General features: G+C 45.5%; 1 protein-coding gene across 3 annotated transcripts; it reads left to right on the top strand.

Moving 5' to 3' along the window:
- Positions 1-13,103: 13,103 nt before the first annotated feature.
- Positions 13,104-50,064, top strand: SLC25A39 (solute carrier family 25 member 39). Of its 3 annotated transcripts, none has more exons than XM_040434689.1 (13): positions 13,104-13,225; positions 13,800-13,873; positions 14,084-14,210; positions 14,309-14,368; positions 19,425-19,475; positions 20,068-20,177; positions 23,902-23,969; positions 33,926-34,050; positions 34,133-34,306; positions 45,868-45,977; positions 46,189-46,264; positions 46,981-47,064; positions 47,154-50,064. In XM_040434689.1, exons 3-13 carry the CDS (start codon positions 14,105-14,107, stop codon positions 47,267-47,269), a joined length of 1,080 nt encoding a protein of 359 aa, XP_040290623.1. In that variant the 5' UTR covers positions 13,104-13,225; positions 13,800-13,873; positions 14,084-14,104; the 3' UTR covers positions 47,270-50,064. The 3 variants fall into 3 exon arrangements, with proteins under 3 accessions (XP_040290623.1, XP_040290622.1, XP_040290624.1); XM_040434688.1 differs by having other exon boundaries at positions 13,797-13,873; XM_040434690.1 differs by lacking the exon at positions 19,425-19,475 and having other exon boundaries at positions 13,797-13,873.
- The last annotated feature ends 22,025 nt before the right edge of the window (positions 50,065-72,089 follow it).

The raw sequence follows: 72,089 nt of genomic DNA, 5'->3' as shown, positions 1-72,089 counted from the left end.
AAAAAACGGTGCCAAAAACGCAATTTTTGGCACTTTTCCATTTCAATCCGTTTTTTCCGGTAACAAAACAAGGGTTAACAACCAAACAAAAGTTAATATTTATTACCCTGATACTGCAGTTTACAGAAATGCCACATTTGTGGTCGTAAACTGCTGTATCAGTAAAATGGAGGCCGCAAAAGGAAAGGACCGACATGGTTTCTGGAAGGCCGATTTTGATGGCCTTTTTTATTGATACCATGTCCCTTTTGAAGCCCCCCTGATGCCCCCCTAGAGTAAAAACTCCCTAAAAGTGACCCCATCTAAGAAACTACACCCCTCAAGGTATTCAAAACTGATTATACAAACTTTATTAACCCTTTAGGTGTTCCTCAACAGTTAATGGCAAATGGAGATGAAATTTCAGAATTTCAATTTTTGGTAACCTTGCCTCACAAAAATGTAATATAGAGCAACCAAAAATCATATGTACCCTAAAAATAGTCCCCCAAAAAATGCCACCTTATCCCGTAGTTTCCAAAATGGGGTCACTTTTAGGGAGTTTCTACTCCAGGGGTGCATCAGGGGGGTTGAAACAGGACACGGTGTAAATAAACCGGTCCATAAAAATCAGCCCTCCAAAAACCAAACGGCGCACCTTTCACTCTACGCCCCGCTGTGTGGCAGTACAGTAGTTTACGGCCACATATTGGGTGTTTCTGTAAATGGCAGAGTCAGGGCAATAAAGATACAGTCTTGTTTGGCTGTTAACCCTTGCTTTGTTAGTGGAAAAAATGGGTTAAAATGGAAAATTTGGCAAAAAAATGAAATTTTCAAATTTCATCCCCATTTGCCAATAACTCTTGTGCAACACCTAAAGGGTTAACGACGTATATAAAATCAGTTTTGAATACCTTGAGGGGTGTAGTTTCCAAAATGGGGTCACTTTTAGGGCGTTTCGACTCCAGGGGTGCATCAGGGGGGTTGAAACAGGACACGGTGTAAATAAACCGGTCCATAAAAATCAGCCCTCCAAAAACCAAACGGCGCACCTTTCACTCTACGCCCCGCTGTGTGGCAGTACAGTAGTTTACGGCCACATATTGGGTGTTTCTGTAAATGGCAGAGTCAGGGCAATAAAGATACAGTCTTGTTTGGCTGTTAACCCTTGCTTTGTTAGTGGAAAAAATGGGTTAAAATGGAAAATTTGACAAAAAAATTAAATTCTCAAATTTCATCCCCATTTGCCAATAACTCTTGTGCAACACCTAAAGGGTTAACAACGTATGTAAAATCAGTTTTGAATACCTTGAGGGGTGTAGTTTCTTAGATGGGGTCATTTTTGGGTGGTTTCTATTATGTAAGCCTCGCAAAGTGACTTCGGACCTGAACTGGTCCCTAAAAATTGAGTTTTTGTAAATTTCTGAAAAATTTCAAGATTTGCTTCTAAACTTCTAAGCTTTATAACATCCCCAAAAAATAAAATATCATTCCCAAAACAATTCAAACATGAAGTAGACATATGGGGAATGTAAAGTCACCACAATTTTTGGGGGTATTACTATGTATTACAGAAGTAGAGAAACTGAAACTTTGAAATTTGCAAATTTTTCAAATTTTTGGGTAAATTAGGTATTATTTTGTGCAAAAAAAAAATTATTTTTGACTTCATTTTACCAGTGTCATGAAGTACAATATGTGACGAAAAAACAATCTCAGAACGGCCTGGATAAGTCAAAGCGTTTTAAAGTTATGAGCACTTAAAGTGACACTGGTCAGATTTGCAAAAAATGGCCTGGTCTTAAGGTGTAAAAAGGCTGTGTCCTTAAGGGGTTAATGACCAGACCACTTTTTACACTTCTGACCTACACTATTTTAACCGTTTATTGCTCGGTCATGCAACTTACCACCCAAATGAATTTTACCTCCTTTTCTTCTCACTAATAGAGCTTTCATTTGGTGGTATTTCATTGCTGCTGACATTTTTACTTTTTTTGTTATTAATCGAAATTTAACGATTTTTTTGCAAAAAAATGACATTTTTCACTTTCAGTTGTAAAATTTAGCAAAAAAAAACGACATCCATATATAAATTTCTCTCTTATTGTTCTACATGTCTTTGATTAAAAAAAAATGTTTGGGTAAAAAAAAAAAATGGTTTGGGTAAAAGTTATAGCGTTTACAAACTATGGTACAAAAATGTGAATTTCCGCTTTTTGAAGCAGCTCTGACTTTCTGAGCACCTGTCATGTTTCCTGAGGTTCTACAATGCCCAGACAGTAGAAAAACCCCACAAATGACCCCATTTCGGAAAGTAGACACCCTAAGGTATTCGCTGATGGGCATAGTGAGTTCATAGAACTTTTTATTTTTTGTCACAAGTTAGCGGAAAATGATGATTTTTTTTTTTTTACAAAGTCTCATATTCCACTAACTTGTGACAAAAAATAAAAACTTCCATGAACTCACTATGCCCATCACGAAATACCTTGGGGTGTCTTCTTTCCAAAATGGGGTCACTTGTGGGGTAGTTATACTGCCCTGGCATTCTAGGGGCCCTAATGTGTGGTAAGTAGGTAAATGACCTGTGAAATCCGAAAGGTGCTCTTTGGAATGTGGGCCCCTTTGCCCACCTAGGCTGCAAAAAAGTGTCACACATGTGGTATCGCCGTATTCAGGAGAAGTTGGGCAATGTGTTTTGGGGTGTCGTTTTACATATACTCATGCTGGGTGAGAGAAATATCTCGGCAAAAGACAACTTTTCCCATTTTTTATACAAAGTTGGCATTTGACCAAGATATTTATCTCACCCAGCATGGGTATATGTAAAATGACACCCCAAAACACATTGCCCAACTTCTCCTGAGTACGGCGATACCAGATGTGTGACACTTTTTTGCAGCCTAGATGCGCAAAGGGGCCCACATTCCTTTTATGAGGGCATTTTTAGACATTTGGATCCCATACTTCTTCTCACGCTTTAGGGCCCCTAAAAAGCCAGGGCAGTATAAATACCCCACATGTGACCCCATTTTGGAAAGAAGACACCCCAAGGTATTCAATGAGGGGCATGACGAGTTCATAGAATTTTTTTTTTTGGCACAAGTTAGCGGAAATTGATTATTATTATTCTTTTTCTCACAAAGTCTCCCTTTCCGTTAACTTGGGACAAAAATTTCAATCTTTCATGGACTCAATATGCCCCTCAGTGAATACCTTGGGGTGTCTTCTTTCCGAAATGGGGTCACATGTGGGGTATTTATACTGCCCTGGCATTCTAGGGGCCCTAAAGCGTGAGAAGAAGTCTGGAATATAAATGTCTAAAAAATTTTACGCATTTGGATTCCGTGAGGGGTATGGTGAGTTCATGTGAGATTTTATTTAGTGGAATATGAGACTTTGTAAGAAAAAAAAAAATAATTTCCGCTAACTTGGGCCAAAAAAATGTCTGAAGGGAGCCTTACAGGGGGGTGATCAATGACAGGGGGGTGATCAATGACAGGGGGGTGATAAGGGAGTCTATATGGGGTGATCACCCCCCTGTCATTTATCACCCCCCTATAAGGCTCCATTCAGATGTCCGTATGTGTTTTGCGGATCCGATCCATGTATCCGTGGATCCGTAAAAAAAACATACGGACATCTGAATGCAGCCTTACAGGGGGGTGAACAATGACAGGGGGGTGATCAATGACAGGGGGTGATCATGGAGTGTATATGAGGTGATCACCCCCCTGTCATTGATCACCCCCCTGTAAGGCTCCATTCAGACGTCCGTATGTGTTTTGCGGATCCGATCCATGTATCAGTGGATCCGTAAAAATCATACGGACGTCTGAATGGAGCCTTACAGGGGGGTGATCAATGACAGGGGGGTGATCAATGACAGGGGGGTGATCAGGGAGTCTATATGGGGTGATCACCCCCCTGTCATTGATCACCCCCCTGTAAGGCTCCATTCAGATGTCCGTATGTGTTTTGCGGATCAGATCCATGTATCAGTGGATCCGTAAAAATCATACGGACTTCTGAATGGAGCCTTACAGGGGGGTGATCAATGACAGGGGGGTGATCAATGACAGGGGGGTGATCAGGAAGTCTATATGGGGTGATCAGGGGTGATCAGTGGTTCATAAGGGGTTAATAAGTGACAGGGGGGGGGGTGTAGTGTAGTGTAGTGGTGTTTGGTGCTACTTTACTGAGCTACCTGTGTCCTCTGGTGGTCGATCCAAGCAAAAGGGACCACCAGAGGACCAGGTAGCAGGTATATTAGACGCTGTTATCAAAACAGCGTCTAATATACCTGTTAGGGGTTGCCAGAAGCAATGAGCGCTTCCACCAATACAGATGGAAGCGCTCATTGCTGCAGCGCTGGGAGCTGCGGTCCTGCCACTCACCGCCCTCTGTGCCCCCTCCATAGTAATAAAGTCCTCTGTGCCCCCTTCACATTAATAATGCCCTCTGTGTATCCTCCATAGTAGTAATGCCCTCTGTGCCCCCTCCATAGTAATAAAGTCCTCTGTGCCCCCTCCATAGTAATAAAGCCCTCTGTCCCCATCCATAGTAATAAAGTCCTCTGTGCCCCCTCCATAGTAATAAAGCCCTCTGTGCTCCCTCCACAGTAATAATGCCCTCTGTGCCCCCTCCATAGTAATAAAGTCCTCTGTGCTCCCTCCACAGTAATAAAGTCCTCTGTGCCCCCTCCATAGTAATAAAGTCCTCTGTGCTCCCTCCACAGTAATAAAGCCCTCTGTCCCCATCCATAGTAATAAAGTCCTCTGTGCTCCCTCCACAGTAATAAAGCTCTCTCTCCCCATCCATAGTAATAAAGTCCTCTGTGCCCCCTCCATAGTAATAAAGCCCTCTGTGCTCCCTCCACAGTAATAATGCCCTCTGTGCCCCCTCCATAGTAATAAAGTCCTCTGTGCTCCCTCCACAGTAATAAAGTCCTCTGTGCCCCCTCCATAGTAATAAAGTCCTCTGTGCTCCCTCCACAGTAATAAAGCCCTCTGTCCCTATCCATAGTAATAAAGTCCTCTGTGCTCCCTCCACAGTAATAAAGCCCTCTGTCCCCATCCATAGTAATAAAGTCCTCTGTGCCCCCTCCATAGTAATAAAGCCCTCTGTGCTCCCTCCACAGTAATAATGCCCTCTGTGCCCCCTCCATAGTATTAAAGTCCTCTGTGCTCCCTCCACAGTAATAAAGTCCTCTGTGCCCCCTCCATAGTAATAAAGTCCTCTGTGCCCCCTCCATAGTAATAAAGCCCTCTGTGCCGCCTCTGTATTAAACCACCCCCCCACCCCCCCCCCCAAAAAAAAAAACCTGTAACTACCTTGTCCTGTTCCTGAAGCTTACATACCTCACTTCCCTGCAGGCACAGATCGCGCTGCTGACCTGTGTGGGCAGAGCCTGCAGTCTGGAAATCTGCATAAGCTCCACCCACCCAGTGCTGCAGAGCGATCTGTGTCTGCAGGGAAGTGAGGTATGTGAGCTTCAGGAACAGGACACGGTAGTTACAGTTTTTTTTTTTGGGGGGGGGGGGGGTTTAATACAGAGGGGGCACAGAGGACTTTATTACTATTGATGGGCACAGAGGGCTTTATTACTGTGAAGGGGGCACAGAGGACTTTATTACTATGGAGGGGGCACAGAGGGCATTACTACTATGGAGGATACACAGAGGGCATTATTAATGTGAAGGGGGCACAATGTGCATTTCTACTATGGAGGGGGCACAGAGCCAGAGGGCATTACTACAACGAAGAGGGCACAGAGGGCATTATTACTGTAAAGGGGGCACATTGGGCATTATTACTGTGAAGGGGGCACAGTGGGGATTTATACTATGGAGGGGGCACAGAGGGCATTACTAGCACAGTGGGCATTACTACTATTAAGGGGGCACAATGGGCATTATTACTGTGAAGGGGCACAATGGGCATTATTACTGTGAAGGGGCACACTGGGCATTATTACTATGAAGGAGGCACAGTGGGTATTATTACTATGAAGGAGGCACAATGGGGATTATTACTATGAAGGAGGCACAATGGGGATTATTACTATGAAGGGGACACAATGGGGATTATTACTGTGAGGGGGGCACAATGGGGATTATTACTGTGAGGGGGGCACAATGGGGATTATTACTGTGAAGGGGGCACAAAGAGGGCTTTACAACTGTGAAAGGGGCACAGAGAGGGCATAACTACTGTGAGGGGGCACAATATGGGCATAACTACTGTGAGAGGGCACAATGTGGGCATAACTACTGTGAGGGGGCACACATTTGTACAAAACTACTGTGAAGGTTGTACAATGAGGGCAATACTACTGTGAGGGGGTACAATTTTTTTAAAGTATTGGGGGGGGGGGAAGGGGGGCAAAGAAAGGACCCGCCCCGGGTGCCAAACAACCTAGGCACGCCACTGACATTTCTATTTTAGTTTGACACATATTTTAGGTCAGATTTTTAGTTTTTATTTAATTTAATTTTTTTTACACCCAAAGAAAACCTTTAAGGATAGGGAATGTGAAAAGGTCCAACAGCTAGCGGAGATGCAGCCGAAACCCAGCAAATATGCCAAGAATCAGTCGGACGAAAACCGCTGCACGCAGTATTTTTTGTCCGGTCGATTCTCGGTATGTTTACCAGGTTCCAGCCGGATCTCTGCCGGTCCCCATTATAGCTAATAGGGTCAGCGGCAGACAGCAGCAAGATGCCCAGGATAACTTGATTATGGGGTCCCTGCACCGTCTTCAAGAAGGTAGAAGCCTGGGGAAAGAAGATACTTGCTGGTGTGCCTCTGTACCTAGAAGTCATCTCAGCTACCTGAAGCATCTATAATAATAAACTGGGTAGTTTGTTATATAATCTACACTGTATTTATATGAACATAGGCAGCTTTACACGCAGTATGCTGCCTACCTGTATATAGCGCAGTCAGTCTACTGTATTATCTGCTACTTGTACAGAGGGTGGGGGACTAGGAGCCTACCGGGGGATTCACCTGTTCCCCTGTGGACCAATCCGAGCCTGGTAATACTTAATGGGAGTTAGGACTCATGCACGCAGCCGTTGCACGGCCGTTCCATGCATTTGGGGCCGCAATTTGCGGTCCCCAGTGCACGGGCAACATCTGTGCAGATTCTGCAGACGCATCCAGACCCATTCAACTTGAATCTGTCCGTGGTCTGTCCGCACTGCAAAAAAGTAGTGTATGCACTGCTTTTTTTGCAGTGCAGAGGCACGGATAGAAACCCCACGGAAGCACTCCATAGTGCTTCCGTGCCTCCGTACCACAAGTGAATGGATCTGCATCCGTGATGCAGGGTGCACACGGCCGGTGCCCGCATATTGCGGACCCGCTGTTTGTGGGCACGGCCGGGCAATGGCCGTGTGCATGAGCCCTTAGGCTAGTTTCACACTAGTGCTTTTAGATCCGACAGATCTCTCTGCATTCTAGCATTGCTGGAAGCTACCGCATCGCGATCCTGCCCCATTCACTAAAGTGGGGACCAGCGGAAATCGGGCCGCACAGCAATCTGTCAGTGAAAAACAGACAAGAATGGGTCCGCGATCCTTCCGCACCTAAAAAAAAAGAGTATGTTCTATTTTTTTTTTGTGCTGCGGAGGCCCACGGTGAGTGCCATGTTTCATATTGTTTTGGAAGGGAAATGCCATAAATGTGGATGTAAACTGCTGTTTGGTGCACTGCAGGGTCCAGAAGGGAAAGACCGGCTTTTACAGCGCAGATTTTAATGGATTGGTGTACAGGCACCATGTTGCTTTTGACCAGCCTCTGAGGTACCAGTACAGCTATTTTAGGACAACCATAAGTTTTATTATTTTTCTCTTGATGGAGCTATATACACTGAACAAAAATATAAACGCAACACTTTCGGTTTTGCTCCCATTTTGCATGAGCTGAACTCAAAGATCTGAAACATTTTCTACATACACAAAAGACCCATTACTCTCAAATATTGTTCACAAATCTGTCTAAATCAGTGTTAGTGAGCACTTCTCCTTTGCCGAGATAATCCATCCCACCTCACAGGTGTGGCATATCAAGGTGCTGATTAGACAGCATGAATATTGCACAGGTGTGCCTTAGACTGCCCACAATAAAAGGTCACTCTGAAATGTGCACAGTTTTGCCTTACTGGGGGGGGGGGGAACCAGTCAGTATCTGGTGTGGCCACCATTTGCCTCACGCAGTGCAACACATCTACGTCACATAGAGTTGATCAGGTTGTTGATTGTGGCCTGTGGAATGTTGGTCCACTCCTCTTCAATAGCTGTGCGAAGTTGCAGAATATTGGCAGGAACTGGAACACGCTGTCGTATACGCCGATCCAGAGCATCCCAAACGTCCTCAATGGGTGACATGTCCGGTGAGTATGCTGGCCATGCAAGAACTGGGATGTTTTCAGCTTCCAGGAATTGTGTACAGATCCTTGCAATATTGGGCCGTGCATTATCATACTGCAACATGAGGTAATGGTCATGGATGAATGGCACAACAATGGGCCTCAGGATCTCGTCACGGTATCTCTGTGCATTCAAAATACTATCAATAAAATGCATCTGTGTTCGTTGTCAATAACATATACGCCTGCCCATACCATAACCCCACCGCCACCATGGGCCACTCGATCCACAACGTTGACATCAGCAAACCGCTTACCCACACAGCGCCACACACGCTGTCTGCCATCTGCCCTGAACAGTAAAAAACGGGATTCATCCGTGAACAGAACGCCTCTCCAACGTGCCAGACGCCATTGAATGTGAGCATTTGCCCATTCAAGACCCCGATGAGGACGACGAGCTGCAGTCAGGTCCGGACTCCGATGAGGACGACGAGCTGCAGTCAGGTCCGGACTCCGATGAGGACGACGAGCTGCAGTCAGGTCCGGACTCCGATGAGGACGACGAGCTGCAGTCAGGTCCAGACCCGATGAGGACGACGAGCATGCAGATGAGCTTCCCTGAGACGGTTTCTGACAGTTTGTGCGGAAATTCTTTGGTTATGAATACCGATTGTTGCTGCAGCTGTCCAGGTGGCTGGTCTCAGACAATCATGGAGGTGACCATGCTGGATGTGGAGGTGTGGATACACGTGGTCTGCGGTTGTGAGGCCGGTTGGATGTACTGCCAAATTCTCTGAAACGCCTTTGGAGACGGCTTATGGTAGAGAAATGAACATTCATTGCACGGGCAACAGCTCTGGTAGACATTCCTGCAGTCAGCATGCCAATTGCACGCTCCCTCAAACGTTGCAACATCTGTGGCATTGTGCTGTGTGATCAAACTGCACATTTCAGAGTGGTCTTTTATTGTGGGCAGTCTAAGGCACACCTGTGCAATATTCATGCTGTCTAATCAGCACCCTGATATGCCACACCTGTGAGGTGGGATGGATTATCTCGGCAAAGGAGAAGTGCTCACTAACACTGATTTAGACAGATTTGTGAACAATATTTGAGAGTAATGGGTCTTTTTGTGTATGTAGAAAATGTTTCAGATCTTTGAGTTCAGCTCATGCAAAATGGGAGCAAAACCAAAAGTGCTGCGTTTCTATTTTTGTTCAGTGTATATACTTTCTTTTTAAATCACACATTTTTGTGTTACCATTTTCTAAGTGTCCTTTTTAAATTTTTCTGGAGATCTGGAGGTCTTGTTTCAGGGCTTGTCTTTTTTTGCAGAATAAGGTGATGTTTTCATTGGTACTGTATGGGGTACATATGACTTTTTGATCACTTGATATAATTTTTCAGGGGCAGGGTGACCAAAAATGGCTTTTTTTAATTTTATTTTTTACGGTGTCCACCTGATGGGGAAGGTCATGTAATATTTTTATAGAACAGGTGATTACAAACAAGGTGATAACTAATATGTCTATTTTTTTTTTTTAGTTTAAAGGAAACCTTTCACACTGAATATGGTGTCTGATCGGTACACAGGATGTTGTAGAGCAGGAGGAGCTGAGCAGACTGATATATAGTTTTGTGGAAAAAGATTCAGTAAAACTTGTTTTTCATTCATCTAAATTCCTGCTCATTCTGAACTTTGAAGTCCAGGAGGCAGTCCTATCAGTGATTGACAGCCTTCCCCCTATGACTGTGTATACAGAGAGAGCTGTCAATCACTGATAGGACCGCCTCTTCGACTTCAAAGCCCAGAAGGAGCAGGAAATTAAATGAATAAATTACAAGTTTTACCAAATCCTTTCCCATAAAGCTATATATCAGTCTGCTCAGCTCCTCCCGCTCTATAACATCCTGTGTACCGATCAGACACCATATAAATGCATTTCTGACGCCATTTTCCCACAGCCATATATTTTTTTTTTTTTCTGGTGGTCTTGTGTGGGGTCCTCTTTTTTGTTTGATGAGGTGATGTCTCCAGTGGTGTCATTTTGGGGAACAATTTTTGTGAGACGAGGTGACCAAAAAATAGCTGTTCTAGAACCACTTTTATTTATATATTTTTTTTACAGTGTTCCCTTGATGGGATAGATCATGTGATATTTTTATAGAGTCGGCCATTACAGACACAGAGATACCTAATATGTCTAATAAAAGCATTTTTGGTAAAAAAAAAAAAAAAAAATCATGTTTTTGCGTTGCCATTTTCTGAGGTCCTTTTTTTTTTTTCCTGGTGATGGTCTTGTGTGAGGGGTCATTTTTTTCATTATGAGTTGATGTTTTCATTGATACCATTTTGGCATACATATAACTTTTCAATGTATTTTGTGGAGCGAGGTGCCGAAAAATGACTCTTCTGACACTTTTTTTTTCTGCCATTCCCCTGACATGGTAGATCATGTGATGTTTTTATAGAGCCGGTGTAACGTTACATTACCCTACTTTGTGAGATTTCCGTACCTCGTCACTTCCGATCGCACCGGAAATGACGTGAGGAGGTGTGCTGGAGTTGTGCCGATCTGCGCAGGTGCAAAACGACGGTTTAGGGAAATCTCACAGCGGAGTTCAGCTGGACACCGGGACACTGCGCATGCGCCGGAAAGCCTCACCAGCCTTAGGGTAGGGAAAAATTACGGGCCAGTGCGCAAGCGCGGCTAACTACAGAACATAGTAAATAGGTTTTCCAACTTGCAGTAAGCACTATAAGAGAACAATCAAGAACCAGCTCATATGAGAATAGCTTCAGCAAAGGGTTAGCAGCGCTTGCGCAATGGCCAGTTATACTACCCTCGGCGCTTGCGCACTGGACCGTAATTTTTCCCTACCCTAAGGCTGGTGAGGCTCTCCGGCGCATGCGCAGTGTCCCGGTGTCCAGCTGAACTCCGCTGTGAGATTTCCCTAAACCGTTGTTTTGCGCCTGCGCAGATCGGCACAACTGCGGCACACCTCCTCACGTCATTTCCGGTGCGACCGGAAATGACGAGGTAGGGAAATCTCATGAAGTAGGGTAATGTAACGTTACACCGGTCGTTATAGATGCGACAGTACCTAATATGTCTATTTAAAAAAAAAATTCAATAGTAAATCGCTTGAAGAGGGAAGAGGGGCTCTGTTTTATTTTTTTTACTTGAAACTTTTTTTTTTTCCCACTAGGGGACTTCAACTGCAGTACAATCCTCTTTATAAATTAGGGACATCCTCCGGCAGTCTGTGCGCCTAGACTGAAATTTACTACAGGTCCTGGCTGAAGTAGACTTCAGTCGTCATTTAAGCCAAAGAAACTGGCATAAATTATAGTGAATTTTGCCAGGGCTGATGGCCCCGCATCCACCATGCCCTTGCCACTCCTCAGTGGTGAGGGGGGCATAAAAACTGTGTGCACCTAAATTTAAAGCCGCAAACGAGGGCCATGCAACTTTTTTTGCCAGCTTCTTTGTGTAGAAGGTTCTAATAAATGACCCCTATTTTTTAGATACCACTTTTGGCAAAAGATCTCCTCACATGGAGACTGTAGTAAGGGGTCACACACAATGTAGTGTCATGTACAGCAACAATCAGAGCCCCCATGGGTCTGTATTAAGGCCTCTTGCGCACGACCATATTCTCGGTCCGCGTCCAATCCACATTATTTGCGGATCACAGGCAGACCCATTCATTCCTATGAGGCCGCAAAAACGCAGATGGATTTTATTTGTCTGCTGTTCGCATCCGTTCTGCAAATTATAGAATATGTCCTATTCTTTTCCATGTGGCAGACAAGCATATCCATTTCTATAATAGGAACTGAGAAAAGTGCAGGATGCACACGGCAGGCATCCGTATTTTGTGGATTTGTGGTTTGCAGACTGCAAAATACATATGGCCTTTCTATGTAGCCTTAGGATGGAATCACACATGTGGTTTTAGGGCCAAAGCTAGGAGTGGACCCACAGAAAGTCTTCCCTCCCTTTCAATCCATTCCTCTCTGTGGTTCACAGGCTGCATGTGTCCAGGCTAGTCATTTATTTACACTCTGAGGTGCATTTTCTAGAGAAAAATCATCAAAATGTGGTGTTTTGCCAAATTTTGCAATATGAGCTGTAGGTCCTCAATACTTCGCCATATGGTGCACTGCAAAGCACAGTATACTTCTCTAGAAGCAATACTGGGAAAGAATTGCTTCTCTAAAGCAAAAAATACATGTTTGCTGCCACTGGGCAAAGTGAGGCTGTTACTGGTGCCACTGTGGTTGGCATTAGGGCACTGCAGCTATTACTTTTATCTACAGTGGCTGGCACTGCAGCTGTTACTGGTACCAGTGTGGCTGGCACTGGGTGCATTACAGATATTTCTGGTGCCAACATGGCTGGCACTCTTTTGAGCGAGGACACGTAGCTGTGAGTATGCCTATAGGTTCGCCCTTACTTCAGCAGGTAATGCCACCTGCTAGTGACCTACTTCCCCCTCATTATCTTTATTCCTGGCATACCGAGCTCAGCCTCTGAGTAATAGGTTTTATAACTCCATGTGCAGCAGCCACCGAGAACTGGGTGAAAGGTAACCCCGAAACGCCTTCTCTCTCCCGGTGCATGCTGGGAGCCAAGGCTGACGCGTCCTCCAAGTGGGCGTGGTTTGAGTTTGATTGCCTTGCCCTCCCGCCTACTGCACGCTAGCGTTTATGTGGCTCCGCCCAGCAGGCGTGGTTTAACTTGATTGACATGTTGTTGTGATCAGAAACCGGTTTGGCCCAGCAAAGAGCTGCTGGAGACAGTGCGGGATGTGGCCCCGAAGATGCCGGGTCCTACTAAGACCCCAATGGGGAAGGGGCCGCAGGTGAGACGTCAATATGTGTGGCTGGGTGTGCTGTCACGACAGACGTGTGTGAAGAAGTTTCCGCATAGCTCATGTATGAGCCCTACCTGTCCAGCATCCTGTCCGTATAACGGTGCTTTTCAGCCTGCTGCTGCAGAACTACAAGACCCAGCATGCTCCAATAGCAGCAAGCTGCTGGGGGTTGTAGTTCCACATTAGTCAGGTTGCAGCCTGGCTTTGGATTTTGTATTCTGTTATAATTTTGTGCATATAAAGGGGCAGATCTAAAATACTGTGTGTGTGTGTGTATAGCATCTCTGTAGTCAGGTGTGCATTATATACTGTATGTAATGTGTGTGTGTGTGTGTGTATGTATATATATATATATATATATATATATATATATATATATATAGTATTTAGTATTTGACCTACTTATTTGCTTTTAGTTTTGTCGTGGCAGTGTCTAGTTACTACACTTGTCCCATGTGACACGTGGGCCGAGCACTTAAAATGGCGTGCTAATAGCGGTGCATGGCATGGCTTTATGTAACATGTAACTATTACACTCCTGAATGATCTGTGTCTCCAGCAGTCACTGTGAATATGCTGCTTATCACCCATCACCCAGCAGGGGGAGACTGTGAGCCTTCTTCCATCAGGCACCAGGTAAGTGGCAGTTCAGCTTTATCAGTGCGCTGTAATGGCGCCACGCCTGCCCCAGGGTGTGAACAGATAAGGGGGGAGCAGGCAGTGAGGGCTCTCTGCCTCTTGGAAATGTATTTTTCTTCTGCTGTCTCTCCTATCTTCTTTTTTTTTCTTTTTTTTTTTTTTTTTTCTTTTTTTTCCCTCCCCCCCTCCTTTTTATTTTTCCCCTAGATTCCCCCTGAAGCATAACCCATGGCAGGGATGGCAGTGGAGGACCTCGGCGCCTCCCGGTGTGGGATCACCCCACTGCAACAAATAATAGCCTCAGGAACCGGTGCTCTTCTCACCTCACTCTTTGGTATGGTCCAGTGGTGATGTAGTAGTGGTGGTGGGGAGTGGAAGTGACTTGTGTTTGCCCGTATGTCACCTGCTTTTCCCCCTCCTGGTTATCCGCAGTGACTCCTCTAGACGTTGTGAAGATCCGACTGCAGTCACAAAAGAAACCATTCTCCAAAGGTAGTGCTCCCCTTTATGCTGATCTTCCTACTAACCCACCATGGATGATGGTTCTCCACCCGTACTACATGTGCTTCAAACCCTCAATACGCTTTTTTGGCAGCGCCCCTTACTTTTGCATTTATCCACGGGAGCAACTTTCAGTGCAGGGACTGGAGAGTGATAAGTAGCAGTACTTACCCTAGTTTAGTACCTACCCTCTTGTTTTATATTAGGCATGCTCTGTGTGATCTAGTTTCAGGTTTTATGTATATAAGAATAATGGTAGAAGGCAAGGTTTTTCAGTGTTCTAACTTTTTTTTTTTTTTTATGTATCAATTCCTCACTTTTGTCAAAATCTTAGCTTGCTGTCAGTGAATGAAAACATGTTTTGAACCAGGGTTGAAAACCCATCCTGATCCTGTCCAACTGCTACACATGCGTGACTCGATACGGGGAAGATTCAGGTACCCCGTACTGAGCTGTGCATGTGGGACATGGTCAGGACAACATTTCTACCTCCAGATGTGAACAAAAATCATTCTGTTCTGTGACAACAATCAGAGATCTGTAACTTTTCTTTTTGCAAGGAATAAGCTTTATGTAGCTAAGGGCTCTTTCACACCTGCGTTATTGTCTTCCGGCATAGAGTTCCGTCGTCGGGGCTCTATGCCGGAAGAATCCTGATCAGGATTATCCTAATGCATTCTGAATGGAGAGTAATCCGTTCAGGATGCATCAGGATGTCTTCAGTTCCGGTACGGAACGTTTGTTGGCCGGAGAAAATACCGCAGCATGCTGCGCTTTTTGCTCCGGCCAAAAATCCGGAACACTTGCCGCAAGGCCGGATCCGGAATTAATGCCCATTGGAAGGCATTGATCCGGATCCGGCCTTAAGCTAAACGTCGTTTCGGCGCATTGCCGGAGCCGACATTTAGCTTTTTCAGAGTGGTTACCATGGCTGCCGGGACGCTAAAGTCCTGACAGCCATGGTAAGTGTAGTGGGGAGCGGGGGAGCAGTGTACTTACCGTCCGTGCGGCTCCCCGGGCGCTCCAGAGTGACGTCAGGGCGCCCCAAGCGCATGGATCACGTGATCGCATGGATCACGTCATCCATGCGCATGGGGCGCTCTGACGTCATTCTGGAGCGCCCCGGGAGCCGCACGGACTGTAAGTATACCGCTCCCCCGCTCCCCGCTCCTACTATGGCAGCCAGGACTTTAATAGCGTCCTGGGTGCCATAGTAACACTGAACGCATTTGGAAGACGGTTCCGTCTTCAAATGCTTTCAGTACACTTGCGTTTTTCCGGATCCGGAGTGTAATTCCGGCAAGTGGAGTACACGCCGGATCCGGACAACGCAAGTGTGAAAGAGGCCTAAAATAGAATTGAATGATTAGACAATCTGCGTACAAGTGGGTCTTTGAGGTCTCAGCTTGGGGTCCTCATTGTTAAAGGGTTTCTATCACTTGGTATGACATAATTAGCTGTCAGACACTAGCGATCTGCTAGTGTCTGCTCTGGCCAGCCATCCTACTATAATCACTTGTGGGGCAGCGGTTTTGCTAAAAAACTAACTTTTATAAATATGCTAATGAGCCTCTAGGTGCTATGTGGGCGTCATTAGCACCTAGAGGCTCCGTCTACCTTCATACACAGCCGCCGCCCAGCGCGTCCCTCCAGCCCGCCCATGTCCTCCTCCGTGTGACGCAGCGGCCGAATTCTCGCGCATGCGCCGTGCGCGGCTGTATTCGGCGCATTTGAGATGTCTGAGCTCGGAGCGGTCAGACATTCAATGCGCATGCGCGGATGTATTCGGCGCATGCGCATTGAATGTCTGATCGCTCCGAGCTCACATTTCAAATGCGCCGAATACAGCCGCGCACGGCGCATGCGCGAGAATTCGGCCGCTGCGTCACACGGAGGAGGACATGGGCGGGCTGGAGGGACGCGCTGGGCGGCGGCTGTGTATGAAGGTAGACGGAGCCTCTAGGTGCTAATGACGCCCACATAGCACCTAGAGGCTCATTAGCATATTTATAAAAGTTAGTTTTTTAGCAAAACCGCTGCCCCACAAGTGATTATAGTAGGATGGTTGGCCAGAGCAGACACTAGCAGATCGCTAGTGTCTGACAGCTAATTATGTCATATGAAGTGATAGAAACCCTTTAATGTGTGCATTCTCTGTACTATAGCTACTTAACCACCTCAGCTCCCCTAGCTTAAACCCCCTTAATGACCAGGCCACTTTTTACACTTCTGACCTACACTACTTTCACGGTTTATTGCTCGGTCATACAACTTACCACCCAAATGAATTTTACCTCCTTTTCTTCTCACTAATAGAGCTTTCATTTGGTGGTATTTCATTGCTGCTGACATTTTAACTTTTTTTTGTTATTAATCAAAATTTAACGAAATTTTTGCAAAAAAAATGACATTTTTCACTTTCAGTTGTAAATATTTTTTTTTAAAACGACATCTATATATAAATTTTTCTCTAAATTTATTGTTCTACATGTCTTTGATAAAAAAAAAAAAATGCAATAAGTGTATATTTATTGGTTTGGGTAAAAGTTATAGCGTTTACAAACTATGGTGCAAAAAAATTAATTTACGCACTTAGATTTTCTGAGCACCTGTCATGATTCCTGAGGTTCTACAATGCCCAGACAGTAGAAACACCCCACAAATGACCCCATTTTGGAAAGTAGACACCCTAAGGTATTTGCTGATGGGCATAGTGAGTTCATGGAAGTTTTTTTATTTTTTGTCACAAGTTAGCGGAAATGGAATTTAATTTTTTATTTTTTTCTTACAAAGTCTCATATTCCACTAACTTGTGACAAAAAATAAAATTTTACATGAACTCACCATACCCCTCACGGAATACCTTGGGGTGTCTTCTTTCTAAAATGGGGTCACTTGTGGGGTATTTATACTGCCCTTGCATTTTAGGGGCCCTAAAGCGTGAGAAGTAGTTTGGAATCCAAATGCGTAAAAATGCCCTGTGAAATCCTAAAAGTACTCATTGGAATTTGGGCCCCTTTGCGCATCTTGGCTGCAAAAAAGTGTCACACATGTGGTATCGCCGTACTCAGAAGAAGTTGGGCAATGCGTTTTGGGGTGTAATTTTACATATACCCATACTGTGTGTGAGAAATATCTCTGTAAATGACAACTTTTTACTTTTTTCTTTTTTTTTTTTTTTTTTTTTTAAATTTTTATACAAGGTTGTCAATTTACAGAGATATTCCTCTCACCCAGTATGGGTATATATAAAAATACACCCCAATACACATTTTCCTACTTCTCCTGAGTACGGCGATACCACATGTGTGACACCTTTTTGCAGACAAGATGCGCAAAGGAGCCGAAAGTCCAACGAGTACCTTTAGGATTTCACAGGGCATTTTTACGCATTTGGATTCCGTGAGGGGTATAGTGAGTTCATGTAAGATTTTATTTTTTGTCACAAGTTAGTGGAATATGAGACTTTGTTCGTTTTTTTTCTCACAATTTCTGCTAACTTGTGACAAAAAAAAAATCTTCTATGAACTCGCCATGCCCCTCAAAAGTGATCTTTATAGCGCCGCAGCGATTTTACAGTGTTTTTGCAGTGATCAGAAAAAAAAAAAAATTCGGTCACTGCGGTGGGGCGGACTGAACGCAAGTGTGCGCACAAGATCAGGCCTGATCGGGCAAACACTGCGTTTTTTGTAGAGCCTATAGAACATGTCCTATTCTTGTCCGCAATTGCGGACAAGAAAAGGCATTTTCTATATAGTTCTGGCAATGTGCGAATCTGCAAAATGCGGAAAGCACATTGCCGGAGTCTGTGTTTTGCGGATCCGCAAAACACATACGGACGTCTGAATGGAGCCTTACAGGGGGGTGATCAGTGAGTCTATATGGGGTGATCAGGGGTTAATAAGTGACGGGGGGGGGGGTGTAGTGTAGTGTGGTGATTGGTGCTGCCTGTGTCCTCTGTCGGCCTCATAGAAATTAATGGGAGCGGGGGCCGCGCATGCGTGGTTCACTCCCATTCACTTCTATGGGGAGCCGGCTTGGTGGTGGCCGGACCGGAGTCCTCCAGCCACCACCTTGCGTGCTCCGTTCTCAATGCTGGGACCCGCACCTATAAGACAGTGGGGGCATATCCTAGCGATATGCCCCCATTGTCCATGATGAGACAACCCCTTTAAAAGGGTTGTCCACTATTTACTATAGATTTAATATATCTTGAGGCTAGGTCATCAGTAGTAAAGAGCAGAAAACCCATTTAAAGGGATATTCCAGTTGTGACAAGTTGTCCTCTATCTTTGGCACTGTACTCGGTTGTCTCTGGAACTCCAATAGACATAAATGTAGTGGTAGTGCGTGTGTGCTCAACCTGTCACTTTGTAGATTTCGGCGAAGACCCAAGGGGTCCATGGTGGAGTAGGTCTTAGTTCTTGTGATTGGTGTAGGTCCCAGTGGTAGGACCCACCTATCTAATAGTTATCCCCTGTTCTGTGGATAATTGATAACTTATCACAATCGGAATACCCCTTTTAAAGAGCAGGTACTGGACTTTAAAAGCATGGATGCTTTCTTCTAAAAACAGCGCCACCCATCTCGTTGGATTTGGTATTGCAGCTTGACTTCACTGAAAGAAATGGGCTGCAATACCAGGCACAAACTGTGGACAGGTATGGCGCTGTATTTGGGAGAAAGCAGCCATGTTATCATAATTCTGTACAATCCCTTAAAGGAACGCTCCGGGTAAAACAGTGGCATGTTTTGCCTGTCCTATGTCTTTTAATAGCACAAGTCTTGCATTAACTCTTGACGTTCTCTAATTCCTGGCCGCATGTCATCCCTTCACTACTAATCTGCAGCCGCCCCGCTAGTAACGGCCGTATAGCACACATTTCTATGTTATATTAACCCCTTGCGCTTCCTGCAGTCGCAGCTAATTACCGCACCCCCTGTCAGCACGATGTACCTACCTGTATGTACTGTATTTGTAGCCACACAATACAAATGGCATACACCATTTTGTTCTGGTTCCTCATTTATTCCTCTTGTGTTGCAGTAATGTCTGTAAAGTCTCTTCCCCGGGCACCCCCCTTGCGCCACCCCACATGTGAGTACATCCTTGACCCCGAAGCTCCGGGTAATGTGTACATTTTAGTGTTTTCTCAGTTGCTCTTTGAAGTTGTGTTCTGCATGTCATTGGCCTCCGTGTACTCTACAGACGGCGGTATTGTGGGGGTAGGCGTTTAGCTGTGCCTGTGGATTTGGGATGAGGACATAATATCCCATCCATATGGTTTTGATTTGTTATAACTGCACCCCTCCCCCTTCCACCTGAATCAGCCATATTTATTAATGGTGGAGGGCCCCTAAGTAGTCAGAGCGTGGTGCGGTGACCCTGTTCCTCCCCTGCCCTGTAAACTAAAACTGCTTACAAGCTCCAGCCCATTTACTAACATACAGCAGATTAGTGACCCTTGTCTAAAAGAGAAACTGTTTGTTGCCCATAGCAACCAATCACAGCACAGCTTTCTTTTTTAACAAACAGGCTAACAAATGAAAGCTTCTCGGTAATTGGTTGCAACGGGAAGGAGCCAGTTTTACTCTGAGGCAGTTTCATAGCCCTCACCCTCACTATATACCGCGCTTAATTCTGCTCCCATCTCGCCCTCTTACCCGTCTTTTCTTTATAACCCACCCAGGGCGCTGTTTCCTGTACTGTAATGGTCTCATGGATCATCTCTTTGTGTGTCAGCATGCTACAGCGTGTAGTACCTGGTATAGAACACCCAACCACTTCCACGGCACACTGGTAAGTATGGTTATATATAATGGGGTATGGCTATTCTGTTGTGGTATGAATAGCAGGGATAGTAGATTAGACTAATGCTGTGCTGATCACACAGAAGCCAGTGGGCTCCCCGTAGATCAGGCAGAGATGTCCCTGCCTTCTCCATCGCTGTAAACACTATGCTCAACAAGGGAGCGCCAGTCCTGCTTCAGTGTCCCGAGTGACTGCATGTGCTGCTGGTTCCTAGCAGACCCAGAATATCTTTTCGATGCACTGGGGCTAATATGTAAATAAGTGGAACGTTATATTGTCCCCCAAAGGTCTTGTATGATCTTATGGGGGGCACAAAGTGACAAAAACAATAATAACGAATAAAAAAAAGTGATGCTTCTAGCCCTGCCCTGTCCACCATAAACTACCAGTATGTATTCCCTATAGCTAAATGACCATAACCGAGAGGGAACACAATATTAATCACTTTACATCGGGGCCATTTTTTGCAAATCTGACGTGTCACTTTATGTGGCAAAAACTTTAAAACGAACTTACTTATCCAGGCCATTCTGAGATTTTCTCATCACATATTGTACTTCATGACACTGGTAAAATGGAGTAAAAAAAAAAATGTCATTTTAAATTATATAAAAAAAATACAAAATTTACCAAAAATTTAGAAAAATTAGCAAATTAACATTTTTCCTATTTTTATAATAGATAGTAATAGCTCCAAAAATAGTTATTACTTTACATTCCACATATGTCTACTTCATGTTTTGGATAATTTTTTGTATGTAATTTTATTTTTTGGGGATGTTACAAGGCTTAGAAGTTTAGAAGCAAATCTTGAAATGTTTCAGAAAATTTCCAAAACCCACTTTTTAAGAACCAGTTCAGGTCTGAAGTCACTTTGTGAGGCTTACATAATGGAAACCACCCAAAAATTACCACATTTTTAGAAAATACACCCCTCAAGGTATTCAAAACTGATTTTTACAAATGTTGTTAACCCACAAGAATTAATAGAAAATGGAGATATAATTTCACTTTTTTGGCAGATTTTCCATTTTAATCTTTTTTTTTTTTTTTTTTTTTTTTTTTTTTTTTTTTCCCCGCTAACAAAGCAAGGGTTAACAGCCAAACAAAGCACAATATTTATTGCCCTGATTCTGTAGTTTACAGAAACACCCCATATGTGGTTGTAAACTGCTGTATGGCCACACGGCAGGGCGCAGAAGGAAAGGAACGCTATATGGTTTTTGGAAGGCAGATTTTGCTGGACTTATTTTTTTTTTTTTTTACACACCATGTCCCATTTGAAGCCACCCTGATGCACCCCTAGAGTAGAAACTCCAAAAAAGTGACCCCATTTTGGAAACTACAGGATAAGGTGGCAGTTTTGTCGGTACTATTTTAGGGTACATATGACTTTTGGTTGCTCTATATTACACTTTTTGTGAGGCAAGGTAACAAAAAATAGCTGTTTTGGCACCGATTTTTATTTACAATGTTCATCTGACAGGTTAGATTATGTGATATTTTTATACAGCAGGTTCTTACGGGCGCGGCGATGCCTAATATCTGTACTTTTTATTTAAGTTTTACACAATAATATCATTTTTAAAACAAAAAAAATCATTTTAGTGTCTCCATAGTCTGAGAGCCATTTCTTTCTTCTCGATTTGTCTTAGGTAGGGTCTCATTTTTTTTTTTGCAGGATAAGTTGATACTATTTTGGGGGGCATATTCCTTTTTAATTGCTTGGTGTTGCACTTTTAGTGATGTAAAGTGACCATTTTTTAGCATAATTTTATTTTTTTGACGGTGTTCACCTGAGGGGTTAGGTTATGTGATATTTTTATAGACCGGTCGTTACAGATGTGGCAATACCTAATATGTATACTTTTATTAATTGAAGTTTTACATAACATCGTTTTTTTAAACAAAACAAAATCATGTTTTAGTCTGAGTCATAGTTTTTTTTTATTCTTTGGGCAATTGTCTTAGGTAGGGTATAATTTTTTGCGGGATGAGCTGACGGTATGATTGGCACTATTTTGGGGTGCACATGACTTTTTGATCGCTTGCCTTTACACTTTTTGTGATGTAAGGTGACAAAAAATGGCTTTTTTTTAGCACTGTTTCAATATTTTATTTATTTTTTATTTTTACGGCATTCATCCGAGGGGTTGGGTAATCTGATATTTTTATAGAGCTGGTTGTTACGGACGTGGCGATACCTAATATGTCTACTTTTTTTATTTATATCACTCTAACAGAATAATAGCATTTTTGAAACAAAAAAATGTTTTAATGTCTCCATGTTCTGAGAGCTATATTTTTTTTTGAGCGATTTTCTTATGTAGGGGCTCATTTTTGGCGGAACGAGGTGACAGTTTTATTGGTACCATTTTGTGGGACATACGCCTTTTTGATCACTTGATGTTGCACTTTTTGCCGGGGTGGTGCTGCGGCGTTGTGGTCGCCATGCAGTGCGGCGCCAAATTTAGAATAGGGTCCCATTTGAAGAAGCAACCTTGTTGCGGTGAGTGAGCCTATGCTTTTTGATCAAATTGTATACTAATGCCTCATGTACAGCATGCAGCATAGGGGTAGGTATACGATAAATTGCGCTGAGAAGCAATGTTAATTATGCTGAGAAGCCGTTATTAGATAAAAGCATAGTATTGAGGATGTGCGATCCAGTTCTTTTTCTTATATTTTATAATACAGCACTGTACAGCCTCAGTGCAGGGCTGATCGAGGTCTGTGGAAGACCCGACAGCTCCTGCACTCTCCCAGCCTCGGCGGTCACTTGACCACCGGGACAGGAAGCTGACAGCGGGCAACCCGATCTGCAGCTGCACGATTAGCATGCAGCTGCGATCTCTGAATGTTCTAATAGCCATAACTTAAAAAAAAAAATATTATAATCCGTTCATATAGCCATAAGAGGGCTTATTTTTTGCAGGATTATTTTTTAATTTACTATGTCGGTTATTGGAAAACTGGGGAAAAAATTCTTTGTGGGGTTAAATTGAAAAAACCCACAATTCCACCAAGGTTTTTGGGATTTTGACATTACTGTGTTCACTGTACGGTAAAAATGACATGACGTTCTTATTCTGCGGCACCACACTTATGGAGGGATTTGTTTTACTACTTTGAAAAAAAATAAATAAAAACCTTCGAAAAAAAATCTTAAATTTCTTTGTAGTGCCAATTTCTGGCAGCTATAACTTTTTTTTTTTATATTTCCATCCACAGAGCTCATTATAATTTTTTTATTTTTATTTTTTTGTGGGTGAAAGGTGACAAAAAAAATGTTGAATCGTGCCCCCCCCCCTTCCCGTTACGGCGTTCACCGCACCAGCTGCGTATACCACAGCAGCCCGCTCCATACATTACCTCAACCACCGTGATCAGGAAGGGGGGTAAATGGCCCAGTCTTGATAAGGATAGGGGATGACTAGCTGATATGCATTTCTTTCTCAGACCAAAGGTTCAGGTCCTCGAGTGCACCACTCAAATGTTAATGTTGAGTACTGATTACAGCTTAAACTGGTTCTCGGCCCTTTTCTTACTCATTATCTACCCAGCGATCAGCTAGTTGTCCCCTATCCAGTGGATAGGGGATAACTTTTAAACTTGGCACAACCCCTTTAATGTGACTCAAGTGCCCTCATACACCTTAGACTTGGCTCTGGTGTATACATATTAATGATGGTTATTCTCTTCTCTCTTCCAGGATGCTTTTGTGAAGATATCGCGTCATGAGGGTTTAACATCACTATGGAGTGGTCTTCCGCCAACATTGTAAGTACAAGGTACTAAAGGAACACTCTCTAGGCCAGGGATGAGCAACCTTCGGCACTACAGCTGTTGTGAAACTAAAATTCCTAGCATGCTCCTTTATTTCTGAGAAGAGCAGAGGAAGTATGCATGCTGGGAGTTGTAGTTTCACAATAGCTGGAGTTCCGGAGGTTTCCTCTCCCTGCTCTAGGCCATCGTGTTATGCCTAGTGCAGGGCCGGAGGAGTTAGTAGTGCCCTGTGTAAATACTTTCCTCCTTAGACCCAGCACTAGACTTAACAGTGTATGTATAAATTTTGACAGCCATGTTTCTTTAAAAAAAAAAAAGCACCCCAGCAAACATTTTGAACCCTTTCTTTATGGGTAACTGTCACGTGATCCCAGTCTGACCACCAGTCCAGAGCTTCCTCTCGTGTAGACAGGAGGTCAGTCTCTTCTGAGTAGCTGACCTCCTGAAAACTGCTCCCCTGAGTCACATTGTCTGTCTGTGTGCAGAATCTCCAGTGTATCTTATGAAGTGCAGCATCGCACTCCCTTTTGCTTTCAAAGGGCATCTATCAGCAGATTTGTACCTATGAACCTGGTTGACCTGTTCCATGTGCACTTGGCACCTGAAGGCATCTGTGTTGGTCCCATATTCATATGTGCCTGCATTGCTGAGAAAAATTATGTTTTAATATATGCAAATGAGCCTCTAGGACCAAGGTGGTCATTGCCCTTACACTTAGAGGATCTGCTCTCTCTGCAACTGCTATGCCCTCTCCACTCTTATTGACAGGACCAGGCAGTGAAAACCTCAAAACTGCTGGCCCTGTCAATGAAAAGACATGGCAGTTGCAGAGAAAGCAGAACCTCTAGGTGTAACGGCAACCAGAGACATGATGGGAAATTAGAGGAACCCTTTCAAAGAGGTGGCAGACAAACCCGTAAGGGGGAGTTCACATCAGCGTTCACAATTCCGTTATTGCTTTCTGTTATAACTGAATTGTAAGACGGAATTCAAAACGGAGACCTTTAGAGGCATTCCGTTTTGATTTGTCATAATAGAGGTCTAATGGCAAGCATAATGGATCTGTCTGGTTTCCGTTATCCAGGACGGAAAAGAAAGTCCTATCGACAGGAAGGCAATAACGGAATAGCTAACGCTAATGTGAACTCCCCCCCCCCCTACTTTTATCTAAAACGGCATGCACAAGATCGTCCCTGTTATTCTTTCATAGCTTAGGCTGCATCATATATGCTTTTTTCTTTTTGCTAGAGTGCTTCTTTTTAAAGGGGTATTCCCATCTCAGTCAATGGGGGTATATTGCCACCTCTGGGACTCACACCTATGTTGTAAACGCAGCCGAAAGCGATGCTGGCAAAGTGGTGGCCGAAAATAGCTGAGTGGCGCGCTCGGCTATTTTTGGAATCCCAATAGTAATGAATGGGAGCACAACCTGCTTTTGTGGCCACCGCTCCCATTCATTTCTATGGGGTCAATGGAAATAGACTATTTTCGGTGGCCCCATAGAAATGAATGGAGGGCAGCCGCACATGCACGGTGCACCTTCCTTTACTTTGCCGGCTGCGTTAACAAGATAGGTGCAGGTCCCCCATCTGGGACCTGCACCTTTTAGAAAATGGGGGCATATCCTAGCGACATAACCCATATTGTCCGAGATGGAGAAAACCCCTTAAAGTCATAAATGGTCTTTAACCCCTTAACGCCCTGGGCAGGGTCTTTAAAGATGGCTCCAGCTTCTGAGCACTGCGGGCGCCATAGCTGCTGGTGGCCGCCTGCTTCCTATAGCAGACACCCGCGACTCATGTCCGCAACCGGCAGTAATGCTGATCGCGGACATTTAACCCATCAAATGCCGTGGTCAATCCTGACTACGGCATCCTATGCGCGTGAAACACCGGAAGCGCGCGCTTCCGGTGGCGATCGGAGGAGCCGGAGCATGTGTGCAGCAGCCCCTGTCTTTGTGACAGGAGGCTGCTGCATAGTATTTCCTATGGAGCCCTTGCCTGTAATAGGGCTCCATAGGAAATTAGTAAAATCATCATAGATTCCAATGCAAGTGCATTGGAGTCTATGATAATAGCAATCAGATGAATGCTAAACTATAAAGTGTAAAAAAAAAAAAAAATCTTATCACATCCTTTTCCCCAAAATAAAAATAAGAACAAAATTTTTTTTTAAAAATACACATCATGAGTGTCGCGATGTGCGAAAACGCCCATAGTATAAAAAAAAAATAATTATATATATATTCCCCATACGGCAAACATGCGTCCAAATGGCCGATTTGCAGTTTTTGGTCACTTCATGTTCTACAAAAAAATTTAATAGGTGATCAAAAAGTCATACACACCCCAGAATGGTATCAATTAGGGCTGAAACGATTACTCGATTAAATCGAGTAATTCGACACAAAAAAATCCTCGATGCAAATTTTTTGCATCGAAGATTCGTTTGTGTCATGTGACCACGGATCGGGAGTGAAGCGCTTGCTATTACTCCCGCTCCGTGGTCTCCTGCGGCGCTTGGAATACTTACCTTTCCAGCAGGCGGCCTCCAGACACTCCACAGTACGTCCATGGTCCCGCGCTGCTCTGACCTCCTGACGTACGCACGCCGTGACCCGACGCACTGTGTGACGTCAGGAGCAGAGCAGCGCAGAACGATGGAGTGTCGGCAGCGCCCCTGCTGGAAAGGTAGGTGGATGAAACAGAGGGGGTGGGGGCGCAACTAAGGCCAGGCGCCTGGAGTGCACAGCGTCATAGAAACCAGTGACGCTGTGCACTACGGGTGTCAGGAGGAGCATGGCAACAGAGCTGATGGCACAATGGGGGCAGAGCTGATGGCACAATGGGGGCAGAGCTGATGGCACAATGGGGGCAGAGCTGATGGCACAATGGGGGCAGAGCTGATGGCACAATGGGGGCAGAGCTGATGGCACAATGGGGGCAGAGCTAATGGGGCAGAGCTGCTGCTGGCACAAGGGGGCAGAGCTGCTGCTGGCACAAGGGGGCAGAGCTGCTGCTGGCACAAGGGGGCAGAGCTGCTGCTGGCACAAGGGGGCAGAGCTGCTGCTGGCACAAGGGGGCAGAGCTGCTGCTGGCACAAGGGGGCAGAGCTGATGGCACTGGGGGGAACTGATGCACTTGGGCTGATCGCACAGTGGGGAACAAAGGGTGTTGGGGGCTAATGGCAGGGCGTCTGAGTTTTTATAAAGGAAAACAGTATTATTTTTTTTCTTATTAGATTACTCTATTAATCGTAAAAAATAATCGATAGAATACTCGATTACTAAAATAATCGTTTACTGCAGCCCTAGTATCAATGAAAAGTTCAGATCACCCCGCAAACAATGAGCACCCATACAGCTCCGTACACATTTTTTTTTACCACTATCAAAACGCAAGAGAAACTATACATATAAGGTATCGCCAGATTCGTACTGACCTGTAGAATAAAAGTAACCGGTCAGTTTTATTGTACATCGAACGTCGTAAATAAAAAAATAAAAAACTTAAAGCTTTTTTTTGCAATTTCACCCCATTTGGAATTTTTTTCCCGCTTCCCACTACATCATATGCAATATTAAATGCTGGCGTTGGAAAGTACATCTTGTCCCGCAGCTTCCTGACATCTCTTGCAGAAAGTCAAAGGAAATCCGGCAGCACAGGACACAATGAAACAAAAATAATGGCACAAGCCCAGTTGGGATCTGCGTGGATCCCTATGTCTCTGGAGTAGATGGGAGCCGATTGGGACAATCTCTTCTAGTTAGTCTTTGTTTTCCCCAGTACATCTATCAGTCAGTCCCCATAAACATTTGATTTATCAGCAGGTCCTTGTAACGGAATTAATATACAAATATATGTGCAAACTTTTGCAAATTGTAGATATGACCCAGAGTAACCAAACATAATTCCTCACATGAGTTGAAAACATTGTATTTATTGCAGAGGTCAAGATGTTATCTCCTATAGTTTTTTTTTTTTTTCCATTGGTTTCTCTTCCAGTATTGATCGATGATGTTAACCAGCAACTATTGGTTGCATTTGTGACATAAATCGTATATCAGTGGTATTGGTGAAGATAAGTAACTTTGTACTATACACTATATGGTCAATAGTGCTAGGACATCTACACTTAATGTCTACAGGAGCTTCTATGACATCCCATTCTAAATCCATAGGCATTAATATGGAGTTGGGTCCCTCTCTTTGCAGTTGAAACTCTTCTGGAAAGGCCATCTACAAGATTGTGGAGTGTCTGTGGGAATTTTGGACTATTCAACCAGAAGAGCATTTGTGGGGTCAGACACTGATGTAGGATGAGAGGGCCTGGCTGACAGTCTCCATTCTAGTTAATCCCAAAAGTGTTTGATGGGGTTGAGGGTCAAGTTCTTCCACACCAAACTCGCCTTCCCCAAACTGTTCCCACAAAGTTGGAGCATACAATTGTCCTGAATGTCTTGGTTTGCTGAAGCATTAAGATTTCCCTTCAAAGGAGCCCTGAAAAACAACCCCATAGCACTATGCCTTACAGTTGGCACAATGCAGTCAGGCGGGTAATGTTCTCCTGGCATTTGCCAAACCGAGACTCATTCCTCAAACTATCAGACAGAGAAGCGTGATTCATGACTCCACAGAACATGTTTCCACTTCTTCAGAGGCTAGTGGCGCGTGCTTTACACCAGAGTTCCCCAACTCCAGTCCTCAGGGCCCACCTACCAGTCAGAATTTGAGAATATCCCACAGAATGAACACCTGTGGTAAGTCCTAATGCATTGACACTAATTATATCACCTGCTCATTACTAAGGAAACCCTCAATACATGACCGGTAGGTGGGCCCTGAGCTGGAGTTGAGGAACACTGCTTTACACCACTCCATCTGACACTTGGCATTGTGCTTGGTGATGTAAGGTTTGCATGCATCTGCTCAGCCATGGAAACTCATGTCATGAAGCTCGCAGCACAGTTTTTGTGCAGATGTTAATGCCAGAAGAGATTTAGACTGCAGTTACTGAGTCAGCAAAGCGTTGGCGACTTTTATACACTCTGCTCCTCAACACCCCGCTGTTTGACTTTACGTGGTCTGACACTTCATGGTTGAGTTCCTTTGGTTCCTAAATGCTTGAACTTTGCAGTAATACCTCTAGACGGGAAGAAATTTCATGAGCAGAACCTGTGGTATTACACTTAAAAATTCAGTGAGCTCGTACAACAAGCCATTCTTTCACAAATTTCTAAAAAGGCAAAATGCATGATTTTATACACCTGTGTCTGAATGAAACACCTGAATTTAATGATTAAGAGGTGTGTCCCAATACTTTTCTCCATGTGGTGCTTCTTATTGTAGAAAAAGGTTTCATTCTCCACTTATCAGACCCCTTCCTGCTCTGTTCACTCACTCTGAATTCACTTATAAAATCCACACAAATGAGTATGTACACCGAACAGTCAGGTTAGAGCTGCTGCCCATAGTTTATGGAGAGGGATGAGGGAGATGTGAAACGGGTAAACTGCAATGCTGCTATAGGGAGTTTTCTGTCTCACACCAGTGCTGGATGCACAGTGACATTGCTCAGTTCTGCTGTGTAACTATCTCTGTGTTGATGCTGCTTCTGTGTGTGTGTGTTTGCTACAGAGACATGGGATCAGGAGCTCTTCTTCTCTGTGTCTGTTGTGTATCAGAGCAGCTAGTCTCCACACACACATGAGCAGAATTTAGGGAAAAATGACAATTAAAAGGTTTTTCTAGAATTTTACTACTGATGACTTACAGCACCATACATTTGATAGTGGGTGTGCTTGGTATCACAGCTCAACTCCATTCACTTGAATGGGGCTGAGCTGCTCCTAGGCCACATGAATGATAAACGTGTCGTGACTTGACCTAGGAAAAGCAGAGAGAATGCCCTGGCGCTACTACCAGCACCGCTGCCTTCTAGAACAGCCAATCGGCGGGGGTCCTGGGTGTCAGACCCGACCGATCAGATACTGATATATATCCGGAGGATAGGTCATCAGTATAAAATCTTGGAAAACCCCTTTAAGCTGGCCATATACTGGATTAATATGTTCCGGTTTTGGTGGGACCAGATTTTGCCACCTCTGTGGCTGCAAAGTTCAAAAACGAAGAATAGGTCATTAATATCAAATCGGTGGGGGTCCGACACCCGGCACCCCTGCTGATCAGCTGTATGAAAAGACACGTGCATGCTGTCTCCTGTCTCTCTTCCTGCTCACTGTTGCTAAGAAAGACAGGAGGCGGCACAAGCTCATGACGCGTGCCTTCTCTTCATACAGCTGATCGGCGGAGGTGCCGAGTGCGATCTTATATTAATGACCTATCCTGATTGGTCATCAATATTAAAAGCCGGGAAAATCCGTTTGACACTGGCAGCACTGATAGTGTCAAACTGTGCAGGGACACACCCCCAACTTGTAACACCCATCTGGACATTCACTGCAAACTGCTAGCAATTCATTCATAACTTCTACCAGGAATAGTAAATGACACATGGGGCATGCAAGTGGTTTCTAAAACGGACATGTCAGCAGAGGTTACAGGTCCTCTTTTTAAATGAGTTGTCCTGTTTCAAGAGGAAACCTAACCACTCAGTGGATCGACCGGTAATAAAGAATAGATGATTACTTACCTAACAGATCCCATGGCGGGCTCTGTTTTCCCGACCAGCAGCGGTGATGTCATAACCATACATGACATCTGCAGCCAATCACTGGCCTCAGTGCTGTACTGAAGAGGCCAGTGATTGGCTGCAGTGGTCACATGTTGCCTATGTGACATAACCGGAGCAGCGGCACAGTATTAGTCAGTTAAGTAATCATCTATTCTTTATTACAGGTCAATTCCCCCGAGTTGTTTTAACTTGAAACCGGATTACCTCTTTAACCACCTCAGCCCCCAGTGCTTAAACGCTTTTTACACTTCTGCACTACACTACTTTCACCGTTTATTGCTCGGTCATGCAACTTACCACCCAAATGAATTTTACCTCCTTTTCTTCTCACTAATAGAGCTTTCATTTGGTGGTATTTCATTGCTGCTGACATTTTTACTTTTTTGTTATTAATCGAAATTTAACGATTTCTTTGCAAAAAAATGATTTTTCACTTTCAGTTGTAAAATTTTGCAAAAAAAACGAGATCCATATATAAATTTTGCTCTAAAATTATTGTTCTACATGTCTTTGATAAAAAAAGAAATGTTTGGGTAAAAAAAAAAAATGGTTTGGGTAAAAGTTATAGCGTTTACAAACTATGGTACAAAAATGTGAATTTCCGCTTTTTGAAGCAGCTCTGAGTTTCTGAGCACCTGTCATGTTTCCTGAGGTTCTACAATGGCCAGACAGTACAAACACCCCACAAATGACCCCATTTCGGAAAGTAGACACCCTAAGGTATTCACTGATTGGCATAGTGAGTTCATAGAACTTTTTATTTTTTGTCACAAGTTAGCGGAAAATGATTTTATTTTTTTTCTTACAAAGTCTCATATTCCACTAACTTGTGACAAAAAATAAAAACTTCCATGAACTCACTATGCCCATCAGCGAATACCTTGGGGTGTCTTCTTTCCAAAATGGGGTCACTTGTGGGGTAGTTATACTGCCCTGGCATTCTAGGGGCCCAAATGTGTGGTAAGGAGTTTGAAATCAAATTCTGTAAAAAATGACCTGTGAAATCCGAAAGGTGCTCTTTGGAATATGGGCCCCTTTGCCCACCTAGGCTGCAAAAAAGTGTCACACATGTGGTATCTCCGTATTCAGGAGAAGTTGGGGAATGTGTTTTGGGGTGTCATTTTACATATACCCATGCTGGGTGAGATAAATATCTTGGTCAAATGCCAACTTTGTATAAAAAAATGGGAAAAGTTGTCTTTTGCCAAGATATTTCTCTCACCCAGCATGGGTATATGTAAAATGACACCCCAAAACACATTCCCCAACTTCTCCTGAGCACGGAGATACCAGATGTGTGACACTTTTTTGCAGCCTAGATGCGCAAAGGGGCCCACATTCCTTTTATGAGGGCATTTTTAGACATTTGGATCCCAGACTTCTTCTCACGCTTTAGGGCCCCTAGAATGCCAGGGCAGTATAAATACCCCACATGTGACCCCATTTTGGAAAGAAGACACCCCAAGGTATTCAATGAGGGGCATGGCGAGTTCATAGAAATATATTTTTTTTTTTTTTGGCACAAGTTAGCGGAAATTGATTTTATTTCTTTTTTTCTCACAAAGTCTCCCTTTCCGCTAACTTGGGACAAAAATTTCAATCTTTCATGGACTCAATATGCCCCTCACGGAATACCTGGGGGTGTCTTCTTTCCGAAATGGGGTCACATGTGGGGTATTTATACTGCCCTGGCATTCTAGGGGCCCTAAAGCGTGAGAAGAAGTCTGGAATATAAATGTCTAAAAATTTTTACGCATTTGGATTCCGTGAGGGGTAGGGTGAGTTCATGTGAGATTTTATTTTTTGACACAAGTTAGTGGAATATGAGACTTTGTAAGAAAAAAATAATAATTTCCGCTAACTTGGGCCAAAAAAATGTCTGAATGGAGCCTGACAGGGGGGTGATCAATGACAGGGGGGTGATCAGGGAGTCTATATGGGGTGATCACCCCCCTGTCATTGATCACCCCCCTATAAGGCTCCATTCAGATGTCCGTATGTGTTTTGCGGATCCGATCCATGTATCCGTGGATCCGTAAAAATCATACGGACATCTGAATGCAGCATGACAGGGGGGGTGATCAATGACAGGGGGGGGTAATCAATGACAGGGGGGTGATCAGGGAGTCTATATGGGGTGATCACCACAGTCATTGATCACGCCCCTGTAAGGCTTTATTCAGACGTCCGTATGCGTTTTGCGGATCCGATCCATCTATCAGTGGATCCATAAAAATCATGCGGACATCTGAATGGAGCTTTACAGGGAGGTGATCAATGACAGGGGGGTAATCAATGACAGGGGGGTGATCAGGGAGTCTATATGGGGTGAATAAGGGGTTAATAAGTGACAGGGGGGGGGTGTAGTGTAGTGGTGCTTGGTGCAACATATTACTGAGCTGCCTGTGTCCTCTGGTGGTCGATCCAAACAAAGGGGACCACCAGAGGACCAGGTAGCAGGTATATTAGACGCTGTTATCAAAACAGCGTCTAATATACCTGTTAGGGGTTAAAAAAATCACATCTCCAGCCTGCCAGTGAACGATCACCGCTGGCAGGCTGGAGATCAACTCGCTTACCTTCCGATCCTGTGAACGCGCGCTCCTGTGTGCGCGCGTTCACAGGAAATCTCGCGTCTCGCGAGAGGACGCGCCGGCGCGTCCACCCAGAAGAGCAGGGCCGCCGCAAAGACGCAATCCTGCGTACGGCGGTCCTGAGGAGGTTAAGGCCCCCATACACATTAGAGTATTATTGGCCAAAGCTGGCAGGACCAGCCATTGCTATGATGTGTATGTGCAGCTCCCAAATTTCACCCAACAGAAAATGATATAAAATATAATGTGGGACTGCATTTACAGCAGCCGACCATTATCGAAGGTGTTTGCATACCTTGCACGCACTTGGCAGCGTATTCTGAAAAGTCATCTGATACGATAGTGGCTCTTTAATCGCTTGCAAAAAGAGATTTACTGTGAACAAAGTCATTTATCGAAGTGCAATGTATGTAAATGTTTACCTAGAAAAGAAATGTCAATGGATCTGAGAAAGGACATTTAACGCCATTAATTTCCACTGTGTAATAGAGGTGTCATATAAAGACTATGAATCTCCTATCTGGGATTGTGCCTCGTTATCTGACTTGTTGGTATCAAGCAAAGACACTCTGTCCCCATGGACCATATGTACAGTGTTTTTCTGCAACCATATTCTGCCGGTAATGTATCCCTAGGTGACATGCTCTCTGTCTCCCTCTGCAGGGTGATGGCTGTGCCTGCAACCATAATCTATTTCACCTGTTATGATCAACTGAGGGATTTTCTGTGTTACAACATGGGATACAGCGGCAGTCACATCCCTCTCGTTGCTGGTGCGCTTTCCCGCTGTAAGTTACATTTTTTTTCAAATATATGTCTTGTTTGTTATTGTAATGTCTTACATGACGTCTTGTATCCTCTCTTTTTCAGTGGGTGCAGTTACAGTCATAAGTCCTCTAGAGTTGATCCGTACAAAACTGCAGTCTCGACAGCTTTCATACATTGAGCTAGGAGCCTGTCTGCGTTCTGCTGTCTCTCAGGGGGGATGGCTGTCACTGTGGAAGGGATGGGGACCTACAGTTTTGAGGGACGTCCCATTTTCAGGTGATTATACTGACAAACTTCATCAAAAGACCACGGCACTCTGTAATTATTTTTACGTGGCTTGTTTTATTTCATTTCATATCTTTTTATATATTTCTTTTGTATATCCATCCAAAAATAGTAGCCACTGGCCAACGTTTCGGTCTAATCTTAGACCTTGTTCACGGCCTATTATCTAAATAGGTACATATTTACATTAGTATATACAGTGATAGAACAGAAAGTTAATTCATAAGTAACATATAATCTAGTAGACAATGCATTCCTTCGGGAGAAACACGTCTAACCTACATGAGACTACATAATGGACCAGAAACATCCATGTTTTCCACTTCCAATGTATAACTAGCATAACCTAACTAGCATAATCACGGCTCCATTAGTCTCAGTGGCTATACATACCTTAGGCCTCTTTCACACGACAGTATGGCTTTTTCAGTGTTTTGCGGTCCGTTTTAAACGGATCCGTTGTTCCGTTTTTTGTTTCCGTTCCGTTTTTCCGTATGGCATATACAGTAATTTCATAGAAAAAATTGGGCTGGGCATAACATTTTCAATAGATGGTTCCGCAAAAAACGGAAATGCATTTCCGTATGCGTTCCATTTTTTTGCGGACCCATAGACTTTAATGGAGCCACGGAACGTGATTTGCGGCCAAATATAGGATATGTTCTATCTTTCAACGGAACGGAAATACGGAAACTGAATGCATACGGAGTGCATTCCGTTTTTTTTGCGGAACCATTGAAATGAATGGTTCCGTATACGGAACGCAAAAAAACGGCCCGCAAAAACGGGAAAAAAAAACGGTCGTGTGAAAGAGGCCTTAGTCTGTGTAGTAGGGAGAAGGGTGGATGGTGTGGGTCTCGCGCCGGAATGATGACGTCATGCGCAAAGCAAGTCATCAGTATCGGGAGGGCGGTCATGGACGGGCGCATGCGTGGAGGCAAGCTGTGGTCTAAAAAGGGGACTGGCAAGCCGTAATTACGCATAGGGAAATGGGCGCTTGCGCAGTGGCAATAGGGAGTCTGGTAGAGGTACTGGCGTGTTGTTAGGGAGAACGATGGCCCTATTGTCTCATATGCAGTGCTCCAGACAAAAAAAAATGACCAGGAGCCATTGGCTCCTAAACTAAAAAATTTAGGAGCCAAATTACATTTTTTAGTCGCCAAATTTAAAATGCATATAATTTAAAAAAAAAAGGACTTTGAGAAGATGAGACGCAGGTGACAGTAGTGAGCCAGCACTACATATAGGAGAAAACAGCACCACATGCCTCTCACATCCAGGGACATTTTCTGGGGAACAAGGTGACTAAAAATGGCGAATTGCGTGGTTTAGAGTTTTTTTTTTTTTTTTCTGTTACGGCCTTCACCGAGCGGAAATATTTTTAAATATTTTAATAGCTCACACTTTTTGGGACGTGGCGATATGTAATATTTTCTTTATTGTTTGTAAATTTTATATGTAAAACTGGGAAGGGGGCCATTTAAACTTTTAGTATTTTTTATTTTTTTTTTACTTTTTATTTAACAACCATTTCTTCCCTTAGGGACTAGAACCTGGATCTTTTCATCCCTTGTGCTATTCACCCTGATAGAGCTCTATCAGTGTGAATAGGATCACACATCTCCCTGCTGCCCTGTGCTCTGTGCACACAGCAGCAGGGAGCTGAACATGGCAGCCAGGGCTTCAGTAGCGTCCTGGCTGCCATAGTAACGATCTGAGCCCCAGCAGTGTAATCTGCCACTGCCACCAATGAAGGGGATGGGGACACTGTGGCCACCATATAACAATGGGAGGGAGACGGGGACGACTTGTGGCCAGTGATAATGGGGGGGGGGGGGGGAAGGCTTTGGGAGAGCGCACTGCACCACCAATGAATGTTTAAAAAGGACCTTTCATGGGTCCAAAGAATATGTACTTAGTAGCAGGCTGCATAGAGCGGCGCCCAGGGATCTAAGTGCACTTACTATTATTCCTGGGCGCCGCTCCGTACGTCCGCTGTGGCCCTCGGTATTTTCAGCATTCGGAGGGAGGAGGAGACGCCAGTGTCTCTCCGTCTCCATAACAGCAGCGCTGTCCAATCACAGCACAGAACTCAGATCCAGGGAGAAAAAAAACCTCCCTGGCTCTGAGTTCTGTGCTGTGATTGGACAGCGCTGCTGTCAGGGAGAAGGACAGACACTGGCGTCTCCTCCTCCTTCCTCTGAATGCTGAAAATACCGGGGGCCACAGCGGACGTACGGAGCGGCGCCCAGGAATAATAGTAAGTGCACTTAGATCCCTGGGCGCCGCTCTATGCAGCCTGCTACGAAGTTCATATTCTTTGGACCCATTAAAAGGTCCTCTTGTACTCATTTATACAAGTGTCTGCAGCGGTATCACAGACCCGGCATGCGATCTGTGGCACTTGAGGGGTTAATTGCCGCGGATCGCATTCCCTGTTATAGAGGCCGGGTGCCGGGTCTGCGATACCGCTGCCTATACTTATGTTTCTCGCCCAGTTTCCTTGGGGGACACAGAAGACCTTGGGTATAGCTCATCTCCATAGGAGGCGTGACACTAAGTAAAAGCTGTTAAGCCCCTCCTCCACAGCTATACCCTCAGTCTGGAGAGAGAGACTGCCAGTTTTTGCTTAGTGTCCAAGGAGGCAAGACACTCCCTGCTCTGCAGGGCTGTATTCTCCTTGTTTAAATTTTAGATTTTTACTTTTTTATTTTCTTTTTGTTCCAGATCATCAGGGATAACAGAGTCGCACTAGACCTCTCTGTTCTCCCGGGGTTGAGCTGCGCCAGTGCCGGTCACCCGCACTGCTGCCTCCCCCACAGAAGGCAAGGTGGACCAGGGCAGCCTAGCTCCCCTGCATCCCGCCAGCCCAAGGGTCGCCCGCACGCCAAGTCCCTCTTCCAGCGTCCTGCCACTACGGTGCCAGTAGCTGAAGGGGCGACCCTGCTGGAATGGACCGAGGGTGAAGACGGCTGTGGTAAGAGAGAGGCTTCTACAGCCCTACGTCCCCGTCCCCCCCGGTCTCCTGCGTGCCTGACCCCCATACTGGGCCTCTAGTCCCCTGCTGGATCTATGCTGGCACCTGCAGAGCGGCAATCTCCTTCTGCCTTACCCCCCCCCCCCTGCCTGGCTCCCATAGACATGCAGCCAGTGGCTGTCTCCACAGCCAGCTACAGAAGCGGCAACATAGTTTATTTCTACCACAGGCACCCGGTCTCTGGGTCCCCCCCCATCTCCTACCGGAGTGTTGCTCAAGGCCTGCCTGACGGCTGTGGAGTGAGGCCTCGCCTCCGGCCGACATTGGTACTCTGGTGCGACCGGGCGCCGCAAAAATCTTAGCCCAGGCTCCGCGGCCTGCTAGGCCGCCATTCCGGGTCCCTGACTCTTCCGGCCGGCGGGGTGGGCTCCCGCGGCCGGCAAGCCGCCATTCCGAGCCCCTGACTCTTCCGGCCGGCGGGGTGGGCTCCCGCGGCCGGCAAGCCGCCATTCCGGGCCCCTGACTCTTCCGGCCGGCGGGGTGGGCTCCCGCGGCCGGCAAGCCGCTATTCCGGGCCCCTGACTCTTCCGGCCGGCGGGGTGGGCTCCCGCGGCCGGCAAGCCGCCATTCCGGCCGGCGGGGTGGGCTCCCGCGGCCGGCTTTGGGCTTGACTTCAGCAGGCCCCGGCCGACCGTCGGTGCCGGTCGGTGGGGCTCCGCAAATTGTGGCCCAGGCTTCGCGGCCTGCTGGGCCGCAATTCCGACCGGCCCGCGGGGTGGGCACCCGCGGCCGGTTTGATGCGCCACTCCGCCTCAGGTTCCGGCGGTACATGCCGGGCGCCGCAAATTTAGACCCCGGCCTCACGGCCTGCTAGGCCGCAAAATTCCGGCCTCTGGTGGAGGGGGCGGGAACTTCTCCAGGCGCGAATTTTTCCCGCCGGGAGGTTCCTCCGCCCCCAGGGGATCGCAGCGCCGCCCTCCAGGCCGGATCCATGTTAACCCTTTTGGGTACAGGCCGGCTCCCAATGGGCCTGTATGGCTGGCCCCCCCCCTTTTTCCTGACTATCTGTGCCCCTATATGGTGGCCCCCTTTAGCCTCAGAGAGGCTGTGTTTTTAATTAAAAAAAAAAAAATATATAATATATATATATATATATATATATATATATATATATATATATTTCTATTGGACTGCGCAGGACGCTGCAGCCTCATCAGTAGTGCTGCATGTCTGCATGCCCTCTTTCCACAGGCGGCATAGTGTTGCGCTCCCAACCTGCGTCGGTGCTAGGGCATTTCCCCTTTTAGGCAGTTTTCCTGCCCTCTTCCAGGATACGGCGCTGGCCAAGTGCATGCGGCCCTTCCGTTGGCAGCATTCATCATCTCTCCAGTTATGGTGCCTGCCATGTGCATCCCCCCCCCCTCCTAGGCGGGATACTGCACTCTCCCTGGCTGCCGGCTGTCCATGTGCATGACCCCCTTTTAGGCGGAATGCTGCACCTTCACCGGATACGGTGCTGGCCATGTGCATGACCCCCTTCCTAGGCGGAATGCTGCACTCTCTATGGATTTGCTGCCGGCCATGTGCGTGACCCCCTTCTCTAAGCGGAATGCTGCACTCTCACTGGATTCACTGCCGGCCATGTGCGTGACCCCCTTCCTTGGGCGGAACGCAGCGCTCTCACTGGATTCGCTGTCGGCCATGTGCGTGACCCCCTTCTTAGGCGGAACGCTACACTCTCACTGGATCTGTTGCCGATCGTGTGCATGACCCCCCTTTTTAGGCGGAATACTGCACTCTCACCGGATTCGGTACTGGCTATGTGCACGACCCCCTTCCATAGGCGGAACGCTGCACTCTCTCTGATGGGCTATGATGAACTTATGTACTATGTTACTATGCTGCACTCTCACTGGTTCCGCTGCCGGCCATAGGCATGATTCAGGCAGCATAAATACATCCCTCTGTCTGTGGTTGTTTTCTCGCAGGTACGTTGCTGGCCATGTGTAAGTACCCCATACATGGCGGGGTGCTTGCACTCTCGCAGGATCCGCTGTCAGCCATATGCATGACCCCTATTCCGTGGGCGGTGTACGCACTCTCGCTGGATTCGCTGCCTGCCATGGGCATGCCTTCCTTCCTCAGGTGACATACACACATTCTCACTGACTGTGTTTGTCTCTCACCAGTACGTTGCTGGCCATGTGTATGACTTCCATACATGGCGGGTGCACGCACTCTCCCTGGATGAGATGCTGGCCATGTGCATTACCCCCCCTTTTTTCTGGGCGGCATGCTACACTCTCACCGGATACCTTGCTGGCCATGAGCATGGCCCTCTAACATGGGTGGAACGCTTGCACTCCCATTGGATATGGTGCTGGACTTGTGCGTGACCACCCCTTGTTCCATGGGCAGAATTTGGCACGCTCATGAGATTCACGGCTGTCCTTGTATGGCTGTACTGGACTTGTACATGTCCCCCTTCATTGGCAGAGTAGTAGCACTCTCGCTAAATCAGTGTTGGGTGTATTATTGCACACTCACTTAATGCTAGGATAACCCTGTGCATGTTCCCCTTTCACTAGGTGGACCTCCTGCTGGATTATAGGGTATGTCCTGCTTCTCTGAAGTAGGTACGGCCTTAGGCATCACTCCCTTTTGGGACCGGCCTTTGCACTCTTGCAGACTGCAGTTTGCCAGATACAATTTCCCCCCTTTCGGGGCGGACTGCTTGCGTTCCATCGCATGCTATACTAGGCTTGTGCATAACTCCCTTTCAGGTTGCACTTTGCAATTCCGAACATGCTGTGGCACTCTGTGGCGAGCCCCCTTTTTCGCTGAATTAACCTTTTTGCAGTGAGCGAACGTTCTTGTGCGTTGTTTGGGCCGTTTATGCCTTCTCCTCCTGTAGGTGGGTTGGCCTTCTCACTGCTTACGGGCTGCTCGTACGTATGCCTCACCTGCTTCCTGCGGCATACTTTTGTTTTCTTGGGATACGATGCTGGCCGCAAGCCTTGCACTCGTCTCTAAGGAGTTCATTCTGTCCACCTGACCCGGACGGGCTCTACTTGCTCTCTGCTGCACGGAGCTGGGTGGTACTCATTCATTTAGTTGGCCCTTCATCCCAGGGAGTGTTCGTGGTTCCTAGATGCGTGCCCATTCGTCCTTCCGCGGTATTGCTTCCCTGCGTTAGTGGTCACATGGTCGGGAGTGCTGTTGTCTGGAGCGCCCCTCGAATTCTTCGTTGGCTCTGGCAGGACTGCGGTTCCCTTGCCTGCTGCAATTTCCTCCTCTTCGGATGTAGTGTGGTATGAGTCCTTCCTCTTGGCGCCTCTACGCTTCAGTCTGATCTGCTACCAGGTGCGGGCCGCTTTTCTCGGGGAAAGTCACCCAAATTCTCTTGGGTGCTCGATTACCCAGGTCCGGAGGACCTCCACCTTGGGTTCTCAGGGTATTTGCCTTCTGCGAGGCGGTGAACCGGGCATCTCACAGTGTAGCAGGGTTCTGCTTTTGAGCTGTCCTATGGCTTTCCTGTTGCCCACTCCTCCTTTCGATTGGAGGCTGTTATGCCGGCCTCTGTCTCGACTACCTTATCTCGCCGGCTCTGTTTGGCTCCCGCTCGGTACAGATCACTCCGATGTGGCTTCTGTCCCGCCAGACTTCAGAGGCTGTTCCTTCACTGTCCTCCCCTCTGGGGAGAGCATGGTTGTTCATGTGGATGGTTCCGGTGTTCCTTTTGGCCTCGTACTGTCTCCCTTGTCCACACTGGCTGTATTAGCTGTGCCTATTTACCGAGTCTACCGCGTTCTGTCCTCCCGCTGAGTGCAGATTGCGTGGTCCATTCTAAGTCAATGGTCCTGCTGTAGACTTACCTTCTCGGTAACTTGGGGGGACTACCTTTCGGTCCAGATTGTCCTTTGATCTCCCACACCGGGACTGTAGAACATGGCTACATCAGCATGGACTTTAGCCTGTCTTGTCCTGGCATCTGGCGGATGCTGGGCGGGCCCTTTGGTTCCTTTCAGTCTGTCCTTCTACTCCCCCGCTAGGGTGGATACGGGACAACGTTGCCCGGGGGCCGACGGGACCAGTTTTGTCGACTTCTGCCCGTGTTACTGGTCTGCGCCTGATCACATTGGTTTTTTTCGCCCGCTTGCCAGGCGACTCCAGCGGGTTTGCTACTGTCCGCTCCTGGCTGTATTTCGTCCAGGATCTGTCGTAAGACTTATGGTTCTTTTGTCTGGGGTTCTGTGGGAAGCTGTGCATTCCCCACTCTGACCTTTTCTCTCCCCATGGTTCTGTCTTTTTTTCCAGTCCGGCCTGGACCTGGGACTGGGATTCCTTTACTTGAGGTGTCAAGTGTCAGCGCTGTTCTTCCTCTTCCAGCGTTCCCCGGCCCTCTGGGCCTGTCAAGACCTTCTTACTCGAAATGGCTCTTTGGTTCCTCTGTACTGTCCTTCGGTATCGCCCTGGGAACTTCATACTGAGCTCTCGGTGCTCCAATCTTGTCCTTGGAGCCGTTACAGAAGTTCTCTCTACCCCGTCTGTCCTGTACGGTTGTGTTTCCGTATCAGTCGTGTCTCTGACTGGTGCCTGAATGGCCCCTTTTTGTTCTGAGCCTTATGTCTTTTCCCAGGACAGGGCTGTTCTACATCCCGTTCCTTCCTTCTGAAGGTGGTGTTTGCCTTTCGCTTCAACACTTCACCGATTTGGACGTTGTTTGGGCCTTGCCGGTTTTACTTGGAGATCTCCGACTCTTGTCGACGTTTGGTCTCTTGGGTTTCCTGGAGGTCCGCACTTAGAGTTGACGGACTCCAGGGTGGTTTTCCTCCGCCTTATCAGATTGGCTATTGCTGAGGTTACCGCACCGAGGGCAGGATTCTGCCTTTGCTGTCACCGTTCATTTCACCAGAGCGATCGGTGCCTCCTGGGCCGGAGACATTGGGCTTCGGCCATGCATTTGAGCAGGGCGGCCACAGGTCTTCCGTGCACGCTTTACAGAGTTCTACAGGGTGCATACTCTGGCTTCGGCGTATGCTGCCTTGGTCCGCCTGGGTCTGCAGGCGGAGGTTCCTTGATGCCTTCGGGTGCTTCGCCTTGGAGCTGTGGTCCCTCCCCTTTTGGACTGCTTTTGAACGTCCCAAGGTCTTCTGTGTCCCCCAAGGAAACTGGGCGAGAAAACGAGATTTTTGTATAACTTACCAGTAAAATCTCTTTCTCGCTCTTTCCTTGGGGGACACAGCACCCACCCATTCATTGTTTTTCTCTACACGGTTTCCGAGTTTGTGTTACCCGTTGGGTAGTTGGCTTGTTGGTTCCTTGTTGGACTTTGCCTTTTCTCACTGCTTGGACACGCAACTGGCAGTCTCTCTCTCCAGGCTGAGGGTATAGCTGTGGAGGAGGGGCTTAACAGCTTTCACTTAGTGTCACGCCTCCTATGGAGATGAGCTATACCCAAGGTCTTCTGTGTCCCCCAAGGAAAGAGCGAGAAAGAGATTTTACTGGTAAGTTATACAAAAATCTCGTTTTTACATTCATTGGTGGCGCAGTGGCGACAGCTCCTCCCCTCCTCCTCCCTGCTATATCCCCATTGGTGGTAGTGGCGGCCGCGTCACAGTGGAGAGGGAGGGACTCCTTCCTTCTCCACTGTGCGGTGTGCTAGTGAAGGGAATGTAGGCTGCGCAGGATCGCGGCGGTACAGTCGCAAATGGCGACAAGACTAAAAAGTCGTCGCCATCTGCAAATTTTAAGGCGCATTGGCGACCGTTTTGGTCGCCATCTGGAGCCCTAATATGTAATTTATCTTGGGAAGAAAGTAGTATACAATATACACTGCTCAAAAAAATAAAGGGAACACAAAAATAACACATCCTAGATCTGAGTTAATTAAATATTCTTCTGAAATACTTTGTTCTTTACATAGTTGAATGTGCTGACAACAAAATCACACAAAAATAAAAAAATGGAAATCAAATTTTTCAACCCATGGAGGTCTGGATTTAGAGTCACACTCAAAATTAAAGTAGAAAACACACTACAGGCTGATCCAACTTTGATGTAATGTCCTTAAAACAAGTCAAAATGAGGCTCAGTAGTGTGTGTGGCCTCCACGTGCCTGTATGACCTCCCTACAACGCCTGTGCATGCTCCTGATGAGGTGGCGGACGGTCTCCTGAGGGATCTCCTCCCAGACCTGGACTAAAGCATCTGCCAACTCCTGGACAGTCTGTGGTGCAACGTGACGTTGGTGGATAGAGCGAGACATGATGTCCCAGATGTGCTCAATTGGATTCAGGTCTGGGGAACGGGCGGGCCAGTCCATAGCATCAATGCCTTCGTCTTGCAGGAACTGCTGACACACTTCAGACACATGAGGTCTAGCATTGTCTTGCATTAGGAGGAACCCAGGGCCAACCGCACCAGCATATGGTCTCACAAGGGGTCTGAGGATCTCATCTCGGCAGTCAGGCTACCTCTGGCGAGCACATGGAGGGCTGTGCGGCCCTCCAAAGAAATGCCACCCCACACCATTACTGACCCAATGCCAAACCGGTCATGCTGGAGGATGTTGCAGGCAGCAGAACGTTCTCCACGGCGTCTCCAGACTGTCACGTCTGTCACGTGTTCTTAGTGTGAACCTGCTTTCATCTGTGAAGAGCACAGGGCGCCAGTGGCCAATTTGCCAATCTTGGTGTTCTCTGGCAAATGCCAACGTCCTGCACGGTGTTGGGCTGTAAGCACAACCCCCACCTATGGACGTTGGGTCCTCATATCACGCTCATGGAGTCTGTTTCTGACCGTTTGAGCAGACACATCCACATTTGTGGCCTGCTGGAGGTCATTTTGCAGGGCTCTGGCAGTGCTCCTCCTGTTCCTCCTTGCACAAAGGCGGAGGTAGCGGTCCTGCTGCTGGGTTGTTGCCCTCCTACGGCCTCCTCCACGTCTCCTGATATACTGGCCTGTCTCCTGGTAGCGCCTCCATGCTCTGGACACTACGCTGACAGACACAGCAAACCTTCTTGCCACAGCTCGCATTGATGTGCCATCCTGGATAAGCTGCACTTCCTGAGCCACTTGTGTGGGTTGTAGACTCCGTCTCATGCTACCACTAGAGTGAAAGCACCGCCAGCATTCAAAAGTGACCAAAACATCAGCCAGGAAGCATAGGAACTGAGAAGTGGTCTGGGGTCACCACCTGCAGAACCACTCCTTTATTGGGGGTGTCTTGCTAATTGCCTATAATTTCCACCTGTTGTCTATCCCATTTGCACAACAGCATGTGAAATTGATTGTCACTCAGTGTTGCTTCCTAAGTGGACAGTTTGATTTCACAGAAGTGTGATTGACTTGGAGTTACATTGTGTTGTTTAAGTGTTCCCTTTATTTTTTTGAGCAGTGTATTATATATTTCAGAACAAGGTAACACCGATCTTGAGTATAATAGAATAGTTAGTAAGTTGATTAGTAAGATGATTAGTAAATATTCCTATACATCTATTTGTGTATGTATGTGTGTGTGTGTGTGTGTATATACATCTCCTATATCAATATGTCACTATAGTATATTGTAGCAATGGCATCATTTTATATTACTAGTGGCATACTACTACCTACAGGTAGCTGGTTACTTCTATGTTAGAAGCCGAATATCTGGATGTGGAAAACATGGATGTTTCTGGTCCATTATGTAGTCTCATGTAGGAATGCATTGTCTACTAGATTATATGTTACTTATGAATTAACTTTCTGTTCTATCACTGTATATACTAATGTAAATATGTACCTATTTATATAATAGGCCGTGAACAAGGTCTAAGATTAGACCGAAACGTTGGCCAGTGGCTACTATTTTTGGATGGATATACAAAATAAATATATAAAAAGATATGAAATGAAATAAAACAAGCAACGTAAAAATAATTACAATTATACTGACAAACAACCCCCATTACTCCATATAACCTCCTCCTATTATTACATACAGTATAACCTCTTCCTATATCTCCTCATATTACTCCATATCACCTCTCCCTATATCTCCCCCTATTACTACATATAACCTCTCTCTATATCTCCTCCTATTACTACATATAACCTCTCCCTATATCTCCTCCTATTACTACATATAACCTCTCTCTATATCTCCTCCTATTACACCATATAACCTCTCCCTATATCTCCTCCTATTACTACATATAACCTCTCTCTATATCTCCTCCTATTACTCCATATAACATAGCGCTATATCTCCTCCTATTACTCCATATTACCTCTTTCTATATATCCCCCTATTACTCCATATAACCTCTCCTATATCTCCCCCTATTACTCCATATAACATCTCCCTATATCTCCCCCTATTACTCCATATAACCTCTCCCTATATCTCCCCCTATTACTCCATATAACCCCCTCCTATATCTCCCCCTATTACTCCATATTACCTCTTTCTATATATCACCCTATTACTCCATATTACCTCTTTCTATATATCCCCCTATTACTCCATATTACCTCTCCCTATATCTCCTCCTATTACTCCATATAACCTCTTTTGTTTGTGTCTCTCTAGGTCTTTATTGGTTTAATTATGAGATTGTGAAGAGGAAGCTCAGTGACACTTGGGGGTCATCAGAGGCCCAGTTTCTCATCAGCTTCACATCAGGGGCTGTTTCAGGAGCTGTAAGTGTGTGTGTGTGTGTGTGTGTGTGTGTGTGTGTATATATATATATATATATATATATATATATATATATATATATATACACACCCTTTTTATACAAAATGCTGAAATAAGCAGACATGCTGGGTCATATGTTTGGCCTCTGCTCGTGTAATTCCTTTCTGTCCTTGCCCACCCTCTATTACATTGCCTTCTCTTCCTGTGTGTTAGGTGGCAGCTATTCTCACTTTGCCGTTTGATGTTGTAAAAACTCACAGACAGATTGAACTTGGAGATTTGGAAATAGGTAAGGGGTAGTAGTGTACATAAGGAAGCATATAAAGTATATGATAATCTGCTATAACTACAGCTGTGGTAACCAGGGACTTGGGACTTTTAGTAAGATAGTCATGAGATCCAATTCTTGCAACCCAGCGTATCAATTGGGGGGTGAGACGACATGCACTTCCATTGGCTAAAATGTCTCCGGCAGTATCAAAAATATTGATGACGTATCCTGAGGATATCCAGATCTGTGGGGGTCCAGCACCTCCTCCGATCAGCTATATAGGTTGCTGCTGCGCCAGAAACAGAACAGTGTGTGGAACTGGAGGCAGACGGCTCTGCACACTGTGGCCTTGCTAGTGTACTGCAGCTCTGCTCCCGTTCAAGTGAATGACAACTGAGCTTCAGTGCGTTGGTGCTGGAAACTACACAGTGTACAGAACCTCCAGGCACTGGTGCTGCGGCAGCCCAAAAGAGGCGTTCAATAGGGGTGTCGGACCACCACTGATTTGCTATTGATAACCTATCCTAAGGATAGGTCATCACTATCTGTAGCCCAGAGAACCCCTTTAACTTGATCCTGTATGCATTAAGCAGCTGGAACAGTAATATGTTGTAAGGGTCAGGCTGGAATTAGAGAAAACCCTATAGGCACTCACCATCTTATAGTATCTTTGAGACTTGGCCTCAAGAAAAATATGCTCCCTAACCCTACACTTCATCTCTAAATTTGCTTAGGGTCATCAAGACGTCAAAGGTCTTCCACTTGGAGGGCCATGCGCACAATCAAAGCAGAATCAGGCGCCCGTGGACTTTTTGCAGGTAACATACCCCAGCCCAAAGACGCAAGCTGTTTTCTTCACATTTCTTCCACCCATGACTGGTTTTTATTTGAATCTTTCCTTCCACAGGATTCATGCCACGAGTCATCAAGGTTGCACCAGCCTGCGCCATAATGATCAGCTCTTACGAATTTGGGAAGACTTTTTTCCAAAGGAGGAACCAGGAAAAGGTTCAGACTCTTTAAAATGCACGAAAATTACAACCGACCAAATTATAGCTCTTAAATTCTATCATCCAAGTCTGGATTAAGAAGTACCGTGCAGTACATGGTGGACCATTTCCAGGCTGATTTTGTGGACCACAGGCTACCTAGAAAGCACTAGTAGTTATTCCTGTTAGTAAGCGCTTAAAACAGAGTATGTGGAACCCAACAGCCTACAATGGTCAAGTTATAACCACTGGCTATATCTGACAACTAATTCTAATAATACGAATGCCCAGAGGTCCACCCAGATCTTAGTCAAAGGGTAGAAATTAAGTAGAATTTTTGGTATTCCCATTGAACAGAAAGGCTTTGTTTAATGGTTGGAGCTTCGTCAAAAATATTTTCATGGGGACTTATCACTATGACCAAGTGTCCTGTGGCTAATCTTCAGACGTTAAAATATGCAAACATTTTTGAACTTGTTTCCAAATGTTGTATCTTAGCGATATGCCTCCATTGTCTGAGATGGGAATACCCCTTTAAACGGCCTTTTAGTTCAACTTTTTGAATATTGCCCTTCCTGGCAATGGGAATATCCTTTTTGAAACTGGCTTTAAGTTTTATTATCAAATGATCTTTTAAGTGTTTGTTGAGGTTCAGGTTATATTTCACAGCTACATGCTATCTAAGGTACTGGTCTTTTTGAAAATGGGTCATGCACAAAACCAAAGATCATACCTTAGACTCCAGGCCTTTAATATGTTTGCCTGAATTTTGACCATGGAGGATCAAGTGTTGAGCCATTAATTTGGTCGCTGTAAAACAATAGATGCAGCAGCTGAATATTCTGGAGAGAGGTGGCTGAAAGCAGAGACCTTGGACTGTATGTTTAGAAGGAGACTTGAAATCAGAGACTGAAATTGAATAGCTCTATGTAACACCCTTCCAAGACTTCACTCATTCCCTGGTCACCACACCATCAAATTCCTGTCCCATCATGGATGTCGCTGGAGCAACATGTACGTTGAGATGTCCTATGAAGTGCCTATACTCGTGTAGGAAGTTTTCCTCCACTACTGCTGCCCCAGCTTAAGAGTAGCAACACAAGAGATGGACTTGCACAACTGCCTTCTCTTCTTTCCTGTCATAGATGGGCTTTCTAATGTTTTTTTGTACTGTTCTGTTGCAGTCTTTATATAATGGATAAAATTGTATTGTTTTTCTATGGGTAGCTAAAGTCGCAGTCTGTTTTGTGATCATTGGTGACCACATAACTGCCACGTGGTGCACTCTTCCAAATCCAGGAGTATTTTTGGGTCATCTTCTCGGTCATTGGGTCATGTCCCGATAGTTTTACTTGATATCAATGTACTTGTTTCCCACACAAGGAGATTGCTGACCGCCCTCCAAGATGGACATTTAGGATCTCCATTGCATCTTGGTGCACATAGAATAAATGGCAAATGAAAACCCAATTTTGTGTATCTGGAAAACGTTCTCTCTGGTTTTATTATATTGGACTCTGCTGATTGATATTTGGCCCATAATGAATTCTGACTTACGACTTTGCAAAGGAATTGGAGCTGGTAGCCTGGCACTCGCCCAGTGTGGGAGGGTACATCATCGTAAGTCTGGGTGTTGTGGGAATGTAGAGATTTAAAAAAAAAAAAAAAGAACCCCTTTAAGTCACGATACAATTGTGGAATGACCCTTTAATGTTTCCCTATGGGAAGTAAAGTTGTAATAACCACTGGAAAAAGTCAAATCGAATCAACCAAATGCTGATCTGTAGAGCTCTAAGAATAGATGCTTCAGTGTTCTTATTCAGTACTTGCTAAACGACGACCGGTCCAGTTTAATACATAAAATTATTAGAATGGAGGAGTCATATGTGTTTTCACCAGTGGTTCTCGAAACAAAACTGACTGCAACTTTACTATGGGGAAATCGAGCTCTTTCACTGCCACCATTGCAGGCATATATGGCAAAGGAAGGTTTCAACTGCTGAGCGGTTTACATAGATATATATCTGACACGTCACTATAGGGTAGTGCCTGTGGGATGGCAAGGAATGGGTTAAAGCATCAGAGATGACCATGGGTTGGTATCAGACAGCCCCTACACACCGCATTATATTTGTGGTCGATAAAGGTAGGAGTTGTAACTGAATCGGCCATTTTGTTGGCTCGACCATCATGTTACAAGGGCTCCTTCAGACAGCTGTGATGTGACCACAGATCTAATGACCTGGACCATCAGCGTCCCGATCATCAGACCTGAGGTCAGGCCGGGATTTTTGAACACTAAAATGGCGGCTACGTTGCTGCCGTCTGAATGGGGCTTTTACCTCAGTGCAATTACTATATCCTAAGCCAACAAGATGGCCGCCCCCTGCTACCAATTTATCACCCATGGACAGTTTATTTTCTGTTGTAGGTTTTCTTTTCATTGTAAGAATTAGCTGAGGTAGAATTTGCTCCTTCAAGATGACATTCTTAATATATTCACCGATTGGGGGAAGAAACCTTCCTTTACTCTGTTTATTTCCTGAACTAGCCTTGCTCAGAAAGGAAATATGGAAGAGAACATTAAAGGGGGTTGGGCAGCGGCTTAATATTGATGACCTATGCTCAGTATAGGTTATCCATTGTTAATGGGGTTGTGCAGCCAGTAATCTTGATGACCTGCACCGCTACCCCTTCAAATAGAAGTTGGACCCCCACCGATCAGATATTGATGAAATACTCTGAGGATAGGCCATCAGTGTTAACCCACTGCACAACCCCTTTAAAGGGGTATTCCCATCCCAGACAATGGGAGCATATTGCTAGTATATGGCCCCATTGTCTCATAGGTGCAGGTCCCACCTCTCGGACCCTCACCTACAAGGAGAACAAAGCTAGGAAGGTGGCGGAGGGCGCACTGCACAGCTGCCCTCCATTCATTTCTATGGGATTGCCGAAAATGGCTCGGCTATTTCCATCAGTCATGAATAGGAGCAGTAGCCGCACAAGAGCGGTGCACTCCCATTCACTTGTATGGGGAGAGCGCTTGGCGAGGGACGGACCCCTGGAAATTTAGGGTCTTCAAGACACCACTCTCCCCGCTCCGTTCTCAGCGTATGCCCCCATTGTCTGTGATGGGAATACCCCTTTAGGACACATGTACATTTTTCTTTCAGGTTATACAATACATTACTTATCATTAGGGTCCGATAATGTGTGCGCTTAGGGTATATGGGAGCAAATGCTATATTAGCTATAGGCAGGCATCCGTTTGGTTTCTCCTTGTCTCACGGTGTCAGTTGTCAGACCACTGTTTTGTTCCACAGAAGTTCAGACACAAGTTGCGGTGGTGTGTAGTCATGATGTTCACTGTTAATAAACTGCATTTGATGCATGGATATCACGTTGTGAATTATTGTGTGCTCTGGGCTCCTTACTATATGATGTCGCTGTACAACCTCTGATTTAGGCCTTATTCAAACAGCCAGTGGTTGTGACTCAGAAAACACAGAAGAGATGCAGATCTTTCCATTATACCGTGTAGGTATAATGGAACTCCTGGTTTTTGCTAACAATCACTGATGCTGAACACTGACCACAACCTGACCATGTGAATAAGGGTGGCTTCACATCCCGTTTTGTGCCGCCGTGTAACGCTAGAAAAAAAAAAGTATACAAAAACGCAGCTCACCATTTTCTTGCAGTCTGGTTAAACAAATAATGTATATTTTTTTTACAGTGGAACTCTGAAGGTTGCCACTTACACGTATCCATTTTTTGTATAGATGGATGGGAAAAACCTGATGTGAGCCCACCCTAAGGCTACATGCACACGACCGTATGTGTTTTGCGGTCTGCAAATTGCAGATCCGCAAAAAAAAAAACGGATGACATCCATATGCCATCCGTGTTTTTTTTTTTTTTTTTTTGTGGATCCATTGTAACAACTAAAACAGACAAGAATAGGACATGGAATTGATATACTGATGCGAACAGCACACTGTGCTGTCCGCATTTTTTCCCCTCCCCCACGACAGCACCTTTAGAGAGATGGCTCCGCCCCCAGGACAGGAAACCTGCAGCATAAAAAGGTGGAGCCACTCGCCCACCTCAGTGAGGTTTCCTGTCCTGGTGCGGGAGCCTGCAGTTCAGTTTGTCCTGACCTGGAAGCCCTGGTAGTTACTGGAGGATCAGTGGCAACAATTTCTTCTTACCTGCCTTAAAGATTCCTCCCCCATAGGTGTGGGGTTGAAGGAATATGTGAAAGCGGCGATGATCGGGAGTCCGCAGAAGGCGTCGGTCCCTCAGGTGAGGAGGACCGCACCATCGTGGAGAGTGTGGCCACTCTCTATAAGCTTTCTGTAGCTATTTCAAAAATTTCTAAGAGGTCCTCCTTGCCTTTTGAGGATATGGGGTTTTTAAGAGACCCTTTAGATAAGAGAATAGATTTTTCACTTAAAAATACTTGGGAGTCTTCTGCGGCTGCATTCAGGCCTAGTATAGCCGCCACAGTAGCCGCGAGGTCAATGTCTCTATGGTTGGATAGACTGGAGGGGCAGATCAGGGACAGGTGTCCTAGGGAGCAGTTGTTAGCGTCCATACCTACTTTCCAAAAGGCTGCAGACTTTATTGCGGATGCCTCGGTGGATGCGGTGAGACTGGAAGCTAGAGCCGCATCCCTTTCTAATTCTGCACGCCGGGCCTTGTGGCTTAAAAATTGGAAAGGAGGAGTTATGCCTTCTAAACTGAGGCTATGCGGCATTCCCTGTGACGGCCAATTTCTTTTCGGGTCAGAACTAGACTCTTTGCATGAAAAGGCTGCAGATAGAAAAAATTTCCTCAGGAGTCTTTCACCCAGTTTAAGCAGTATAAACGGCCCTTTCGGAATCCGTCAAGATTCCAGAGTAAAAAGCAGACGGGAGATAGGGAGCAAGGCTTAGATCTGGGAATAATTATTATTTTTTTTGTTTAGATCAGCCTAAGCCCGTGCAGAAAAACACGGAAAGCAATGACGCCATGATCCCAGTAGGAGGAAGATTAAAGTTCTTCCTTCCTGCTTGGGAGAATATTGCAGGAAAATGGCTAGTCGGACTTCTGCAGGAAGGGCTAAAATTGGAATTCTTGAAATATCCTGCAGAAAGATTTGTGATCTCAAGATCTTCTCTCGCAATAATGCAAGAAATAAAAAAATTAACAAACAAAAAGGTGTTGATTCCTGTCCCAGAGTTAGAGCTAGGTGGGTCATACCGGACGATTAGAAATCTAAAGTACGTGAACAAATTTCTGAGGGCCAGAAAATTCAAAATGGAGACTATCAGGTCAGCAATCTATCTTTTATCTCCAGGATGCCATATGGCTGTTCTGGATTTAGAGGATGCCTACCATCATATCCTGATACATCCAGACCACCAGAGATTCCTCAGGGTGGATGTAAAAACAGTTTCCGGTGTCCTTCACCGTCAGTTCCAGGCACTACCCTTCGGCCTCTCTATGGCGTGGCGGAGATGGCTTCCTTCATCAGAAAGGAGAACATCACGTTCATACCTTACCTGGACGATTTTCTGGTGGTGGCCCAGTCTCAGGAGACGTGTGTCAGGGCGCTGAATTGGGTGGTGGATGTACTTCAGTCCCTAGGATGGTTATTGACCTTCCAGAAGTCCAGGATGCAGCCATCAACAAGTCAGGTTTTCTTGGGTCTGGTATTGGATTCCAGACAGGAGAGCACTTTCCTCACAGGGGAGAAAGTTGCCGGGGTTCAGGAGGTAGTTCAGAGGGTTCAGTCAGGAGAGGCCCTGTCCATAAGGAAAGCTATGTCCCTTTTGGGAGTTCTGACGTCCTGTATGCCAGCAGTCCAGTGGGCTCAAAGGCACTCCCGGCAACGACAAGGAGATATCCTGGCCGCTACGAAACTGGCAGGGATGTCCCTGGAGTCGATTATAAAATTATCAGATCTAACGCTTTCATCCCTGAACTGGTGGAAGGAAGCAGAGAATTTGATTCAGGGAGTTCCCTGGTCCTTTCCGGAACCAGTAGTAGTAACTACAGACGCCAGCCCCTGGGGATGGGGGGCTCATGTTAAGGATCAGATTTTTCAGGGAGAATGGTCCCAGGGTCAGAGACATTTTTCTTCAAATCGGAAAGAGCTACGGGTGGTCTTTCTAGCTTCGAGAGCAGCTCTGCCAATGATCCAGAACAGGCATGTGAGAGTAATGTCTGACAATTGGGCGGTCGTCTCATACCTCAATCATCAGCGAGGAACCAGGTCAGATTCCATTACGGAGGGTCGCCACAGGTCACATCAGGGGTAATGGTCTCTGAATCCAGAGGTTTTTTTCCCAGATAGTGGATTTATGGGGTCTTCCATCAGTAGACATGTTCGCCACAAGGGAAAACAGGAAGGTCGAAAAGTTATTTTCCCTCAATCCAAGGGAGTGCCCGTCTGAAGTGGATGCCTTCCTCCAGAGATAGGACTTCCCTCTGCAGTTAATTCCACTAGTGATAAGGAAGATCAGGTACGAGGAAGCGAGAGTGATTATAATAGCACCCTTCTGGCCAAAGAGGGCATGGTTTTCCCTTTTGAGAGCCATGTGCGTTTCGGACCCATGGATTCTGCCAGGGATCCCAAACCTGTTGTCGCAGGGTCCAGTATTCCACCCGGAGGTAGAGTCTCTACACCTTTCGGCGTGGAATTTGAAAGGTAATTTTTAGCTAGTTAGGGATTTTCAAAGGAAGTTGTTTCCACTCTGATGAAAAGCAGGAAAGAGGTGACGAACGTGATCTATGAGCGAGTCTGGAGAAAGTTCCTATCCTTTATAGGCGTAGATAGAGTTTCTTGGCCGTTAGAATTCTCGGTGGTACAGGTGTTAGAATTCCTCCAGAGAGGGTTGTCCCTCGGGTTAGCAAAGAGTACACTGAAGGTGCAGGTGTCAGCATTGTCAGTCTTAGGCTACTTTCACACTACCGTTCAGAGCGGGTCCGTCTGATGTCTGCTCAGACGGATCCGCTCCTATAATGCAGACGTTTGTATCCGTTGAGAACGGATCAGTCTGCATTATAGTTTAAAAAAAATTCTAAGTCTGAAAGTAGCCTGAACGGATCCGTCCAGACTTTACATTGAAAGTCAATGGGGGACGGATCTGTTTGAAGATTGAGCCATATTGTGTCATCTTCAAACGGATCCATCCCCATTGACTTACATTGTAAGTCTGGACGGATCCGCTTGCCTCCGCACGGCCCGGCGGACACCCGAACGCTGCAAGCAGCGTTCAGGTGTCCGCTTGCTGAGCGCTGCCAGACTGGTTTTGTTGGTAGCCTTAACGTCAGCCAGGAGGGTTGGTGAGATTCAAGCCCTCTCCATTAACCACCCTTTTATGTCTGTCCGAGAGGATAGGGTAGTGCTGAGACCAGATCCCGGTTTTTTGCCGAAAGTCACTTCTAGGTCAAATAGGGCTCAGGAGGTAGTTCTTCCAGCTTTCTTTTCAGAACCGAAAGATGACAGAGAGAAGGAGCTGCATTCCCTTGATGTCAAGAGGTGTATTTTGCAGTATCTGGAAGTAACTAAAGATTGGAGAAAATCTTCTGCCTTATTTGTACTATTCGGTGGGGTTAGGAAAGGTAATACGGCCTCTAAGGCATCTATTGCCCGCTGGATCAGAGAAGCTATATCCCTGGCATATTCAGTATCTGATGTTTCTCCTGTTTCTGTGAGGGCACACTCCACAAGGGCAGTGTCTACTTCCTGGGCGGAAAGGACCAGTGTATCCATAGAACAGATCTGTCGGGCTACCACCTGGTCTTCTCCGTCCACTTTCTATAAGCACTATAGGCTTCAGCTCGACTCTATTTCTGACCTTCTCTTTGGTACAAAGGTCTTGGGCACTGTCACCCACCCTGAGGATGATCTCTGAAATCTCTCTCTAAGGTGCTGTCGTGGGGGAGGGGAAAAATGATGATTACACTTACCGGTAATCAGATTTTCCTGACCCCACGACAGCACCTCTTTATCCCCTCCCTTTTGGTGTGGGGCTGTGTGTTCACGGGTGTCGGGAAAAAAAAAAAAGTGTATATATCTATAAGATTTAAACTAACATAAGGGGGAGTCCCTCTCATGCTCTGGAAACTCTCTGAGGTGGGAGAGTGGCTCCACCTATTTATGCTGCAGGTTTCCTGTCCTGGGGGCGGAGCCATCTCTCTAAGGTGCTGTCGTGGGGTCAGGAAAATCAGATTACCGGTAAGTGTAATCATCATTTTTGCGGACCCGTTGACATGAATGGGTCCGCATCCTATCTGCAAAAAAAACAGAATGGAAACAAAACAACGTTCGTGTGCATGTAGCCTAAGAGGTTGAAAAACCCCGGCAGGCTCTGCCAAGTGCTGTGTTTCAGGGGAATGTTTTACTTTGTGTTGTGAAATAGGCATGTGAAATTCACGTGCCTATCACGCTTTGCAATCCATACTCGTACTTCGCATATCAGCGATTGTACTGGTGTACGGACTCCACTGGGGCCGCACTAAGCGTTGTACTGGCAGAACACACCGCTCCTCCTGCCTGTACCAGCCTCGTATAGTTATGTCAGGCTTTAGCAGAGCGGGCACAGACAGGGGAGCAATGTGCTATGTGAGCTACTACCCTGCACTCGCTCCTCTCCACTTTGCTAAGAGCCTACCTACCACATTGGTGCAGGCTTTTAGTACAGTGGAGCGAGTGCAGGGTAGGAGCTCACATAGCACATCGCTCCTCCTGCCTGTGCCCGCTCTGCTAAAGCCTTCCATAGCACATCTATACCAGGCTTCAGTGGAGAACACACTGCTCCTCCTGCCAGTACAGCGCTCAGCGTGGCCCCAGTGGAGTCCGTACACCAGTACATCTCTGACATGTAAGCGGTGTACAAGTGTATGGATTGCAAAGTGCCACAGTGTACCTATTTCACAAGGAAAAGTAAAAAATAAATAAAAACATTACATTGCAAAAATTATTTCCATCCATCACATTTAGAAAAACTTTATTTTAAAGGGTTTCTGTCACCCCACAAAACTCTTTTTTTTTTTTTTTTGGATAGTTAGATTCCTCATAGCGCGATATAGGGGAATATAATAGTCTTACTTACTTTCATGCGGCCGATTCTTTATAAAACGAAGTTTTATAATATGTAAATGAGGGCTCTACCAGCAAGTAGGGCGTCTACTTGCTGGTAGCCGCAGCAGAAAACCGCCCCCTCGCCGTGTTGATTGACAGGGCCAGCCGTGATCTCCTCCTCCGGCCGGCCCTGTCAGTAATTCAAAAATCGCGCGCCTCTGGTCATTCGGCGCAGGCGCTCTGAGATGAGGAGGCTCGTCTCCTCAGCACTCCTTCAGTGCGCCTGCGCCGATGACATCACCGAAAGAGAAGACGTCATCGGCGCAGGCGCACTGAGGGAGTGCTGAGGAGACGAGCCTCCTCATCTCAGAGCGCCTGCGCCGAATGACCAGAGGCGCGCGATTTTTGAATTGCTGACAGGGCCGGCCGGAGGAGGAGATCACGGCTGGCCCTGTCAATCAACACGGCGAGGGGGCGGTTTTCTGCTGCGGCTACCAGCAAGTAGACGCCCTACTTGCTGGTAGAGCCCTCATTTACATATTATAAAACTTCGTTTTATAAAGAAACGGCCGCATGAAAGTAAGTAAGACTATTATATTCTCCTATATCGCGCTATGAGGAATCTAACTATCCAAAAAAAAAAAAATGAGTTTTGTGGGGTGACAGAAACCCTTTAAAGCTAATCTGAAGGTTTATGTATGCTTTACCTAGTAGCTCCACTATCTGCCATATAGTCTTGACCTTATAGGAAACTACCGTATCTGTGGGTGAATTTAACCTACCGTATTGGTCTCTTCAGATTAGGCTCATAAGCAGTTTAGGCTGCTGCTGTCCACCATGCTTTACACTGTCGTTCTACGGATACATTTAAGTAATATATAGTCTGTGGGGAGCATAGAAACGTGTGAAGACAATGACCTATTGTTGAATCAAATTTTTGCTAATTTTTATTTTCCTATATGTATTTGTATAAGATCCTAAAATCATGCAGTTTTCACATTGGCCACTAGTCTAAAATATGGCAAGTCTTTCTGTTCTTTCTGGAGAGCCGCCTCCGTGGGCCATAGACACTATTGATTTCTATGGGAGATTATGCTAGGCATGTTGTATGACCCGTGCAGGGGTGTAGCCAGGGGTGGGATTCAAATTTTTAACAACAGGTTCCCTACTCAGCGGTGGATACGCAGCGCGTCACGAGTCACGACACATATTTACATACACCATATATATGCAACACAGTCACGACATATTTACATACACCATATATATGCTACACACAAATACACTATATATACACTACACACATACCACTCAACTTTTAAAAAGCCTTAGGAGCTAAACTCTGGAATTGAAGCGCTCATCTCCTGCTGCCGCTGTAATTTTAACAACCGAATCTGGAGCACTCTCCCCACAGATTCATGGCCCCTCCATGTTCTCACATTGCTTCTCCCCACATGGCCCCCTCCATGTTCTCACATTGCTTCTCCCCACATGGCCCCCTCCATGTTCTCACATTGCTTCTCCCCACATGGCCCCCTCCATGTTCTCACATTGCTTCTCCCCACAGATTCATGGCCCCCTCCATGTTCTCACATTGCTTCTCCCCACATGGCCCCCTCCATGTTCTCACATTGTTTCTCCCCACATGGCCCCCTCCATGTTCTCACATTGCTTCTCCCCACATGGCCTCCTCCATGTTCTCACATTGTTTCTCCCCACATGGCCCCCTCCATGTTCTCACATTGCTTCTCCCCACATGGCCCCCTCCATATTCTCACATAGCTTCTCACCACAGATTCATGGCTCCCTCCATATTCTCAAACTTCTCATATAGCTTCTCCCCACAGATTCATGGCCCCCTCCATTTTTGTTATGTTGTCACATTTCAATTTCAGCCTCTGGTCGGTGGTCCCCTCCTTAATGCCAACTTGTCAGTGTCACACAAATCACACTCAACCAACCAGGCTGTCCTGAGTCCTGACCTGTCCAGACTCCTTTCTGTTAGGCTAGGGGCCGGCTCTTCAATCTTTCATGGCTGTGTGTGGGGTGTGGACTGTCAGCAACTAGGGCACTCTGCAGACAGTGAGAGGACTCCTCTCTCCTTCTCTGTTCTGGGCTGGCAGCTTCGCGGCGCTGCTCACTTTCAAGACACTCCCCTTTGTTGCCATGACTGCGAGGCTGGGGGCGGGGGGAGGGCGGCAGCACTGTGGAAGACTGGCTGACACACACACAGCCACGCTCACGCTGACTGACTGTAAGTAACGGCCGCAGGCTGAAAAATACAGGGGTGCAGGCGCAGCTGCAGGACCGGGTCGGGATCCCTGCTTCTCACCGGTCCTGCGAACCACCTGTAATTTTAACAAACGGTTCGGCAGAACCGGAGAGAACCGGCTGGATCCCATGCCTGGGTGTAGCTATAGGGGGTGCAGAGGTAGCAGTCGCTACCGGGCCCAGGAGCCTGAGGGGGCCCAAAGACCCTGGTTCCACATAAGAAGACACTGGTATTATAGAAAGTGCATGCTGGTAAAGTTACACCTCTGGCTGGAGGGAAGGGGTCATTTCAATTTTTGCCTCAGGCAGCACCAAGTATGTGCTCCCCTGCCCCTGGCCACAAAGCACTGAGAGAAGGGGGGCCCAAGCTGAACTCTTGCACCAGGGCTCATGAGCCTTTAGCTACGCCCCTGGACCCGTGCAGAGGTCAGGAGGGAGCAGATAAGCTGTGATATCACGTATTGTTAATGGAGGATCCAGTGTTATCTATACAGAGGTGATATCTGTCATTGTAATCCTGCTTGAGATGATGGCTACTGAAAAGTCACCTATACAGAACAGGAATGCTCAATATATTATTTGGCCTAGTGGCCAGTGCGAAAACTGCAGGCTATTAGGTATTTTTTAAAATCTAGATAGTGACATGGAAAATAAAAAATAACCAAAAATTCAAAAAAATAAAGTTTAACATAAAAATGTCATTTTCTGAATAGATTCCCTTTAAGGCTACCTGCACACGGGTGCGGATTTACCAACAGGATTTCCATGCACATTTCTCTGCATTTCCTCAGCAAAATCTGCATGTGTTACTTGCGGAATTGCCCCAGTCTCGCCTTTCAAAAAGGTAAAATCCGCTCTAAAAACGCACAGAAACAAGTGACACGCCACGGATTTAAAAACTAGCACGGTTGGTCAATTTCTGCACCTCTTGGTGACTACTCTGCAAGTCAAGTGTACATGAGATTTGTCAAATCTGATACACTTTACTAGTATTGTATTACGATTTTTCTGTACAAAAAAAATGGTTGTAATCTGCAGGGTGTGCAGGGAGCCTGAACATTTATACCGCTGTATCAGCAAATGACACTTTTACCAATGTGTAATAAACTTATCAGATTGCTCCCTTTGTGAGTACATTTCCTATTATCCCGGCAGGCAGAGGATGTGTGAACAGCAGCCTTTATAACGCGCTATTATGAAGTCATTCCCATTCAGAAAACATGCAGTTCCAGTAATAGAAGCAAATATTGGAACTACCATCTTATCTAAGTGTGTCCATTCAATAGGCGCTGCTGCTTTAGTAAGTGTATGCAAATAGCTCTCCTCCAGAAGTAAGAAAACTGTCTGCAGCGCCACCTCTTGGTGACTACCCTGCAAGTCAACTTTTCTTTTGCTGGATAACCTATAGGCAGGAGTTTACCCTAAGGGCTCATGCACACAAACCTATTTTTTTGTCTACATCCAATCTGCATTTTTTGTGGATCGGATGCAGACCCATTCACTTCATTGGTTGAACACCGTGTGCTGTCCTTATCCGTTTGTCGTTCTGTGGCATCTGCAAAAATATAGAGCATGTCCTCATTATAGACAAGGATAGGACTGTTCTATTATGGACCAGCCATTCCGTTCCACAAAATGCGGAACGCACACGACCGGTGTCCATGTTTTGCGGATCTGCAATTTGCAGACCAACAGGCAACATTCATGTGCATGAGCTCTAAGGCCGAGTTCACACCAGTTATTTTCATAAGTTAGGGCTCATGCACACATGCAAATAGCAGTCCACAATGCACAGGCACCGGCCGTGTGCTGTTTGCGGATGCTGACCCATCCACTTGAATGGGTCTGCGATCTGCAAGAGATGGTCCGCATCGAAAAAAAATAGGACTGGTCCTATTTTTTTTTGTGGTGGAGGCACGGACCGAAATCCCACAGAAGCGCTCCGTAGTGCTTTTGATCCGTGCCTCCGCTCCATATCTTGTGGACCCATTTTAGTCAATGGGTCCGCATCCATGATACGGAGTGCACACGGCCTGTGCTTGTACAGTCCTGATGAAAAGTTTAAGACCTCTTGAAAAATGGCAAAAAAATCATATTTAGCATGGCTGTATCTTAACAAGGTTCCAAGTAGAGCTTCAACATGCAACAAGACGAACAGGTTTTTATAACCGGTCAATCGCCTACCTAAGGTGCCCAAGGGGACGTCAGTTAATACAGGGTGCGCGGCCGTCTGGTGCCCAACGCCTCCTTCCCAGTCATAATCGCCACCTTCCTCACCTCAGCGCCGCCTCCGCCAGATCCGGCCGGCCCGGGCGCATGCGCACTTCGCTCAACGAAGCCGCTGCCAGGAGTCAGCGGCGCATCAGGCTGAGCATAGTGCACAGGCGCCGGATCTGGCAGAGGAGGCGCTGAGGTGAGAAAGGCAGCGATTATGACTGGGAAGGAGGCGCTGGGCATCAGACGGCCGGGCACCCTGTATTAACGGACGTCCCCTTGGGCACCTTAGGTAGGCGATTGACCGGTTATAAAAACCTGTTTTATGTGCTAATAGAGCCACAGGCAGATTTAATAAGTACAGTTTCAGATTCATGTTATTTGTACGGACCTGGCCATATGTTTAGGTTATAGGGCTAAAATGTCATGACAGAATCCCTTTAAGATCCAGCCATGCTAAATATGATTTTTTGCCATTATTCAAGTGGTCTTAAACTTTTGATCAGGACTGTATGTTGGATGAATCCTTAGATGTTTTCCACATTGGTAGTGATATTGGTGAGCAAAGTGTGGCTCAATAAACTTTTTGGAGGGGAGTGGCTGTATGTGGTGAGAAGATAGGTCAATAGGTATATGATGTATAACTATTCAGTGTACCGTGTATTCAGTGAAATTTTTTTTTGAAAAATCAGATCCATTCTGCTGTATATTTTGAATTAAAAAGGGGGTTTCCTTATTCTACTTATAGTCCGCTTCTGTCAAATAGGTCTATTGGATTCAATGTATTCAAAAACGCAGTTGCATTTTTACTGCGTTTTCTATTTTCCTGCTTATATCTACCTGGGTGATTCATTTGGACATTATTCTCTTAGTTCAGATTGGTGTATTTATCTTTATTTCTAATAAGGGTGAGACTGTCTATTATTTTAGAGGGCTATCTGTAATTTTTGGAATTACTAGTGCATATGGTGGGGAAGGAGTGGGTGCCTACCCCCAAGGGGACATAGAGATGCTGGTAAGCAGCCGGACACTCTATGTCTCATCATATTTCACCCCTTGGCAGTGCTCCCCTGGGCAACAACATGGACATCTGGAACTGCATAGAAAGTAAATGCAAAAAAGTAGAGGACTTCATATTTGACAATGAAGACGGGACCATTATATTGAACAAACCCATCAAATCAATGAGGGAGACATTTAGAGACCTGGAAAATTTACTACATAAACAACTGAGACAAAAATGGGAGATCAAGTCGCTGAACCAATATTTGGAAAACGACTTGATCCCCAAAGGCCTCCTTCTAACCAAAAATCCCGCATTAGACTTGATCAACGACGACTTTAACAGGGAATGGAATAACTTCCTACACAAACAATCCACCGTACTAGTTAACATGATCATCAAAAGGAGATCAGAGATCCTACAAGAGACTATAGATAAATAACATTAGAACCTGTATTGTGTAGGGATTTGCTCTGGTAGGCAGGGTAAGCGGACGCAATACAGAGGCAAAAACACGGTTGATAAACAAAAGTCAGTGTTTATTCACACAAAAAAGGCAGGAAAAAAAAGCACAATACTAGGCAGGACCCTGGTGTTAATTCACACTGCAGGAATCCTTGTGTTAACTCACACAGCAAAAGTCCACAGAAGTCAAAGAAACACGTCACCTGGCAGTCCACAGCAGGCTTTAGGGCCCCTGGCTTCCAGCTGGCAGCTCTCAGCCTTGTAGTATGGTAGAACTCCTCCCAAAACCTGGCCTGGACGTGGAGAACAGCCACCGACCCTGCTCTTTGGCTGCTCCCAATAAGAACCGGGCCGGATCGGCTTTTCAGCCACACTAAGAAAAAACAGTGTCAGCGAGCACTAGCTGCGGCTGATACACAAAATAACCGGTTCCTATCTCACAGAGGCCAGGAACCTCGGTGACACGTACCTTCCATCAATGACGGACCCTTGCGTCTTCCTACAATTGATATATTCACCCAAAATTATGAATATAATGAATGGCAATCCCGTATCTGTAAAAGTCTAGATAGACTAGAATTAGAAATCATCATAAAAAAATAAAATAAAAATGAAAACTTTGACTATCCAGAACTGATCAAAAGCAAGATACAAGAGATACAGAGAAATCACCCTAATGTTCAGACAAACAATACAGATAAAAACATAATTGAACACCCAAAAATGCATTATGAGATACCAGTGACCAATCGATTGGAAACAGTTAATAATCCACATTTTTTAGACAGGACTCCACCGCATCACCAGACACGAAATCGACCAACTCGACACCAACAAAGAGGAACGAGAACCAAAAGACACCAATCCCCCACACACGGATACAACCTAAGATACAAGTACAACGGGGAAAATCACATGAGAAACCCCTCACCAACACAAACACACAGGGAAAATCACTCGCGGAACACCCACCATTGGAAACAAACCCAGTCACCAGACAGGGAACAACACCACGGACCACGGTACCCCTACACCAACACAAAAAGACACGTAGAGGTGGACAAAAGAAACACACCGAGGAGATTTCGGACACACCACTACAAGACGACATAGTGATTAATCTAAGTAAAGTGACACTAACAGATACTAAAAAACAACTACTCAACAAAGGGTTAAAATTTTCCCCCACGGTAGGATTAGATAAATTTAGCACATACATTGGTATAGATAAATTTATCAGGAAGATCGGTTTAAAGAAATATCACATAAAAAAAAATTTGCCAGGAAATAGCGACTTCCGTAAAGGGATAGAATCAGACCTTAGGAAATTTAACAATAGGATAACTAAGAACAATTTATCAAAACGAAAAATAGATGCTATCACGCAATTACAAAAGTCAGAAAATATTGTCAGAAGACCAGCAGACAAAGGGGGGGCAATTGTGATACAAGACCATAACAACTACAACCAGGAATGCATAAGACAATTATCTGACAAGAACACAAAATTTTAAAGGACCCCACAAATGACTTCCTAGAAGGACTAGCCAGAAAAGGGCTTAGACAAAGGGATTCTCAATTACAAGAACATACATCCATAATGAAAACCCAACAAAGAATACCCATTTTCTATTGCCTTCCTAAAATTCACAAAAATCTCAATAATCCTCCAGGTAGACCCATCATCTCGGGCATCGGATCCATCTCTTCTAACCTATCTCAATATGTAGACAGAATTCTTCAACCAATTGTGACCTGCGCCCCATCATACATTAAGGATACCACGGATATAATAAGGACATTAGAAAAGATACACTGGGAAGATCACTGGATTTTAGGCACAATGGATATCAGCTCACTATACACGATAATAGACCACAAACAAGGTATTGATGCACTGAGAGATCGACTACGACGGAGTGGTAACATACACACAGAGCAAATAGAGTTCCTAAGACAAAGCATAGAATATATACTCTCACATAACTACTTCCATTATGATTTAGACTTCTACTTACAAATCACAGGAACAGCCATGGGCACCAGGTTCACCCCCCAGCTACGCCAATCTCTTCATGGCTCAATGGGAGGAGGAGGTTATACTACCAAAGCTGGGGGTGAGCCTGGTGCTCTGGCGAAGATACATTGATGATAATATTTTCATTTGCAACAAATCAGAAGAAGAACTGAATAGATTTATACAAGAGATCAATACCAATGACAAAAATGTATATTTCACCACACATATTAGCAAAGAAACTGTTGACTTCTTAGACATTACAATCAAGAAAAAAGACCGGAACCTTATCTACAAAACATACCAGAAACCAACCGCCAAAAATAGCTACATACTATTTTCCAGCTGCCACCTTCCCAGGTGGTTGACAAATATACCCACCAGCCAATTCAGGCGCCTGAAAAGGAACTGTACTGACAATGATCAATTTTAACTTGAAGCACAACAATTAAGCAAACAATTACAGACTAAGCACTTCCCCTAAAAATGCAAAGGAAATCTTTTTTCACTACAAAACCATCCAACCCAAATACAGACGATACATTACGGATTATTCTCCCTTTCAATAGCCATTGTAAAAACATAGAAAAAATAATCAACAAACATTGGCCGCATTTATTGGGAGATAAGACCATAGGCCCATTTCTCAGCCAAAAACCTAAAATAACATACACGAAGGCCCCAAATTTAGGCCTTAAAATCGCCCCCACTTACAAGAAAACAAGAACAAAAGAATCCAACAGCTGCCTAAATTGAAAGTTTTTTTCCAATGCGGTACATGCAATAACTGCAAAACAACGAAATTTCTAAAAAAAACTACTAACGTACAATCTACTAATAACCCATTTAACTTAGAAATAAAGGATCACCTCACATGCAATTCAACTGATGTGATATACATGTTACAATGCCCATGCAACAAACAATATATTGGCCGTACCAAACTCACTCTCAAAAAAAGAATATCTGAACACATCAACAATATCAGAAAAGGCTTTGACCAACATTCCCTCTCCAAACATTACAAAGAGACCCATAATCAAGACCCTTCATCACTCAAATTCAGAGCCATAGAGAAAGTTAAGAAATCCTGGAGAGGGGCAATCACATAGCAGCAATGTCTAGACTGGAATCCAGAAGGATTTACGAATTCGAGACCCTAATCCCCAAGGAACTGAATGTAGAGCTAGAAATATTATGGTTCTTGTGACTCCCCAACACCTATACTTCCCTACATGGAGAAGCCCTACAACACCCAATCCTACCAATGTAACCCACCCACGACGAAGATGACCCGGGATGGAGTGCCTCCTCTTGAGGAGACAGAGTGTCCGGCTGCTTACCAACACCTCTATGTCCCCTCAGGGGTAGGCAGTGGCACCCACTCCTTCCCCACCATATGCACTAGTAATTCCAAAAATTACAGATAGCCCTTAAAAATAATAGATACAGTCTCACCCTTATTAGAAATCAAGATAAAAAAGCGAATAATGTCCAAATGAAATCACCCAGGTAGATATAAGCAGGAAAATAGAAGATGCACCAAAAATGCAAGTGCGTTTTTGAATACATTGATTCCAATAGACCTATATGACAGAAGCGGACTATAAGTAGAATAAGGAAACCCCCCTTTTTCATTCAAAATATACAGCAGAATGGACCTGATTTTTAAACAAAACACATTTTTTTTCACTGAATACACAGTACACTGAATAGTTACATCATATACCTATTGACCTATCTTCTCACCACATACAGCCACTTCCCTCCAAAAAGTTTATTGACCCACACTTTGCTCACCAATATCACTACCAATGTGGAATCTAAGGATTCCTCCAACATATATGGGAATTCGGTCCACCTTTTACCCAACCCCATTTAGTAATATGGCCACACCCCTAATGTGGGTATAAAAAGACGCATCCACCCGGGATAATGCTAAGCCACTGATGAAGAAGCAGCCAGCTTCGAAACGCGTCTGGCCTACTGCATTATCCCTAAAGAAACCGCACTATACTATGTGAACCTTGTGACTAAGCGATACCAGCCGGCAGCGCGCTAAATGGATTCGAACTCCGTCCCAAAACCGATCACGTGGGATGCCACGTGACCCGCTGGCATACACATGACCTACTACACGGAAGCAACCCGCGGCCTACGGGACAAACTCCAGGCTGAGACAGCGAACACCGCCCCAGCAAGCCGACCCATGAAGGGAGAGGAAGACGCCGGGGACACGGTAAACTTTCACTAACAAGCTGCGGGACCAGGTGAAATACTTTCTTAAGCATTAAAAGGCTTCCCAAACACCAGCATATCCAAGTAGGTACATTGGATCACAGGGGGCATAATAGATCTGTTATCCTGTCTAAATATTCATCAAGTGGATTCACCCTACCTCCCACAGCTGCTACCTCCACACAGGAGATTTACTGGGGTATTATATATGAATTGAACTATATCTACACTCCCCCAGAAGCCCGCAAGACTATATATACCCCTATAACTACAATTTAACCATTTTTACTACTATTTTACATTTTTAACTTTTTTTTATCTCTTTTTTAACCCCTTTTTCATTTTTAAACGTACCTTTTGAGAAATCCAATGTGAATATATTCACTAGACCCAAATAGACATATTTTGTTGCTCCCACCGACGCAACTCTGTGGATAAGTGTCAGTTGGTTCACTAACCCCTTGTTACATGTTCTATTAATTAATAAAGATTTGTAATATATAAATGTCTCAGTGCACACTCTATTGAAACACCATATCCTCTATAACACCATCATTCCACCTATGGAAATACCTCTCTGCAGTTTCGGGTGACAGAGTGCCTGTCCCCCTCCATTTATTTATTTAAATTATCTCTTCAAAGGACTGTGGGGCAGTCCAGGCAGAAGAGCACCTAGGTCCATTAGTTGCGTAAGGTGAGCCGCCATCTATCAAATTCACGGTCTTCAAAAATTAACATTTGTGCTGCTATTTTAAAGATAATAGCAATTGTTTATCAGGGGGAGAAAACAGAACTGGATCCCACATCCACAGTGCTATGCTTTGATCTAATTAAACTCGCTTCTCAGCGCCATATTGAAGTGTACAGCCCCCATACTGTATGCCAGTCATGCTCAACCTGCGGCCCTCCAGCTGTTGCAAAACTACAACTCCTAGCATGCCCGAACAGCTTACAGCTATCAGCCTACAGCAGGGCATTGTGGGATTTGTAGTTTTACAACAGCTGGAGGGCCGCAGGTTGAGCATGCCTGCTGTATGCTGTACAAGAGGCATTAGTGTACATTTTGATCAAAAGGCATAAGCCCACTCACCACGCCAAGGTCACCTCTTTGAGTGGGACCTACTCTGACAAAAAGGCACAGCACAGTGTGGTGACAAAGCGGCACTGCCCTAGTAGGCGGCAGGACCCAGGAGTCAAACAGCAACCCATGGCACTGGGTCTCACCAACCCACCAGCACAGCGCCACAAAAACAAAGGCCACCACGCAGTACTGCACCATGTGAACAGTTGTCTAACACAACATGTCCATTGCTATCAGGAGCTACAGGTCACTGTGGATGTGCGATCCAGTTCTGTTTTCTCCCCCTGATTATTGTTATTTCAATCTTTCTTCTTTACTACTGGTATCAGCACTCCTCCCATTCGGCACAAGTGGATTTAATCACAGTAGTTCGCACATTAGTGGTCATTGACCTGCAGTTCCTGATAGCAATGGACATGTTGTGTTAGACAACTGTTCACATGGTGCAGTACTGCATGGTGGCCTTTGTTTTTGTGGCGCTGTGCTGGTGGGACCCAGTGCCATGGGTGGCATTGTCGGACAGCAGGACTGCTGTTTGACTCCTGAGTCCCGCCACCTACTAGGGCAGTGCCGCTTTGTCACCGCATTGTGCTGCGCCTTTTTGTCAGAGTAGGTCCCACTCAAAGAGGTGACCTTGGCGTGGTGAGTGGGCCTATGCCTTTTGATCAAAATGTACACTAATGCCTCTTGTACAGCATGTAGTATGGGGGGCTGTACACTTCAATATGGCGCTGAGAAGCGAGTTTAATTAGATCAAAGCATAGCACTGTGGATGTGCGATCCAGTTCTGTTTTCTCCCCCTGATAATAGCAATTGTTTGTTTCAAGATGATGACATCACCAGCCCCCCTACAACAGCAAAAAGACATGAAACTTGCTGGATGGTTAGTGCTATGTTTGTGCTACGTTTGTGCTGTTTAAATCTCCATTCTATCTCCTTTCGTTGTCAAGTTATTAACCATTTATTAAAAGGTCACCAAAAGTCACCCAGCCCCCCACCACAGCCAAAAGACACGAAACCGGGCTGGTTGGTTAGTGCTACGGTTGTGCCGGTTTGTGCCATTTAAATCTACATTCTACCTCCTTTCGTTTTTAAGTTACTAGCCATTTATTGAAAGGTCACCCAGCCCCTCACCACAGCCAAAAAACACGAAACCGGGCTGGTTGGTTACTGCTATGCTTGGGCTGGTTTGTGCTGTAAAAATTAACATTTGTGCTGCTTTTATTAATTTTTTTAAGATGATGACATCACCAGCCCCCTGCAACAGCCAAAAGACACGAAACCGGGCTGGTTGGTTAGTGCTGCATTTGTGCTGTAAAAATTATCATTTGTGCTGCTTAATTACAAGCAGCTAATAATCCAAACTCACCTGCACTCCATACAGCGTGCAGACCTTGAGTAAGAGGTTGGTGCTTGAAGTGACAACATGGATGGCGCCGTGTCAGATACAATCCACAATAGAAGTCACCAGCACTTGATGATATGTGCAAGAAGTAAAGCACTTTTTATTTAATCGTCACATGCGTCAAACAGCCAACGTTTCGGGGCCACGCAGGGTCCCTTCTTCTGGGCGACATAGTGACGGTCTGTACGCTGTTGTCACGGCGGACGTGCACAGTTAACAGATAACACGCCAACCAGGCTCTGGACGAGAGACAGGGAAAGGGTCACCTCCTAATTTATCCCTGACCTCTTTCCTTACAATGCTCAGCCCACAGACAAATCTTGATGGTAGATTTGCTGTGTCCACCAGCCTATACTAAGAGAACCCTGAACTCCCTGAGATGGTGAAGTGGGGAGAAAGGAGCTGCCAGCTCGCACAGAACCTGGACGGGTAAGATGGCATAAACAACCAAACAAGAAAAGACACTTATCTGCTGAGAGCAGGAACAAACAGCCAACCTTCCTTCCTAGCTTCCAAGACCACAATGATGAGTATAATCCGCTCAGAGCACTTTAGCTGGAGACTATTTAAACTAATGACTCCACCCAGTGCACCTGATGCGAGGCGGATCCAGCACAGCATCAAAACAAATACTAGACTCGTGCTGCAATCCTGGCTGACCTCCGCACATCGTCAGAGTGGGGCATGACAGCTGTATGGAGTGCAGATGATTGGCGCCATCCATGTTGTTATTTCAAGCACCAACCTCTTACTCAAGGTCTGTACGCTGTATGGAGTGCAGGTGATTTCGGATTATTAGCTGCTTGTAATTCCCAATTACCATTTGTTAAGCGTAGGTAGCAAAGGTTTTAGCTTGAGATAATCTACTTTTTTATGCACTTCCCATGGACACGCGCAGTTACCGTTTAATGAAGACGGTGAAAAAGTCAGGACTTAATATGGATATCTCTATGTTTTCATTTATTTGTCATTGATTTTCATGAAAACTTTAGGATCTACAGTTTGTAAAATGATTTGCAGAATAAAAATGTTTAAGACACATTTTACTATTCTACTTCTTGATAGTTAGTATTTAGTATTTTGGCTGTAGCTATAATGATTCTTACCTCAAGTGATGTCAGTCCATAGTAACTTGTCTTACTACCTGTGTACAGTGAGGATGCTTCAGCCCTGTTAATGGAGTCCATAAAATTAAGCAGCACAAATGCAGCACTAACCAACCAACCCGGTTTCGTGTCTTTTGGCTGTTGCTGGGGGCTGGTGATGTCATCATCTTAAAAAAAATACAAAAAATAATTGCTATTAACTTACAAATAAAAGCAGCACAAATGTTAATTTTTACAGCACAAACCAGCCCAAGCGTAGCACTAACCATCCAGCAACTTTCATGTCTTTTTGCTGTTGTAGGGGGGCTGGTGATGTCATCATCTTGAAACAAACAGTTGCTATTATCTTTAAAATAAAAGCAGCACAAATGTTAATTTTTGCAGCACAAAACAGCACAAACGTAGCACTAAAGAAACACACTGGAGTTTTTGTTTGTGCCGATTGAAGGGGAGCCAGCTTCGCCCAGCTGGTGTGGGTCAGAACAGGAGGAAATCTTTCCATTATACCTTATCTCTGAGTAGGCTTTACTGCTGGTTTTGGCTCACAATAACTGATGGAAATAACTGAACTGTAAGCACCTGTCAGCAGAATCAACCCCATTAAAGGGAGTCTGTCACCTCCGTATGGCCATATACAGTGCTTACATGGCTCTGTAGCACACCTATACAGGATTGTAACGGTACCTTTGTTCTTTTCTTTAGACTTGCACAAGCAGGAAAAATGAAGTTTAATTCGTATGCAAATGAGCACTCGCAAGTGCCCAGGGGCGGCGTTCAGTGTGTAGGTGCCCAGGCTGCTCTGCCTTCTTCTCACTTTACTCCTCCCCAGTCTCTTCCTTTGCCCACCCTCCAAGTCTCTTGCCTCATCGATAGGTCCAGACTTGGAGGGCGGGCAAAGGCAGAGACTGGGGAGGAGTAAAGTGAGAAGAAGGCAGAGCAGCCTGGGCACCTACACACTGAACGCCGCCCCTGGGCACTTGCGAGTGCTCATTTGCATACGAATTAAACTTCATTTTTCCTGCTTGTGCAAGTCTAAAGAAAAGAACAAAGGTACTGTTACAATCCTGTGTAGGTGTGCTACAGAGCCATGTAAGTGCTGTATATGGCCATATGGAGGTGACAGACTCCCTTTAAGTCAAGTATATTTCTCAATGGGGTTGCTCCTGCTGATGAAAATGACAAATGCCTTGTGAAAAGCGGTTGTGGTGTTCCTGAAAAAAGACGACTTTTAGGGCTCATGCACACAAACGTATTTTTGGTTTGCATCCGAGCCATATTCACTTCAATGGGGCCCTGTACGTCCGTTCTGTGGCCCGGCAAAAAACAGAACTTGGCCCATTCTTGTCCGTTTTATGGACAAGGATAGGACAGTTCTATAGAGGGCAGGACGTTCCACAAAATGTGGAATACACACGGCCGGTATATGTGCTCTGCAGATCCGCAATTTGCAGCCTGCAAAAAACGGCAACGGCTGTATGCATGATCGCTTAGCCTAATTTCACACAGTGATGTTTCTGTCTGGGTGCCCTGCATGTTAACACTGACACACTAAAGTCAATACCTTTATTCATGTCTGACCATCTGCCCATTCAGGAAAAATAGCAGCGTGTTCTATCTTTTTCATGCAGGACTGGACCATTGAAATCAATAGCGCAGTAAAAATAAACTGAAGCACACTGAAGAACAGTCTGTTTTTCAGTGATGATTGCAAGAAGATGCAGTGTGTTATTCTTCAGTTTTAACTTCTACATCAAAAACTGATGATATCCACATGGGGAAAAAACGTAAGAATTTAACAGATTTGCAGAAATACTTTGATGCTAAACTAAGGAAAAAAGTAAGTTTCAGGGCTCATGCACACGATCGTACATATTTTGCGGTCCTCCACCAAAACGGATCCACCAAAAACATGGATGACGTCCATGTGCATTCCATATTTTGCAGAACGGAACAGTTGGTCTCTAATAGAACAGTCCTA

The sequence above is a fragment of the Bufo bufo genome, chromosome 6 (assembly GCF_905171765.1).
Source record: "Bufo bufo chromosome 6, aBufBuf1.1, whole genome shotgun sequence".
NCBI lineage: Eukaryota > Metazoa > Chordata > Amphibia > Anura > Bufonidae > Bufo > Bufo bufo.
The sequence above is the reverse complement of the archived record's forward strand: the minus strand, read 5'-3'. Positions and strand labels throughout refer to the sequence as shown.

What these genes read in the sequence shown, in the direction of transcription:
- SLC25A39 (XM_040434689.1), top strand. Translation starts at nt 14,105, where the DNA reads ATGGCAGGGATGGCAGTGGAGGACCTCGGCGCCTCCCGGTGTGGGATC. An exon ending in TGCTGGTGCGCTTTCCCGCT is followed by an intron (nt 34,051 to 34,132) that starts GTAAGTTACATT and finishes TCTCTTTTTCAG; the next exon opens with TGGGTGCAGTTACAGTCATA. An exon ending in GAGGGACGTCCCATTTTCAG is followed by an intron (nt 34,307 to 45,867) that starts GTGATTATACTG and finishes GTGTCTCTCTAG; the next exon opens with GTCTTTATTGGTTTAATTAT.